The following is a 72,089-nucleotide window of genomic DNA, read 5'->3' on the forward strand; positions in this document are numbered from 1 at the left end:
TTTGCATTATTGACACTGTTTTCCTAATGAATGTTGTTCAGTTGCTTTGACGCAATGTATTTTGTTTAAAGCGCTATATAAATAAAGGTGACATTGACATTGACATAATAATAACAATATACTATAACTAATATAACCTGATATAATCTAATAATATACAGCCCTAACACATATATGACACAATAACGATGACGACACATCTATCTAACTCTAACTCTGACTCTCTGACTCTACTACAACTGATTCATCTACTCCTGACAACACCCACAAGGTGGCGTGAGTTTCGAACCCCCTTTATCCGGAACTGACACTCAGACCGAACCGATGACGTGTCCACACAAACCGAGGCCTCGTTTGTCATCAGTCACGTGATTTCCATGTTAACAACACAAGCCTCGAATCGCGGCTTCATCTGGCACGCCCCTTTTTTCTCGACACAAGCTCTGACGCCTCGGTTCAAATGTCACATCACTAGCTCTAGGCATATTCCGTGATCTGAACTCCCCTACGTGCCTTGATATCTCCTGAGTGCCCATGTGATTCTTCGACTATTGAACTCCCACTGCAAAGAGAAGAGAAAAGTGTTGATATCTCGTATTGTGTGGCTTTAACGTCTCGATATATAAGCAAACTCACCTGGCTTCCACGGACACAAACTCCACAGACCCCGCACCAAGTTTGCACTTCCTTCCCTCTCACGATCCCTGTGTGTAAATAAAGACTGTGTTGAATTCACTTACCTCTGCCTCCGTGTACTAACCTGACAATATAGTGATATTCTCAATGTTACCCAGAAAACAGGATATTCTTAAAATAATTTGCAGATTTCCTCTCAGACATTCTGGTTACAGTTGATAAAGCACTAATCATGGTAGATTTTAATATTTACTTTGATAATACAAATGATGCATTAGGACTTGTGTTTACTGACCTACAGTAATAAACTCTTTTGGAGTCAAGCAAAATGTCACCGGGCCCACTCATCTTTTTAATCATACACTAGATTTAATTATATTGCATGGAATTGATCTTACTGATATATCATACCTCAAAGGATGTTACCGACCATTTCCTTGTATCGTGCATGCTGCGTATCACTGATATTAACTATATGGCTCAGCATTACTGTCTGGGCAGAACTATTGTTCCAGCCACCAAAGACAGATTCGCATATAACCTACCTGATTTATCTCAACTGTTATTTGTACCAAAAAATACACATGAACTAGATGAAATGACTGGCAACATGGGCACTTATTTTCGCTAATACATTAGAAGCTGTTGGCCCCATCATATTGAAAAAGGTAGCCTTGAACGCAAATGAAGAAAAACTAACTTGGAAGTTTTTAAAATTGCATGGAAAAACAGTATGTCCAGCTATAGACAGGCTCTAAATACTGCCAGGGCAGAGCATATCCACAAACTCATAGAAAATAACCAAAACAATCCAAGGTTTTTATTTAGCACAGTGGCTAGATTAACAAATAACCAGACGCCACCTGATTCAAATATTTCATCAACGTTTTGTTTTATGGTGTCTCCTTTATTTATACACCTTTTACCTATTTATTTATTATTCTCAGGTAGGAAAGTCGACTCTGGATAAAACAATAAGCATTCCAAAAATACAACTTGCTCAGCAGACTTCCCTCTGGTCAGTTCTTGCTTACGGCTCTTAAATGACTACTCTTGTAGACAATAACTTGTCAATAATAAAATACAAGTTTTATTAAAGTTACCAAAAGTTATATCAAAGTACAATAGTAAAGTTACAAAATCAAGGTATAATCAGCTGGTATCAGGTGTCGAGAGATACTGCGCTATTCAGTATCCATCTGTCGAGTCTCTCTCTCAGTCTTTTATACACAGACATCGAACGCTGGTGTCAGAGTATTGTGTATGCGACTTTAAGAGTACTGTATATATGTGACTTTAAAGGAAGCCCTTTTAAGGTAAAAGCCAGATATAACGTGAGCTCGCTGAGAAGCAGCACTTGTGTACTTGAACCTCTGTTCGTTATACCTGTTCTTAATAAATAAGAGAAAGAGTCATCGTCTGCCTCCTTCCTTGACATGGTGTCAGAAGTGGCGAGGTAAAGAGTGAACTACATGCCTGAAAATGCCACTGTTCAAGCCGCCAGACAACTTTACATTCGACAAGCCGGGAGAATGGCCGTCATGGCGACAGCGTTTTGTGAGATACAGAATGGCTGCCAAGCTCACAGAAGAGGACGGGACCGTCCAAGTGAGTACATTAATTTACGCGATGGGAAATGAGGCGGAAAATATTTACAAATCCTTCGTTTTCAATGAAAGAGAAAAAGAAGACGATTTCGAGACAGTTCTGAAGAAATACGATGACTACTTTGTACCACAGACCAACATAATTCACGAGAGGGCGCAGTTTCACCAGCGATCTCAGAGATCAGGGGAAAAAGCTGAGACATTTATTTGTGCACTGTACGAATTGTCAGAAAACTGTGACTTTGGTGCTAACAGAAATGAGAACATCAGAGATAGATTAGTTGTAGGAATTAGAGACAAGGATTTGTCAAAAAGATTACAACTAATTAAAGACCTCACACTGGATGTTGCAGTACAAATGTTAAGACAAGCAGAGGAAGTTACTCACCAGGTCAGCCAGCAGGGGGATCCAACGTGCAGCGTTCAAGAGATCAGACGACCCAAACAGCGTACTGGCTACAGGTCTGAGCACAGCAGAGAAAGCCAACCTGGTAAAACACGGAATGGCGAGGACAAATGCAGCCGATGTGGCAAAACAAAACATAGAGATAGAGAGAAATCTCCTGCTTTTGGAGCAGAATGCAGGAGATGTCACAAGAAAGGCCACTGGGAACGCATGTGCAAAACTAAATTAGTCCATGAAGTCATGAGGGAAGATAGAGATTCTGACTCATTTTACCTTGGATCAGTACAGCAGCCTGGAAAAGACAGCACAGAAACATGGACTGTCAATGTGACAATAGGAAATACACCAGTAGTATTTAAAATTGATACAGGGGCGGATGTGTCAATAATAAACGAACATACATTCCAGAACCTACAAAAGAAACATGAACTGTGCAAAGCAAATGCCATACTCAACAGTCCAGGAGGCCAGCTAAAATGTGTTGGTCAATTCAGAAGTCACATAAAGCATAAAGCGAAACAGTACGAACTGACCATATATGTTGTAAAGGGCCCAACAGTGAATAATCTTCTCAGTGGAAGGGCAGCTAAAGAAATGGGCTTGGTTAAACAAATAGAAGAGGTAAATACTAACAACGGGGACCACGGAAAGCTAAACACTGAACCAGTTAAAATTCTACTCAGAGAAGGAGCAGAGCCGTATGCTGTTAACACTGCCCGTAGAGTCCCATTGCCACTGCTTCAGAAAGTGAAAGAAGAATTAGGAAGGATGGAAGCTAGTGGTGTGATTGAGAGAGTCACTCAACCAACAGACTGGTGCGCACCTATGGTGCCCGTCATCAAACCCAACGGACAGGTGCGAATATGTGTTGACCTGAAAAGACTGAATGAAAACATCAAAAGAGAACGATTCATGCTGCCAACAACAGATGAAATTCTTGCTAAACTAACCGGAGCCAAAGTGTTCACATCGCTAGATGCCGCAAGTGGCTTTTGGCAGATACCGCTGCATCCTGAGAGCAGCCGGTTAACAACATTCATCACACCATTTGCCAGGTATTGTTTTAAAAGACTTCCTTTTGGCATTAGCATTGCACCTCAGATTTTTCAGCGAAAAATGCAAGAGCTGTTGTTAGGTCTGGAAGGAGTCCAAGTGTACATGGACGACGTCATCGTATATGGAGCGTCGATGCAAGAACACGACACACGATTGAAGCAGGTAATGGGAAAAATGGAACTCGCAGGTCTGAGATTAAATAAAGACAAATGTAAGATCCGACAAAGGGAGCTGCATTTCCTGGGTCAGGTAGTCGACGAGAACGGAGTCCGAGCAGACCCCGAGAAAGTCAGAGCTATTGCTGAACTCAAAGTCCCAAATAATGTACATGAACTAAAGAGAGTGCTGGGGATGATTAACTATATGGGAAAATATATATCCCATCTGGCAACACTGGGAGGTCCACTGTACGAACTCCTACGAACAGAAACTGCATGGACTTGGGATGCGGCACAGGACCAAGCTTTCCGACAACTAAAGGAAGCGCTAATGACATTTCTTCCTTCCAGCTGTCCTAAGTTTAATATAGCTGTTTTAATTTCTATCAATGCTTCTTTAGCTTTTTCGGTCCATTACAAACGTCCACCTCTGATAGTCTCATATATATGTTTAGAAATCTGGCTAAAGCGAGGGATTAAGTCTCTAACATAACCCAGTTACCCCATTGTTTGCTGGACCTGTCTAACTGTTTTTGGGGTCTCAAGTTGATTTACAACTTTCATGGACTAAGTAACCCCTCTGTTACCTGCCGAAATCCAAAATCCCAAAAATTTGACTATATCAGTCATTAATTGTGTCTTTTTTATATTTACTTTCAAACCTGCCTCCGCAAGTCGTTTCAACAATTCTGTTACAAGTTTTACGTGTTCTCCATTTGACACTATTAATATGTCGTCTATATAAAGTTCAACGTCTAAATCTTTCAGAATTTCACACCTTACCCATTGAAAACTTACAGGCGAGTTTTAATAACCCATCAGCAAACGTCGGTTAACTTAATGTTTATTGTTTACAGTAAAAGCAGTCTTTTCCTGACTTTCTTCGGCTAGAGGAATCGAGTAGAATTCATTGGCCAAATAAAATTTCTAATAAAACCTGTTCAACTGTATCTCACGCATAATTACATAAAGTTTATTCGGTCTTGTTAAACGATTCAAAGCCTCAAAGTTTGTAAGAAATCTATATTTCCCGTCCGGTTTCACAGCTAACTAGACCGGCGAGTTAGTAATAGGTCCTTTAACTTGTTTTATAACTCCCTGTTCTTCGAGTTCTGCCATTCCGTTTTTATTAATTGGGTATTGCCTTTGTGGTTTATGAATTCCACCCTGGATAATGTGTGCAAACCTATCATCTACATGGCCGCAGTCATTTTTGCTCCGTCCATATGAAGTTTTACATAGCTCTGACATTAGCTGGTCCTTAGCCCATTGCGAACCTTTAATTTCATTTTCGATTCTTCTTAATTCTTGCTCATAATGAACCGGCTTAAAACCTTTTTCAGATCTTTTGCTGCGAATAAATTTTCAGAACTTTCAATCATAGTAATTCCATATCGTTCGCCTGCTTTTTCCGTTTTTAGTTGTCCATCATATGTTTGTAACTGTATCGTACTATTTATCTCTAAAGGAAACAGGAATTCGTTCATGTGTAAACCAAATACTTCGTTCCCTGAATATTAATATATGAATGCTCGTATTCTTCATTAACTCTTGGGTCACACAGTCTCTGTTTCAACTGGCCAGCTAACCTTCATTCTGTATCAGAGTTGACTCGCTCCTACTTCTTAGTTTTGCATGTTTCCTCGTCGTTCAATTTAGAGCGTTTTTCCATCTTTTGATTTACCTTAGTCCTCCTAATCTTTTTTCCATTTTGATTTTTGTTCTTACGGTCTTCAATTATTTTAGTTCGTTCTGCGGGGGTCATATTTTCCCATTTTTCAGCTGGAAGGAAGCCTAACTTTTGTGGAAGTTTTCTCCCTCCCTGTGCATACAGGTTTCCTTTTTTTCTGTCTGAGACGTCTGTCTATTTCCAGTGACCTGGCTAACCTTCCTTGTTTCACCATAATATCCTGCTTCATATTTATATATATATATATATATATATATATATATATATATATATATATATATATATATATATATGTATATGTATGTATGTATATATATATATATATATATATATATTATTTTTTTTTTTTCTCCGGCTTTTGGAATTCATTGTTATTAAAATAATTTTTAAACCGTAGCCCTTGAGCTTGTTTATTTTGCGGTGTAAATTTCCTCATGGTTTTAACATGTTTGTACCAATATCATACTCAGCTACTTTTTCTTCTATTTTTTCTCTAGTCGCATTATTCAGCAGCGTCACTAAATTACGCCTGCCTGGGATTCTTCTTCCTACATACCTCAGCAACGGAACTTTGTTAGCATTAGGGATCTCCTGTTCTATAGAAAGCCAAATTCCTAATAAAGTTATTTTCTGGGCATTAATGAGGGTTTTTGTCCATTCTTTAATTTTATCTTCTATACCTGTCAAATTCCTCATCTTATTCAAAGCCTCTGAGGATATGGGGTGACCTGTACAGGTATGCACTAGCCTCGTAGCGGCATCTCGGCTCAGCTGTGCATTCTCAGCCGCTTTCATTCTCTGTTCTGCATATGCACTCTGGTCTTCGTGCGATTTCTTATTTCCTACCTGTTTTCTAACTGCTTCTGTTAATTGTAATTCCAGCAATTTTGCATGTACACTATTCTGGTTTTCTTCAGTTTCTTGTGGACTTGCAACTTCTAATTGTCTGTGAGAAGTTGTAAATCCAGGAGTTCATGGCTGAATCCTGACTGTTTTTCTTTGCTTTATGACCTGACCATCACAAACCTAATAAATTTTGTCCTCCAGTCTTATTACTTCTGTACATTTTAACATCTCTATTTCTTTTTTCAGACTTTTAATTTCTGATTTTAGTGAATGAACCACTTTTTCCAGTTCTTTAACTATTTGTCTAATATATTCGTATCCTTCCTGAAACAATGTCTGTTTTCCCGTTCTAGACCATCCTTCTGTCCGAGCGACATCTGTCCGTAAAGCCTGGTTCACACGGCAGGATAATTAGGATAATTTAGCCCCGATTGACACCTTCCGACAATCTTAAGGATGCGCCGATTATCGTAAAATAATCTGATCAGATATTCCTGCCGTGTGTGGTGTGTTAAGACTGCTCTCCTCTGCTCGGAAGGATGTCGGGACTGCTCCGATCTCAAATCGGGGATATCCAACATGTTGGATTTATTTGGCCCGATTTCTTCTCGTGTGTGGTGTCCCCCGAGGACAAACGATCACGCAGCCTGTGGACTGTGGCGTGTAGCCAATCAGAAAGCGAGATGACGAGACAGCGAGGAAGTACCGGGAAACAAAATCAAAACAGCCGGCGGCATGGCGCACCAGAAAGTCCGGTGGACGTGGGAGATGGAGGACTTTGTCTCCACTTCTTTGACCATTCTTATTTTTCTTATGTTTTTTTTCGGTTACAAACAAAGCACAAACTATGGCCACTGCATCCTCTTTGTCCGCCATGATTGTTTACTCTGAAGTCACTTTTGATCTCGAGGGATTTTGCGAGATTTCCCGTCTGACCTGGGAATGCTCGGGAGTCAAATCGGTTCGTGTGTGATGTGTTGATTTTGCCGTGTGGCTGCACACCACACACTGTACGACCAAAACTGTTAGACCCATGATTTTTTATCGCAGTGTGTGGGGTCTCTCAGGTTTGGAAAATCGGCCGACAATTTTAAAATCGTCCCGTGTGAACCAGGCTTACGTTGAACTTCTATCATTAACGATCTTCTTGTCCCAATGTCGTGTTAATGTTCTACCTCGTTTCTCACTGGTAGGATTTTTGAATAAAATCCCTTTTACCTGAACTTCTGGCCAATAATTTTCTATTTGGTTTGTCACTCTTTTTAATTTCATTTGGCCTCCTCTTTTATTCTGCAGTCTAGATTATTTGTAAATATTTTCTGCTTCGCTGCTTTCACTATCTTCAAAATATAGTGAAGAATCTGACCTCGTCAAACTCCGACACCTCAGATTCGTCTTCAGACTCTGCCTCACCCTGTTGTATTTTTCTGTCCCCTGCAGAAACATTCCCGACGGCTGAGAGGATCCTGGCTGGTTGTTGTCCTCCCTTTTCTCAATAATTTTTTCAAGTTCATACTGATTTATGTTAGTCATTAATAAATTTGTGGTCATTGACCTTCCTGTGACATATCTGTAATTCCTGATAGTATGCCTTCTAATACCGAATTAACTGGGTGTTTAAATTGTCTTTTTCCCATTAAAGTCATATGTTTTCTTGCCTGCTTAGTGTTTCTTTTATTACTGCTGTTGTTATTGTTCTGGCCTCTAACCAGGAGCGTTCTGCACTACATAATTCATCTCTGCAATCAGTCATTACTGTATGCGCTACATAATTCCACTGTGGACGGCCAGAGGTTATTCTCACTGTCGCTGCTTGTTGCGGTCCGAGCTGGGCTCTCATACTTTCTATTTCCTGTAATGCCTGTTTACCTAATTTATTGAAAATTGCACCAGCTGTTCCAGAGCCAGTTATCATTTGTTTATTTCCATTTAGTATTACAACGCCTCCTTCAGTTCTTTCGATTAAACTGTCTCTAATAAGCAGTCTTATTCTGCCTATTTGTAGCTCGTATTATTCTGGTATAAGGGTCTTTCGATTAGCAATGGTAATCTCGGCCCTCATCTTCAATTATTGGTTTCGTCAATCAGATTTCTTCCGCTTGTTTGAAATCGTAAATATCAATTTGGTATCTTTTAACTCTTTCCATGTCTGGCAAGTGTCCTTTTTCTCTTTTTAAGGCTTTACCGCACATGTCATAAATCTCTATTTTGCCTTCATCTTTTTTGCTAATAGTTTTGATTATATTTTCTGCCTCAAAAGAGTTGTGCACTGCAATTGTATTGTACAGCTTTAATTTTTTGCTAGTTCTTGCATCCATCGCAATACTGCTAGACCTACTTCACTCTCTGTGAAGTTTCCTAACTGCAGCCCCTCCTTGGAGGGAAGCCAAAGTAGTAATTCTCCTGGGTCCTTCTCCTAGACTGATGTCTCTGCCTTTAAGGCTAGTTTTTGCCAACCTAATACCTGGAGTATTACCATCACCTGGAGTGCTGCCAACTCCTCTGCCGAGGCTTTCAGTTACGAGGCATTGCTTTAGCCCTTTTCTTCTTCTTTTTCCTCTTAACCGTCTGTGAAATACACCTTAACTACTATATTGTCCATTTATCATAAAAACTATTTCTCATACATAAGTGTTTCTACTCTAAATCAGTCACTACATACATTTCATGCAAGTAAGCAGTTTTCTTAATGTTAGTGACGTTACACAACACATTTTCCATATAGCATTAATCACAGGGTTACTTATTTGTACTTAAGCAAAATAATTATTACTACTTAGGTTCCAGTACATCTGTTTATAGCAAATTAAGCATTAATCAAGACAGTACAATTGCAAAATCATCATCTCCATTAACAGTTTAATAGTAATGACTTTATGAATTTCTTTCATGAATTCAGTTTCATCCATCGCACCCAAAGATAAACTGCAGTGCTTTACAACTATAGGGCAGGAAGAGCTAAATAAACTTATCACTGTATCTAAACCAACAACATGTTTATTAGATCCTGTACCCACTAAATTACTGAAAGAGTTGTTACCTGTAGCTGAAGAACCACTTCTCAATATTATTAACTCGTTGTTATCTTTAGGTCACATCCCAAAACCATTTAAGCTGGCGGTTATTAAGCCTCTTATTAAGAAACCAAAACTAGATCCTAGTGAACTGGCAAATTATAGGCCTATTTCAAACCTTCCATTTATGTCAAAAATGTTAGAAAAAGTTGTATCTGCTCAATTGAGCTCATTCCTGCAAAAAAATGATCTGTATGAAGAATTTCACCACCATAGCACAGAAACTTAATTACAATTACAAAATTACAATGAAAATTACAAATGACCTGCTTCTTGCGTCAGATCAAGGCTGCATCTCATTGCTAATTTTACTTGATTTTAGTGCTGCATTTGACCCCATAGATCATGACATACTCATAGATAGATTACAAAACTATACAGGTATTCAAGGGCAGGCTCTAAGATGGTTTAGATCCTACCTGTCCGATCGCTACCATTTTATCAATTTATTTTGGGAGTCATCTCATTTATCACCACTAAAATATGGAGTGCCACAAGGATCTGTCCTAGGTCCCCTTCTATTTTCCATATACATGTTGACTCTTGGTAATATTATTAGAAAATACGGGATTACTTTCCACTGTAATGCTGATGATACTCAGCTACGAAACATGTTATCTGTTTCTGATGCAGAAAAGCTAGTTCATGCATTCATGACCTCTAGACTGGACTATTGTAATGCACTTCTAGGTGGTTGTCCTGCATCTTCAATAAACAAGCTACAGGTAGTCCAAAATGCAGCAGCTAGAGTCCTTACCAGGTCAAGAAAATAGGACCATATTACCCCAATTTTACAGTCTCTGCACTGGCTACCGATTAAGTTCTGTACCAGTTACAAATTATCATTACTTATCTATAAGGCCCTAAATGGTTTAGCTCCTGTGTACCTACTACCACATTACAATCCATCAAGCTCCCTAAAGTCACAAAACGCTGGACTTTTGGTAGTTCCTAGGATAGCAAAGTCCACTAAAGGAGGTAGAGCTTTTTCACATTTGGCTCCCAAACTCTGGAATAGCCTTCCTGATGTTTGGGGTTCAGACACACTCTCTCTGTTTAAATGTAGATTAAAAACGCAAATCTTTTGCCAAGCATTAGAATAATGCATCTCTTAAATTGTGACTGCAGTTGCATCTGATTTAAATGCACATTCTTATTATTTAGCTTGGGTTAAACTAATTAATTTCACTTTTTTGGAAAGTTAAAAATTTGTTTCTATGTTTTGCCATGGGATTTACATCCCATGGTAACTAGGATTTACACAAGCTCCAGTCTGGATCCAGAACACCTGAGAAGAGATGATGCTGACACCTCAGAGGACCTCAGTTGATGCTAAACCTGAAACAACATACAGAACTAACAAATATTGCTACAAGTGTGACTGCATCATATAATAATTGCTGTTAATAATGTTCATCGTCTGGCTGACTATGTCTTGTATTAATTTTTCAGAAAAATCCTGTCATATGCGCACAAACTGACAGTCACCACTTATAAGCTACTACTAAATATTGTAGAAACGTAATTTTTATGTAAAGTTTTGTAATGATTTGTAAAAAATGCTAAATAAACTTGAATTGAATTGAAATAGCACACCTAGGTTCCTAACTTATGACAAAGAATTGACAGAGCAGCCATCAAGTCTTCTAGGACAGTGTTCTAGGTTATTACATGCAAAGTTTTTAGGTCCTATATTTAACACCTGTTTTTTCAGAATTTAGCATTAAGAAATTACTCGTCATCCAGTTTTTTATATCAACTTTGCATTCCATTAGTTTTTCAAATTGGTGTTTAACCGGGCCGCAAAGAAATAGAGAGCTGAGTATCATCAGCATAACAGTGAAAGCTAACACCATGTTTCCTGATGATATCTCCCAAGGGAAACATGTAAAGTGTGAAGAGTAGTGGCACTAGTACTGAGCCATTGATGGTTGTCATATAAGTACCATGCTAATCCACTTCCATTAGTGCCAACAAAATGTTCTAGTCTATGCAAAAGAATGTTGTGGTTAATAGTGTCGAACAAAGCACTAAGATCCAATTGCACTAATAGAGAGATACAACCACGATCAGATGATAAGAGCAGGTCATTTGTAACTCTAAGGAGAGCAGTCTCAGTACTATGATGCGGTCTAAATCCTGACTGGAAATCGTCATAGATACCATTTTTCTCTAAGAAGGAATATAATTGTGAGGATACTATCTTTTCTAGTATCTTGGACAGAAAAGGGAGATTCGAGATCGGTCTATAATTAACTAGGTCTTTGGGGTCAAGTTGTGGATTTTTGATGAGAGGCTTAATTACAGCCAGTTTGAAGGTTTTGGGGACATATCCTAATGACAATGAGGAATTAATAAAAATCAGAAGAGGATCTATGACTTCTGGTAGCACCTCTACCAATTTTAAGATTCACATAATGGACCAAATTTTGATGACCATGATGATGCTGAAGTTGAATTTACTTCAAGTAGATCTTGCAGAATGCTTTGATGTGTCTCAGAGTGTAGTAAGCCAAATGATCTCCTACTGGATTGATACATGAGAGTCTACATTCTATGGGACTTTTTTATGGAATTTAGAATGGTGTAGTAATTTTGGATACATTGTGTAGCTGTTTGGAATTATTCAGTGTTACCATTAAATATATTGTTTTTGCACAAATATTTTCAAGATCATATATTACTCCTTTCTCCTTATATATGCACACACATAATAAAAAAAAGTTTATTTACATTTTTACCCACTGAAAATAATACAGTTTAGCAATGCTAAGCAAATAATCGTCAATTTGTCACTTTTTTAAAACTCATGGAACAAATAGAAAATATTCTGAACAGGGGTGTTAAATGATTAATTGCATCCAAAATAAAAAGTACACACTTATATTTTAGTTAAAACTTTTATTTTGGATACAATTAATCAGCCCCAATTATGCAAATATCAGTTTATGGACAAAAATCTATAATCAAAAACTATTTCTTTACTACTTTAAAACTATCAACAAATGCTTTTGCAGATGAAAGAGATAAAGGAGACATTAGTCATTTACCATTTACCTAAATCCTAAATGCAATTACACAACAGTACTGGGATTCACCTCTGATTTTAAAAACAAAAAACAATTTGTTTTCTGTTTCATGTACCAGCATTCGACTTTCCTGCTGTGCAGGTAATGTTACTGATATGCCTACCCGTCTACTCCAAGCGACAAAACAAAATAAATAAAATTGTCTGCATAAGTTATGGCAGGCCACTTTTTAATTTCAACCTCCCACTGTGTGTTATACACTGCTGGTGTGGTAAATATTTACCATCACAGCATTTAATAGAGTTCTGTGTGTGCTCCCATCACATCACTCCTAACCTACCGGTGTTGTCTAATATTCAATTCCCGTGAAAAAACTGTTCCCGTGGCTGGAGTTTACATTAATAATCATTAGTTCTCTTGTTGTGGCCGTGTCCTTGGAAAAAAGGCACAAACGAACGGAACTGAAAATATCAGTAAATGCTCCTCAAATCGCTACTTGTTTAATGGATTATTTTGAACAGGTAACGAAGTGTCAGTATTAATCATTGAATCATTGCAACAGTGTCAAAACAATGCAGTTTGTGTGATAAATCGTCTGTAAGCTGTTTTGCTTGATTGCTTGCAGGCACACAGCATAACAAGTCAAGTCAAGTCACCTTTATTTATATAGCGCTTTAAACAAAATACATTGCGTCAAAGCAACTGAACAACATTCATTAGGAAAACAGTGTGTCAATAATGCAAAATGAGAGTTAAAGGCAGTTCATCATTGAATTCAGTGATGTCATCTCTGTTCAGTTAAATAGTGTCTGTGCATTTATTTGCAATCAAGTCAACGATATCGCTGTAGATGAAGTGACCCCAACTAAGCAAGCCAGAGGTGACAGCGGCAAGGAACCGAAACTCCATCGGTGACAGAATGGAGAAAAAAACCTTGGTAGAAACCTTATAACAATAAGCGAATAACCTATGCTGACCTTGGTTAATCTAATCAGAAACCGTGGGTGGACAAAATAATCCATGCAGCAGTAAACAAGCGCACTGCTGCTTACAATGCCGGCTTACAAAGCATCGTGCTATGCTCTCCGATGAGCAGTAAAAGCCGCCAAACACAGATACAGGGAATGCATGGAGTCACATTTCCAGCTAAATGACTCCCGACGCATGTGGCAAGGACTAAGGACCATCTGTGCCTTTGGAAACATATCCTCTGCAGGGGTGAGAGCAGATCCGTCGCTGGCTGAGGAGCTAAACACTTTCTATCTAAGCAGCGCGAGTCTGCCGATCAGCACATCAGGAGGCAGCAGCCAGAGCAGCGATCATCATGTGTTCACTGTGTCAGAGGACGAGGTTCGGAGGGCAATAACGCGAGTGAACTTCAGCAAAGTAGCCGGACCTGATGGGATTTCTGGCCGTGTTCTGCAGTCCTGCGCTGATCAGCTCGCTGGTTTGTTTACATCCATTTTTAATGAGTCTCTTGCTACATCGGTGGTTCCCACCTCCTTCAAAAAATGTGTCATCATCCCTGTGCCTAAGAACAATAAACCCTCTTGTCTGAATGACTATCGTCCAGTTGCCCTCACATCAATAGTCATGAAGGTCTTCGAGGGACTGGTTAAAAACGTCATCTGCTATTTATAGACTATAGCTCAGCTTTTAATACTATAGTCTCCATAAAACTAGCTTCTAAACTTATGGACCTCGGCCTGAATTCTTCACTCTGCAACTGGATTCTTGATTTCCTCACTGAAAGACCTCAAGTGGTGAAACTAGGCCAGTACACCTCCAATTCCATCACCCTGAACGTAGGAGCCCCATAGGGCTGTGTCTTGAGTCCCCTGCTCTACTCTCTCTACAAACATGACTGCGTGTCTTCGCACAGCTCCACATCATTAATCAAATTTGCTGATGATACTGTGGTTCTGGGCCTCATTCACAACAATAATAAGACTGCATACTTGGATGAGGTAGAGAAATTAACATCATGGTGACAGGACAACTGTCTCTCTCTGAATGTGAGCAAAACTAAAGAACTGATTGTGGACTTCAGGAAGAGACAGCAGCAGCCTTATACACCTCTTATGATTAGCGGGACCCCTGTGGAGAGGGTGAGCAGCTTCAAGTACCTTGGTGTAAACATCTCCGAGGACCTGACTTGGACTACTCACATTCAAACACAGGTTAATAAAGCCAGGCAAAGACTGTACCATCTGCAACAGCTGAGGAAATTCAGGTTCTCACCAGCAATCATGAAAACTTTTTATTCAGGGGCTATAGAAAGTGTATTGACTCAGTGTATCTCAGTGTGGTATGGGAACAGCTCCAGTCAAGACTGCAAAGCCCTGCAGAGAGTTATGCGCTTAGCTGAGCACATCTCCGGGTCTGCTTTCCCCTCTATGCAGGACATCTACCTCAAACGCTGCAAAAGCAGAGCTGTTAAAATCATCAAGGACTCTATCCACCCCAGTAACCATCTTTTCACTTTGCTGCTATCTGGTAAGCACTTCCGTAGCCTGATGGCAAAAACCGAGAGACTCAGGAGGAGTTTCTTCCCCCAGGCCATCAGGCTCCTAAACTCAAAACCAGCCTCTTAACATGTTCATGTCTCCACTTAATGTTCACTTTATCAGTATGATATTCTTTATTCACTACCTCACATTGACCCACTGACAGTGTCAACCTGTTTGCACATTTGCCTCTTGTACATTCCTGTGTATCTTAATATTTAAGACTACAGTATAATGCACATATGCACATTGTACATCTCTGTGTATCTTAATATTTAAGAATATAGTTTACTTTCATGCACATTATTCTCTGTTTTATATTTAATTCTACAATATACATCTTTTTTTATATTTTATTCTTATATTTTTATTGTTTACTTTTATTTCATTCTTTCATAGCTTTATTTATGTATATTTTCAACTGTGTTGTATTCTTTAATAATTGCACTGTCCATGGAGTGGACCTGACTCACATTTCACTGTTAATGTATTTTGCCCCGCCCCCACACATATGATTCGACTATCAGTCGAATATCGGCAAGATTTGAAAATTCTGATTCGACTATAAAAATCCTTAGTCGGGGACACCCCTACTAAATACATACTGAGAACTATTTTTCTTGCAGTGAAAATTTTAATATTGTAATCAATCTAATTTGTAATTGATTATATAAAACTGTACATAAACCTTAAAATATTGTTCTGATACAGTCTTCTTGGACATACAGGTCAGCAGCTACTCCAAGAATTTTATTTTTACATTTGGATAAGAAATCACGTGTCTCATCATCACCAATGTTATAATATGACTTTGATTTGCTTTTGTGATGTTTCCACATATTGATCATTATGTAAAGTCACTGTTTCAGACTGGATGGGAGAGCTGAAGTCACTGGTTTGGAAGTTGATCATTGTATGAACTGGATATATTCTACATGGATGCTGTTCTCATGAGAGCCAATAAATAGGCTATCTCAGACACTTTTGCATTGCTTCATTCCATATGCATACTTTCATACAACTTTCCTTGTCTTTTCAATTTCATAAAGCAATTACTTCTGTACTTGTCATAGTAATATTTAATGAAGGTAATATATATGTGATCTACAATATCCTTTTTTGAGTATAATTTTAAACAATAAAAATAAAACACTTATAAAAGATAACATGTTATTTGTTAACCTGCATGTCATGTTACTATTAATACACATCAGAGAACTATCAACATTAAAGAGTGTTGTTGAATGAAATATTAACTTTCATTAATCTCAGAGGATATTAATCTCTTTAAGCAACAGGGGAACAGAGTTTGGCTGACAAAAACATTTGTGTTTCATTGTATGTAATAGTTGTGGAATGTGAAAAACTATTTTGAATAAGATGTTCAAATGTTAAACATTATTTACACAATAGATCACTATTCACTGTTCTTAAACATAACATGGTTGTTTTTCAGTGCCTATGGTCAAAGAACAGACATATGCTTAGATATGATATTCATTATTATAGTGTTTATTATTAGTAGTTCTTTCTCAGATTCTCTAAGCCGTGACGCTCTGTATTTGACTGTCAACTAAATAAAACTAAATAAAAATGAGTCAATTTTAAAAAGACAGTTCATTTAAAAATAAAAATGAACTCACACTTTGTTTCAATGTTGCATGACTCATTCTGTAGAAGATACTTTAAAATCTTAGTAATAGGAGAAAATATGTGACAGAAGTACATGTGCATTTAAAATAATGAAATAAATACACTGATGGGGCTGTGAAAGCTGGGAAAAACTGGTTATAAAAAAAAAAAAAAAGATTAAAGATAGAATGACACAGGATTCTCACACCAGTTTTATTAAGACACAGATTATTATATTGTATTTGTTTGTTTCAGGCATTGTACACAAATTGTACTAGTCTCCAATGACAACTAGGCTAATCAAATCAATCTATTAAAAATAAAGCCCTACAAAATAAATATATAAAAAGCAAAATACACCAAATAGTAAAAACTATATTAGGTAAGATAGGTTATTAGCTTATTGATTGTTTATCTGTGTGCTTGTAATCAATCAAGCAAAACATTACAGACAATTTATCATATTACGCGCGTTGCCTGATCCACAAATGCACATTATAATCCGTACATGCACAAATTATGATAATTTTAATACAAACTCTAACATTTGTATTCACAAATATGTCTCTATTTGAACAAAATGCTGCACATTTATGTAAATCTTAACTCTGCAGACACCGATTGAAAAGCATTTGTTTTAGTGTAGTGACGCACATTCGCAAATTTTTATAATCGTGTACACGTTAATGAATTGCACTGGGCATTGTTCGTCAGTAGTTGTGTGTGTGTGGGACGTGAAATGCTGAAAACTGCGAAAATGAAGTCTCAAAATCCAAATGAACAATGTCAATTAATGCACGCGTGTCATCCGATCCACATATGCATGGATTCCTTTTTGCATGAGCAATTTATGATATATTAATGCAGAACAGAACATTTTTATTCGCAAACATGGTAAATGGTAAATGGACTGCATTTATATAGCGCTTTCAACAGACCACATGGCCATCCAAAGCGCTTTACAATTTGCCTCACATTCACCCATTCACACACACATTCACACACCGACTGCAGTGTCTGCCATTCAAGGCGCCATCCAGCTCGTCGGGAGCAGCTGGGGTTAGGTGTCTTGCTCAAGGACACCTCGACACTTGGTCAGGTGGAGCCGGGGATCGAACCACCAACCTTCCAGTTTGTAGACAACTTACATGAACCACTGAGCCACTGCCGCCCCATGTCTGTATATGTACAAATCGCTGCACAATCAATTAATCCGTAATCAAATTGAAAGGCATTTGTTGTGGTTCGTAAAATACATGTATAAATTGATGTAGTACATTGATATTTTTGCGTGCATCTATTAATCATTTTGAGTCCAATTTCATCCCATATTAAACAAGTATTGATTTGAGGAGCTGATATTTTCAGTTCCATTCGTTTACACGTTGTTTCAAGGACACGCCCACGACAAGAGAATGAATATTCATGTTAACTCCACCCACGCGAACAGTTTTTCACGGGAACCGAATATTACACATAGACAGTAAAAGAAATGGACACAGCAACCTCATTGGATTCAACGGAGACAAGTGAAGTCAATTAGAAGCACGCACTTCCTGGGGGTCGAGCGTACTGTGCAGACTCAAACTGAGCTTGATGACGTAGATGTCACGTGAGCAACCTGTCTGACAATTGTAAGTCTTCTAATTGCTGTGCCAAGAGAAATCCGAATCACCCACCGAATCTTGCAGACGTTGGAGTCTTTAAACGATGTTTCAGATGTAAAGTTATTCGCTGTCAAAGTGACACCAAAATTAATGGGAGTTGATGGAATGCAAACAGCAGGTGCGGGTCTGCTAATCAATGGCAGTGCCCAGGGATGCTTCAATAAAATATGAAACCCTGCCCCCCTGATATTACACAACACCGGCTAGCTAAACGGAAGTTTAACACATTATAAGGGGAAGGGACATTATTTTGCACATCATATTTACTTTCGTTGCAAAATAAAGTGGATATATCCATAGATATACATAATAAAGGCTAGATGTCTCATCAACGCTGCTGACCAATGGAGCTCAACCTCAGCACCTGGCGCCCATCTTGTGACAGTCAGCTCGCTCACTCGTAAAATTGTGTTTTAATGGTGCATATACTTTTTAGATTACCATGACTTGCTCAAATTTCTACCGATTTTCAAACTGTTTGGTTTGTTATAAACATCAGAGATGTACTTATGACACTGCATACTTATGAATAATTTTAACCATGGACTTCCATATGTAAATAACATTGAACAGAATAGATAGGTGCAAGGAATATACACACGGACAAGGTATTTATGTTAAATCGATATATAAGCTACTAAAACTCAGTGTACAGAATGGCAACATATATATATATATATATATATATATATATATACACACACACTTTTATAATATGAATATTACTATTATAATAAGATAATTTGAATTATGAATTATTATTTACAATTATTAATTATTGTTTATATTAACTTCTTCAGGGTTGGGACATTTACTAGGCTTTTCCCCTCGATATTGCACTGTGCCTACTACAGAGATCACTGCTCCCAACTATTTTTGCCTACCATCAAATGCCTGACTTCTTTAGAACGCTGAGACCCTGTAGTTTCTTAGGAAACAATCAGAATAATTTAAGTTAAAAAGGCAAAAATATTGTTTTTTTCTTTCTGCCGGATAACAAGCATCTTAACTGACCTTTTCAGCCCTATAGGTCACTTGATATGACTTTAGAAACACAACTGAGCCCAAGCACCAGGTCTTGTGAAGCTGTGTGCAAAAGCAGATCAATTTAGAATGAAATATGAGTACTTTAGATAATTTATTTGCCAAGGTATGCTCGTGTGTTTTGTAAAATGCCCTATGGAAACTCCCCATAGGACTTTTGGTTACCCAAAATGCATACTGACAATAAAAGGCTTACTGTGTGGCAACCTCTTGGTGTAGAAGCATAATCCTGGTCTCAAATGAAAGGTAACACTCTGAAGTTTCTTATAGCCTATTTGGATTGTATGTCAGGGGTTCTGATACAGAATAACTACAAAAAATATGGAATAATTACACAAAAGTCTCTATTTTAAAACTATTATAAAAGGACATTTATTGCAATAAAAAATAGGTACAAGATTCCCCTTTACAAATATACAGTACATAAGAAATGCTACATGTTGAATTCCACACCCTTTAGAGAAAATTACACTACTGTGGAGGACAGAGATAAAAAAATGATCAAAAAAAAACATAGCTTGGGCTAATGCCCTTTGAAAAGGACTGTTTTATTGGGCTTCTGTTGCAGCTCTGTAAGGTAAGGTTCGTCATTTTAACGATGTGGGGCAGCCTTAGCTTAAAAAACTGGGACACGACTAATGTTAACAGCGTATGGTGGTGGCTGTCTATGCCATACTGCATTTCGCCAATGTGCTCCCCGAGCACAAACACATCCTCTGACCCTATCCTCTTCCGTACAATGTACACAACCTCTAGCACTTTGATGGGCTGTGATCGTCTGACCATTGAAGCAATCGGGAAGGTAGCTGTGGTCATGTACTAGGGCAGGAATGACTTCTCCTCCTGCTGCTGAGGACATATCTACAGCTGACAGGCATGTAGAGATGTCGATGCCAGCTGGTAGGGACTCTATGTCATCCTGTGCCGTCACATTGCCTCTGCATGGTTTTAAAACTCCCTACAACCCCACACCGTGCCATCAGCTTCCTAAAGATGAACTTGGCTGGCATTAGGGTTATTTCAGCTACCTTAAAAAAAAAAAAAAAGATATACGAGTATAATACACAGATAATATTCAATACATGCTTTACAATGTTTTATGCTTAAAAAAAAAGACAAATTAGACCTAGCCACCCCTGAATGATCTTTCCACATAAATTAAGTTGAATGACATTATCATACATTTCAGACTGTATCAGTGGTGATAAATTCTGCAAACAGATGCAAACACAGGCATTTTTTTTCTAAATACTCAAAATGGTTTGTGACACTTCCAGGTACCGTGTATGTCTTAGGGTTAGGGTTACTGTGTATGTTTTCAGAAAACACATTTTAGAAAAAATAAAAACATATGGACAGACAAACTGAAAACAATACAAGCATTTGCTGACACTTTGTGTCACTTAGTGTAGCGGCTGGTAAATGTAAATGTAGGTTCTCCAATTCTACAAAAGAAAACACAACAGCATACATTTAAGAAATTGTATAGGCTTGTCCACTTAAGGCAAAAATATGTTTTGTGGCTCTGGAAAAAAATGGCTCTTTTGATTGTAAAGGTCGCCTACCCCTGGGTTTAGTTTCAATGTTCACACATGTTTATTCATTCAAGTGTATGAGCGACGGAGCAAGTGTGATAGCCAGTAGTTCTCAAACTTTTTACAAAGTACCACCTCAAATAAAATTGGGTTCTTAGACTACTAACACCATCATATACCTTTCTGGGTACCACCAAGATTTAATATAACAAGCCACATGATGCTCTTATTTGATTGTAACAAGCCATATGATGCTCTCATTTGCTTGACATTCCACATGCAAACACTCACAACATCAGGTTGAGGTACATCCTGAGACAAGTCCATTGGCAGGTTGTCTTCTGCTCTTTTAGAGGTGGTTGTGCATCTTGTTGCTGCAAATTAAATACGTTTTGAGTTTCTAAAATTTGCTGTAATACACAACACATTATATAACTTGCAGAAACAAACAATAGAGAGACATTTAATCACATATTGATATATCAATCTTATACACCTTAAATTATTGTTGGTCAGTGATACACATACCATTTGAAGATGAGCTGGAAAGTTGAACATGTTTTTTTTTTTATGTGTTTTTATTACATGAAATAGCCTCAATTATACAAATCCGAAAAATATTTGTGAAAATGTTTTTTGGGGGGTATTTAGGAAAATGTTGTCATATGGCAACAGTGTACCACAATGGAAAATGGCCAAAAAAGTAGTTTTTTCTCGGGTTTGACAAACCTTCCATTCTGAAACAGAAAACCTAGAGTTTCCCTCATTTCAGGGTTAACATATTTAGAGTTTTCACTTAACCTCCTTTGTGAAACGGGCCCCTGGGGTTCATTTTCTACTCAAAATGACCCATTCATACTCAGTACACCATACACAATGATGGTAACAATAGTGTTTAAGTATTGAGGTCTCTGTGTTCATTTGGCTCATTTTATTGAGTGGGCATATTATCTTAAAGGGATAACAGCCTGTCTATATGCTTAATTGCATGTTTGCAAGTAGACCACATGCTTAATAGCATGGTGGTTATCCAGTGTTACCTTGATAAGTACATTTTATAAACTTACAGATTGTATTTAATTCAATGCTTAAGTTTTACTTAAAATATATGAGCGCAAAATTTGCAAAAGAAAGAACTAAGTAAATCTTACTTATAGAATTTTCCCAGTAAATTATTGATATTTAACAGCACAGTTTTTCATAGTGATAAGCATTACATAATATAAAATTTACAAACAAAGAGTCAACAAAATTAACTGGGAATTCCCAAGTAAACTTAACTTAAAAATGTCTAATTAAACCTACTAATAAGTATGTTTAGGCTTTTACTTGGCAAATGTTTGTAAATTTACTAGCCTTTTCTTAGTGAAAAAAAAACTTTCCAAGCTTTTTTCCCCCAAGTAAATCCTACGCAAAATTATCTAAAAGTATCTAACGATTATCCCAAATATAATCATAATATTGTCATACATTACAGCTGAAAGGTGATCTCACAGGCTCTCGTTTTGAGACTACGGCAATTGGTGCATCTGTAGGCTGCACAAAAGTCTGGCATCTTCTCCTATAAAACCAAAAATGTCCTGTATCATAATGTAAGATGTTTTTTAAAAAACCAAACCGATTGGAAATCATGTGCAACTTAAAGGGATAGTTCACCCAAAAATCTAAATTATGTCATTAATAACTCACCCTCATGTCGTTCCAAACCTGTGAGACCTCCGTTTATCTACGAAACACAGTTTAAGATATTTTAGATTTAGTCAGAGAGCTCTCGGTTCATTTTGGTCAAAAAGTAGCAAAAACTACGACTTTATTCAGCATTGTCTTCTCTTCCGTGTCTGTTGTGAGAGAGTTCAAAACAAAGCAGTTTGTAATATCCGTTTCACGAACGAATAATTCGATGTAACCAGATCTTTTTGAACCAGATCACCAAATCGAACTCAATCATTTTAAACGGTTCGTGTCTCCAATACGCATTAATCCACAATTGACTTAGGTTGTTAACTTTTTTAATGTGGCTGACACTCCCTCTGAGTTCAAACAAACCAATATCCCGGAGTAATTAATTTACTCAAACAGTACACTGACTGAACTGCTGTCAAGAGAGAACTGAAGATGAACACCGAGCCGAGCCAGATAACGAACAAAAGACTGACTCGTTCTCGAGTCAAGAACTGTTTCTGTCAGACGTGTCCGATTCGAGAGCCGAGGAGCTGATGATACTGTGCATGTGTTGTGTGATTCAGCATGAAGCAGAATGATACACAGAGTGTCTGAACCGAACTGGTTCTTTTGGTGATTGATTCTGAACTGATTCTGTGCTAATGTTATGAGCGCGGGTAAACCGAAGTCTTGAATCAAGGGCAATCATCGCCAATGATGCCATTACGCTGAGCGCAAAAGAACCGGTGAACCGTTTTCTTCATTCGTTTTTTTGAATCGAACTGTCCGAAAGAACTACTGGTGATCTGAAAACCGATGCAACCGGTTCTTGACTCGTGAAAGAGTTAATATTTAGTTCATTATCTGGCTCGGTGTTCATCTTCAGTTCTCTATTCACAGCAGTTCAGTCAATGTACTGTTTGAGTAAATGAATTACTCTGGGATATTGGTTTGTTTTAAATCAGAGGGAGTGTCAGTCACATTAAAAAAAATTAACAGCTTAAGTCATTTGTGGATTAATGCGTATTGGAGACGCGAACAGTTTAAAACTTTTCAGTTCGATTTGGTGAACTGGTTCAAAAAGATCCGGTTACATCGAATGATTCGTTCGCGAACCGGATATCACAAACTGCTTTGTTTTGAACTCTCTCACAACAGACACGGAAGAGAAGACAATGCTGAATAAAGTCGTAGTTTTTGCTATTTTTGGACCAAAATGTATTTTCGATGCTTCAAAAAATTCTAACTGACACTCTGATGTCACATGGACTACTTTGATGATGTTTTTCTTACCTTTCTGGACATGGACATTATACCGTGCACACAGTTTCAACGGAGGGACTGAGAGCTCTCGGACTCAATCTAAAATATCTTAAATTGTTTCCGAAGATAAACAGAGGTCTCACGGGTTTAGAACGACATGAGGGTGAGTTATTAATGACACAATTTAGATTTTTGGGTGAACTATCCCTTTAAGTTACTGTATATTGCAAAGAAAGCAATAAGCAATCCTGCCTCTCCCACTGATGTAAAATTGCTGGGTAACATCTAAACTGTAACTACTAGGTCTCAGTCAAAGCTTCTTGTTATTAGCCAGCTAAATACTACAACCACATCCACAAAGATTGTAATTTAGACAAAAGATTAGATGTCATGAAATCATTATTCGTGTCAGTAAAACCTACATAATTAAACAGCTCGATTGTGTTCTCAGCTTTGATAACTTGTGCAAATAGCTATGATATTAACAACTAAGCTGCATGATTAAGTTGTTTTTTAAAAAAAAAAAGAAAACGAGTTACATTTACTGGAGTAATTTTTTTTACTTTTAATTTTTTACATTTGGAGTATATTCAAATATGGGTACTTTTACTCGTACTTGAGTAATTTTTTTGGGAAAAATCGGTACTTTTACTTCATTACTGTGGTCGATGCTCCTCTCATTACTTTATCTTAATGCAATATAAGTTAGAAATGCTTCAGCTTATTCCAAACGCACCATCTATTTTTCTCTGGGCAATGAGCGATGCCCATTCACGAATGTTTCATTCTTTTAAGTCGATTCTGTTCAAAGGCTTGATCAAACCAGTTGGCTAAGCAGTGAATTGGTTCAAGAATCAGTTTGAATGATTCGTTCAGTTGCCTGCCACACGCACTGAGTCGTCTGAAGCGGTTCACTCAGAATTGTAACAGAAAATTTAAGAACAATAAGAGCGTTGAAGACGTGGCTTTGGATCTGCACTGAATTGAAAGCAAATCTGCAAAGGCTATTATTTGCTAGCGATGAAGATCTGTATTAGATGAACACAGCGTGTGCGGTCTACGGTTCAACAGGTATAACTTGGGCTACATTCGATTACAGAAGTGCACGATAGCACTATGACATTAGTTTGTTGTACGTGTAACTTCTACAGAGGGGACCCAAGTTGAATGCAACTTCCAAAAAAACAAAAAAAATAGGCAATTAATATTTTACATATTTGATACAATCAAACCGACGTAAGAACGTTCAGCGAGTCATATCATCAGCTGCTAAATTCAGATCTGCGTTCGCTGGGTGACGGTGAGCCAGGGACAAGGCACTGCACATTATAACCAATCACAAAATATTCTGTTGAGCTTATGAATGCCATGGCCAATCAGAGGTGTTCCGATGAGTCATCGCTAAAATGTCAGTGCTTCCTTCACTAGCTCGCTGACTGAATACCTCTTTCTTGCGAATTCTCTCTTCAGAAACAACGAAGTTCAGATGTGTGTACAAATCTGTAATTAAAATATTGATTTCACAGTGTTAACAGTTTCAGTGATTTTAATGGGAGTTTTTGAGTGATTGAGCTCTACTCTGTCAGTGAAAATGTTCTTTGATAATGTAAATGTTCTTTGATTATGTTAATGTTCTTTGCTCTCTTTCTGTACAATGAAAGATTAGTAGCCTAACTTACAACGTTTTTATATCACATTAACTTTCAATGTTATATTCAGATTTAATATAAAGATATGAAATATAAAAATATGTTATGGCATGACACCCATATCTATTACTTGAGTAAACAGACAGGTTTTTATGCATAGTTAATAGATTACATTATTAGGCTACTTTGACCATCGTATATTATCTAACATAATCTATGAAGGTGAGAATCAAGATATTTCATGATATAGTTCATGCGTCTGGGAATGTTTCTAATAAAAATGACAAAAAAGAAATAATGCTTAATAATAATTTTAATAATATGCTCTTGTGGCTCTTGGGTCACATGACCGACCCCCCACTCATGCCCCCTCAAAAACAATGAGTGCATGACTCCCCTGCTTATACATTAAATAAAATATTCTTTTTACATTTAATAAGCCGTCACAGAGTATGAAATAAATACCCTTTGATGAATAGAAAGCTAAAGAGAACATCACTGATAGTAAATCAACATATTGGAATGATTTCTGAATAATTATGTGACACTGAAGACGGGAGTAAAGGATGATGAAATAAATAAATAAATATATATATATATATATATATATATATATATATATATATATATATATATATATATATATATATATATACACACACATAGATTTTATCTATATATCCCAACCCAGCATATCCACATAAGAATAGACTATAGATATTCAGTATATGATCCAAAGTAACTAGTAACTAACTACTTGAGTAGTTTTTTTATCCGATACTTTTTTACTCTTACTCAAGTAATTATTCAGACTAGTACTCTTACTTGAGTAAATATTTCTATAAGTACTTTTACTTTTACTTGAGTACAATTTTTGAGTATTCTACCCATGAGCTGGAGGAGAGTAATGCTTCTGTTTTCCTCTGGAAACCGCCTTGTTCCACGTACTGAGCACGTGCATGTTTGTTCTCGGGATTCGGCGGTTAAATTGCCCACAGGAACAGGACAGACTGGACCTACAAAAACGTCTGATGGAGCGGATTTAACTTGATTTGGAAAGCGGGATAGAAATGGTTCTCTTGGAAGACTTTTCAATGACATTCATCAAAAATAGCAGCTTTAAAATGCAAAGGGGATTACCAACTGTTTGTCCATCCTGACCATGGTTGCTCACTCCAGTTAACATTAGGATAAACACCTTTATCTCTAAGTTTGTTTGTTTAATTATTTAATGCATTGATTATGTAATATAAATCTATATAAAGAATACCACTGTTATGTAATAATACAATAACAATTTTGAAAATGTAAGAGATGCATGAATGGTTTTCACTCATTTAAGGTTCAGTAAAATCAATAATGATTGCTTTGTTAATTAAATGTTAGTTAAATGTTGGACTGGTGCACACTACAATAAGGTTCACAAATCTCCTTAGTAAATGCTTAATAAATGGTAAGTCACATTAATAAACAGTCTACAAACATGAGAAACATTATCAGTTGATGTTTAGATGGTTTCCAACTTTACCAATAGCCCAAATCAATTCCAAAATGGGGAGTTAGTATTGTTTATCTATTGTGTGTTAGCTGCTAAATAAACTTGTGTATATACTCGATATCTACAGTCGTAGTTCATTTTTAGTTCGTGGTTACTAATGCATTAACCAAAGTTAACGATGTCACTAAAAAAAAAGTAAGTTTTACCTCTCTATTGCAATCATTTTATGGATAATAGGGTTTTAATAGGTTTACATGTTTTCTTAAGTTCCTTTATTCCTCTTAACATTTTAGTGTATATGTCTCTAAGAAATGTAAGGTTGGCCTGTCAGGTGACCAGTCACATGACAGAAAGAAGGAACTGTATTAAGAGCAGCATGGCCAACAAACACTCAGCCACTAATAGCTAACAATACATACCTGGATTGTGGAGTTTCCTTTCTGTAGACTTACCTTTCCAGATTCACTTGGATTATGACTCATTTTCGATTGTATATACATTGGTGGACACTCACACTGGACTTATCAACACAATGGGATTCATAGGCTGTTTTAGGGTATGGACAAACTGAATTCTTTTAACAGTCTTAGTTTACCTGGTTTTATCATGTGGTTTTAAAGTCTTTTTTGTGAACATAGCAAATACACCATTCTTGCTTTTATGTCATTTTTTTAACACCTGAAATCCTCTCATACAGCAAAATTGGACCCCATTTTAAACTTTATAACCCAGCCTGTTAGGCTGATCGTTACAAGTAATTAAGTTGTTAATGTGAAGACAAGCATTAGTATATGAATAAGTTAACATAAGCAAAGATTAAGTAATGCTGAACAGATGTGTTAAGTTTTAGTTCATTTTAACTAATACATTAACCAAATCGTTAATTAGTTAATCAGTTAATGTGAAGAGATGCATTAGTAAATGTCTAAATTAACATAAACAAATAATGAACATTTATTATTACTTAATGTTTTGTTAATGTTAGTTAACTCATTAAAATTACACCTTATTATAAAATGTTTTAGCGCTGTTTTATTTTTGTTATGTAGATTATTTTTTCATCCAGTTTTGAGGAGAGGAGACACTGCCTCCCGGAGGAAACGTCCCTGGTATTTATATACCAGGAGCACAAAAGAAAATAAATACGAATAAAATAAAATTCCTTGTGTTTGTGCACACCTGACAAATAAAAGCCAATTCTTATTGTTCTCTGATGTTGATTATTAGTAACTCAACAACCTTTATCTAAACCTCTCTACTTAACCTCCGGTTGCACACATCCAGGTATGTGCACAGGTCCACACTTTAAAAATCAACCTGAAAAAGTTGACCATCTTGTGACTTTTGACATACTCTTTTCAACATACTATGCTTGCCACATTTTATCTTATCTCTATTTAGGATGGATAGTATGAAAATTAGGGGGAATTGCAAAGGGAAGTGACCATCTCTATGCCCTATTCCCTTCGAAGGGAAGAGCCCTTGAAGTGTGTTCTTTGAAGGGTGTAGGGTATTACAGTCTCGTATAATAGTTTGGAACTTCCATGACAAAGGAAATAACTGACCAAGTGTGACCTTGACAACGCTGCGTGAGCATGCATCATTTAGCACTCCTTCAGTTGTTGCAAATAAATATGTATTATTATTTTTATCTTATTCAAATGTTATCCAATAGTGACTTATTTACTATTAAATATTTTTAAACTAAACTTGCTTACAACTCAGGCTTAAATCATATTTCTATCACTGACAAAAGATATTTAGTATAACATTAAAATAAAGACAATTGTAATTAGCTTATTCTAGTTTGTATATTAAGTCGAAATCAACCCCAACTTTGCTTTAAAATGCATCACAAAGATAACTATCTTAACTGAAGATTACATGATCAAAACACCATCGCATGTTCCCTTCACTAACGGACTTCTGGGTATACATGATTTACAGCACTGAAGTTACATAAAATATAACGTGATTAGATTTTGCCCTCAACAAAAACTATTTGCCCTGGAACAAATAATAGATTAATGAGACCAAAGCCTACCTATTAGAATTACCCAATGAAAATCGTATCTCATGTTTAACCACTATAGAGACAGCGACAAAATCCAGAAGATCTGGTCGAGGTGAGGCTGCTCTCTACGGGTTCTATGGAAATTTCCAAACAGACATTATATTTATTAACAAGCCATATATCTGAAATCTAAACAAGTACACTCTCTCCAAAAAGCTCTTAAAACTATAATCTGAGAGACAAAAACAGTATTATGTTTTCATTAAAGTGGATTTGGGTGTCTTATTACACTGCTGTGAGAAATACGGCAAGCGGAGGGATACAAACGGTAAAGCGGTTGGAGGAGTTCTGTTATCACTCTAATATTGACCTCTTATCAGCCAATTAGATTTGTGGACCAACTAGAATAGTTAATCATGGATTAAAAAAATACCTTTCTGAAACAGATAAAGTACAGATTACCAACTCCTGCACTATTAAATCCTGAACTAAAATAAACTACATCAATGCTAATCTGAATTAGCATGACGAAGGTTGCCTATAAAACATGTAAATTAAACTAGAAAAGCTTAAAATTTTATGGAACTGAGAAGCAAATCCAAGGTAAACAATTCCAGTGGAAAAAAGTCCAAAAAAAATAATAATAATTTGGTGTCCTGCTGACTGATTTGTCCCTTTTCCATTACTTTGATTTATTTAACATTTAATTCATTATTACATTATATTATTGCCTGCCTGAAGTTATTTCTGAGTTCGGCTTTCAATTTTAACAAGTGGATTGGAAAAATAAACATGATAGCTCAATAAAAATTAAATCCGATAGCCTAATAAATCAAGGATTGCGGATAGTGTTGTCTGCTTTGCATTGCTATTTACCTCATCTCTGGCAAAGGGATTCCGCACACAAAAAAAGAAAAGCCCTGCCCTGTATGATCACACTGTAATGAAGAAAGTGGCTTTTCCTGATGGATCTCATATCTATAAGATTGATTTCTGTGTGAGAGGTTACAAACAGATGTTCCTTTTCTACATTTTGACTTTCACTTTTCACATAACACCAATATGGAAGTACATTAAAAGGATCGGGTCTTATTGGGTCCATTTGGAAAAAGCACATTTATTTTAAATTACTTGAGGCAACTGATACCGGACCCAACCCGTGTCCAAGGCACTCGACAAAGTTTTGGACCTGAACCTGCTTTGGTCCGACCTCAGGTTTTCGTATCCAAGTGGACCCATGAAGACCTCTAGCCTGCAGTATATTGTCTGTGTCAATATTGCCTTAATGTAACGAGAGGAAGATAATGGCTATCCCAGTTCCCTGACCTGAACCACATAAAAAACTGAAGAGGAAAGAGTATCAACATGGAGCTGGGAATCTGAAGCGTCTGGAGTGATTCTGTATGAAGGATTGGTCCCTGATCTCTTGTCAGGTGTCCTCCAAACATTTTAGGCATTATAGGAGATTGGGAAAAGGAGGTTGCAAAAAGTACTGAATAAAATTGTGCCATTAATTGTGGCCAATGGGCATTTTAGAAAAACTTTCTAAAACTTTCAAAATTTGATTTCCCTTTCTTCCTATTTTACTTCAATTTAAGGTTAGGGTTTTGCGATTTATTTTTTTAAAGAAAAAAAAAAAGAAAAATTCAGTGCAGATTTATTTTTTCAGGCTTCATATGTGTCAATAATGTAGATATATCAAGACTGAACACACAACATTAATCTTAAATTAAACCTGCCTCCTGGTGGGTTTAATTTAAGCCTCAATTTAGTCCTGAAGTAGCTGTAGTCTTCCTCCAGAAAATCAGCCTATTAAATTCTGGACTATACTAAGTCTAAGATTAATTAAAATCATGACAGAGAAAGCAGAATTCTGTTAATCTGGGTTTAAGGGCCATTTTAGTCTAGAACAAGGCTTACTCTCCATCAAGGAAACCACTTTTAAAATGCCTTAAAGCGTTTGAACACTGGTAATCACTCCTTGCAGCTATATTTACAATTGGTTGTCTGTTAATTTAACTGCATTCATGATCTAAAGTTAAAATCTTTTAAAGAGTTTGTTTCAAAATTAAGCCTAAAATGTTAAGGCAAAATCAAAAATAATACACACACAAACTGTTATCTCCCCTCAATCCCAAAGTACATTTGAAAGATATCAGAACATCCTTTGTCACTAAGAAACTGAAAGAGCTGTCCAAGGTCCATGTGGTTTCCTCTGGTCCCATGAGTGTCAAAACTTACTTCATGAAAGCCAGTAAATTTGCGGAGAGAGTCAGTTCTCTCCTCTGTCCAGGTGTTGTCAAAAGGGACATCCTCTCTGTGACGAATCGTAATTCGCTTCCACGTTAAAACTTTCACCCTGGAGAATAAATTAAAAATGAATAGGTAGTTCGACTGGATTACTGAAAATATTTACCAGAATCCATAACAACATGCAATCTTTTCTGTTCAATATATTAAGTCAGCTGTAGCTTTGTGTAAATAGCTTTGTGTTCCCCTTCCGAGGAAGTCGTGGCCTAATGGTTAGAGAGTCGGACTCGCAATCGAAAGGATGTGAGTTCGAGTCTCGGGCCGGCAGGAATTGTAGGTGGGGGGAGTGCATGTACAGTGCTCTCTCCACCCTCAATACCATGACTTAGGTGCCCTTGAGCAAGGCATCGAACCCCCAACTGCTCCCCGGGCACCGCAGCATAAATGGCTGCCCACTGCTCCGGGTGTGTGTTCACAGTGTGTGTGTGTTCACTGCTCTGTGTGTGTGCACTTCGGATGGGTTAAATGCAGAGCACAAATTCTGAGTATGGGTCACCATACTTGGCTGAATGTCACTTTCACTTTAAATTCAAATATGCATCAATATCGATTGATTTGATTTCCATTACTATTGGCCACAAGACATAAAAGAAACTTTCACTTTCACTTTCAATTCAAATATGCATCAATATCAATTGATTTGATTTCCATTACTATAGGCCACAAGACATAAAAGAAACTTTCACTTGTCACTTTCACTTTCAATTCAAATATGCATCAATATCAATTGATTTGATTTCCATTACTATTGGCCACAAGACATAAAAGAAACAATGCAGCACAGTAAGACTGATGTGGTTGCATGTGGGGAGGGGGCGGGGGGGTCACTTCAGTAATAATGCTACTCTTGTACTTTCACTTAGTGTAAGATGTTTTATAATGGGAGATGGAAAATAGCTGTAAAACTGACACGAGTGCAAAATATTTTGCCAATGTGATCAAAATTGGGGGTCTTTGCCTCATGGACTGCGAAGGTTGTCCCTCATTCTGTTTTGACTTACATGAGGTCAGGAAAGCGACCTATTCATTAAAAATCTCAAAAGTTTATGTTCTATTAGTAGTTTTTCAATGTTCTAACTTTGTTTTCAGTATTAAACTGCTGTTCAACACAGTAAGGGCAATATCTGCCCATTTGTTGAATCATAGGATGGGGATATTATTTGAGTTTTTGTGTTCATAGGAAAATATGTTAAATAACTTTTAATTTGAATGGGGTGCTCAATCAAATTATAAGCAAAAAATGTCATTTCGAGTGAAAAAATTAAGAGAAAATCCAAAAAAGTAAAAGGTACAAGACTGCAAGCCACAACCGCGAACAAGCCTTTTGAGCGACTTCCAAATCTGACGACGGCCGCGCGAACTTTTTCCTCCAGTGATTTTTTTTATATAGTGAATGTGCAGTAATAGCAGTTCTTTCAGTATTAATCGTGTAAATAAATAGTGTGTTATATAGGTATTGTGTATTGATTTTTATATTTATCATCATGTATTTTATATATTGTGTGCGTTTGTGAAAGCGGTTAACGATAACATCAGCAATGGTGCACTGCTTTGTACCTGACTGCAATCACCGCTCAACACATGTTGTTGCCATTACACAAATGTTCAGTAAATGCACAAAAAGGTATGCCTAGGCTAAATATTGTTTTGACAGTGGCATCATAAAATGCTTGATATGACTCATACCATAGGCTACAGTAGCCTAGCTAAAGTGGACGATAATGCTAACTACCATTACCAACCTCCCTGCAAAACTCACCAAAACTTTGTAGGTCTTGTCCCTCATGCTGGCCCTTACAAAACCCACAAGCTGACCCTCGGACACGCTACACTCAACTAACATTACATGACCCTATCTGAAGTGGTTTTCACCACTTTGAACACTTTTGTTTTCCTCCTTGAAAAAAGCCATCTTGGCAGCCAAGTAGATCATGATTGCACTGATAAGTCTACCGTGCGAAAGTGCAACACAGGTTTTTTATTTTATTAATGATCTTCAGTCTTCACGGACCTTCGCGGGGTTTAACCAGATCGTCCTACGTTTTTATGGCTTATACCCCAACTGTCAATGCAGAAATTGTATTGAATTTTTACATCCGGCACCGGCTGTGGGCGGGACTGTGATGCTCTATACCTCAAATGTGTCACGGAAATGTTACACCCCTTACCATAATGTGATAGTGTGGCCCGGTCAGAACACTGGTGCGACAAGACAAAAACAATCAAACCCATTACAAACGAGCCATTTGTTGCATCCAGTGCGGACATACAGGTGCTTCTCAATAAATTATAATGTCGAGGAAAAGTTAATTTCAGTAATTCAACTCGAATTGTAAAACTCAAGTATTAAATAAATTAATTGCACACAGACTGAAGTAGTTTAAGTCTTTGGTACTTATAATTGTGATGATTTTGGCTCACATTCAACAAAAACCCACCAATTCACAATCTCAACAAATTTGAATACTTCATTTAAAAAAATGATCATTTACTGTACATGTACTCCTTACTTGGTAGGGGCTCCTTTTGCTTTAATTGCTGCCTCAATTCAGCGTGCCAAGGAGGTGATCAGTTTATGGCACTGCTGAGGTGTTATGGAAGCCCAGGTTTATTTGACAGTGGCCTTCAGCTCATTTGCATTTTTTGGTCTCTTGTTTCTCATCTTCCTCTTGACAATAGCCCATAGATTCTCTATGGCAGTGGTTTTCAACCTGTGGGCCGCGGCCCCCTAGTGGGTCGCAATGATATTGCAGGTGAGCCTCCAATTACTTTTAAAATAAATACTATTGTTCATATATGTAAAAATGTCTAAGTCATAACATAATACCACCATTTCATATAATTAAAAAAGAAAAAAATTAATATTAAACTAACTATGCTTCCACTGTTTGAGTTTGCTGATTGGTTTAAGAATAAACCGCCAATTTATCTCAGATTTTTGCTACATATGCTACAGAACAACAGCAGTTGTGCCAAGTTGTGCCAGCCTGAGTTTATTTTCTGTTCATTGCCAGTTCATTCAATAAAGACAGTTAACAATCTAGCTTCTGAGAACCAAGTTAGTAACCCAACAATAGCGGGTTGGGAACCACTGCTCTATGGGGTTCAGGTCTGGTGAGTTTGCTGGGCAGTCAAGCACACCAATGGTTATTTAACCAACTTTTGGTGCTTTTGGCAGTGCGGGTAGGTGCCAAATCCTGCTGGAAAATGAAATCAGCATCTTCAAAAAGCTGATCAGCAGAAGGAAGCATGAAGTGCTCCAATATTTCTTGGTAAACGGGTGCAGTGACTTTGGTTTTCAAAAAACACAATGGACCAACACCGGCAGATGACATTGCAACCCAATTCATCACAGACTGTGGAAACTTAACACTGGACTTCAAGCAACTTGGGCTATGAGCTTCTCCACCCTTCCTCCAGACTCTAGGACCTTGGTTTCCAAATGAAATACAAAACTTTGGATCAATGGCAACAGTCAATTTCTTCTCCTTAGCCCAGGTAAGACGCCTCAGATGTTGTCTGTGACGTTTTTTGTTAAATGTGAGACAAAATCATCACAATCAAAAGAACCAAAGACTTAGACTAGATCAGTCGGTGTGCATTGAATTAAATACACAAGTTTCACAATTTGAAGTTGAATTACTGAAATAAATGAACTCTTCCTTGACATTCTAATTTATTGAGATGCACCTGTAATTACGGATTATAATGACTGTCTTATAATACTGTCTTTTACGCGTTGCATTATGCCGCGTAAATGTTAATCCATGACTGCATTGTTGATTGGAGAAATAAACAGGCAGCGCTACTCTACATTGCTCAAATCTCACATTTGATTCATCAGTGGTAAGTTTATCCTCATTGTACAACCTATACAGTATTATTTAACTTAACAGCACTGTATAGGCATTGAAACTGCATAACTCACATTGCAGAAACAGATGCAGACCAGTGCCAAAAAGTGACACCCAATGGTAACAAATGCTAATGGGATAACATACTGATCTGTAAAATGTGACTGTTATTGTTCATCTATGTCTGCAGGTGTACTGTAAATTGGCCTTATATGTGATGGCAATGTTACCTTATCTAATTGCGTTTTGCTTTTGGGAAAAATAAAAAAACAATTGGTAAAATATTGCCTGTCAGTGCTCCTGGCTTATATTCAGATATTTATGTTCAGATATTATCAATATTAATACTTCACAAACAAAAAAAAATATAAAGGCATTTCACGAGAGAATAAGAATGGACACAACTTTTTTTTTTAAAGATACCTGGCCCAGAACTCATTGCAAGTAGACTGCAGACCCTCCACACACACAATACCAGGCTTTCCTGGCATACTGAACCCAGAAAGGTTCATCTCCTCTGCCCATTCCAAAATGTTCTTCCTCTTGATCTTATTGTAGATGTGATGGCTATAGATCCAGAGTCTAGTGAAAATCTTTTTTGACATCATCAAAACATCTTCCTTCTTCAGATCGCTGACAGGTACACTTTTTGTTATATATGCTTGTGCATTGTCATTTATCCACTGCACAGCAGAAAGAATACACACATCACCAATGCAGTTTTCAGAAAGGTAGGTGTTGAGGTTGGAGTGAAGCATCATTTGCTGTGATCTGGTGAGCACTGAACATCTGAAAAGGGAAAAAACATTATCCTAATAAAAATATTGAATGAGTACAACTAAAATGGCTGTAATCTGAAAATCAGATAATTTATAGCACTTTATTTGATCCCATTTGAAATTATTAGGACTGGTATTAAATTGTCATAGGAAGTGTCAGGGGTGGATAGGCTTAAGGCTTGGCCCTTTTCACCAATGCACATGGCAATGGTGACACTAGAACAGAAATATCCAAGATTCTGCTTAGCTAAAAATACAGAATTATATAATACACACATACTCACAGTCACGGATGACAGACATTTATTAAAGTTCACACTTGTCATGTTTGGTTTTATTAAAACAAACCCTGGTGCAATTGCTCTGTTAATGCGGTTCATTTGAGCATGTGTGAACGTTGCCATCCGAACCCTGGTGTGCACCAAAGAAGCGGGCCGAGACCACTAAAAAGATGAGTTTTGAGACTTCCGGTAAGATGGCGGCGTGAGAAGTCGTAAAGTTCTCTGCTCCGTGCGTTTCTTATTTATCGACTTATTCAACACTTCTTCGGTGACATCGTTTGAAATACTATTCACGACCCTCAGTAGGAAACATGCCGAGAAACAATGCTAAAAAGATGGCCGATATTACTGAGGTTGCTGGCCAAATGCAGAGTGTGGACTCGATGACTTGGAAAATCGATCCAGGAGGAACAATATTCGTGTGATCGGTATCCCCGAGGGCTCTCATCCTTCTGCATTTATTGAAGCATTGGTTCGAGGTATTCGGTGAACAGAGTTTCGCCAAAAAGTCGGAAGTGGACAGGGCTCACTGTTCTCTAGCTCCCCCGCCGAAAGCTAATCAAGCCCCCAGGCCGTTCATCGTGCGAATGCATCACAGCCAGATGAGGGAATTGGTAGTATTCCATTTGGTATGGAATGTGGAGTATGACTTGATTTTTTTGCCAGACATGACAGATGGCACCTTTAAACCCTGGAGACTAAATACTTTACTTTTGGCAGATGAAGAATTCATTATTTTTCTAACAAAAGAGATAAATATGAATTTAGAAGTAAATGACAGGCACGATATATCCAGATCTGTACTATGGGAGGCATTGAAAGCGTATTTGTGGGGCAAAATAATCTCTTTCTCCTCTTGTGCTAAAAAGAAAGAACTCTCTAAACTCAGAAATATTTCAGAAGCTATTAGCAGGTTAGATGAACAGTACGCCATCTCTCCCTGCCCTCGCTTATACAAAGAAAGAACAAGTCTTCAGTCTGAGTATAGCTTGCTGTCAACTGCACATGAAGAGAAGAGGTTGTTAAAAACGCGACATGCATTTTATGAATTTGGAGATAAAGCCAGTAAATTATTAGCTTTTCAATCTCGTCAATTAAATAATTCTAAAATGATAACTCATATTAAGGCCCCATCTGGATCCATGGTACATAATCTGAAAGAAATTAATGACAGTTTTGTTAATTTTTATTCTACCCTATACACTTCAGAGTATCCGAATGATTCTGCAATTTTAGATTCCTTCTTTAAGAAAATAGATTTACCAACTATTAATTCTGACATTTACTCCGACCTAGGCAGGCCTGTGACTGCAGCAGAAGTTGCACAGGCTATTGCGGCAATGCTTGCGCTGCGCCTTGAACCCATTATTCCGACTATAATTTCGACTGACCAAACAGGATTCATTCGAGGCCGTAACCCATTTAATAATTTACGACGACTATATAATATAATATACACAAATTACCCCCCAGGCGAACTTGAAGCAGTAATCTCTCTCGACGCTGAAAAGGCCTTTGACAGGGTAGAGTGGGAATACCTATTCAACACCCTTAAACAGTTTGGGTTTCCTACAGACTTAATCTCATGGATTAGATTATTATATACCTCCCCGATTGCTTCAGTGTGCACAAACAATGTATACTCTGAATACTTCCCTCTGTACCGGGGCACCAGACAAGGGTGCTCTCTCTCTCTCTCCCTTCTTATTCGCCCTATCATTTGAGCCCCTGGCTGCTGCGCTCCGTCAGTCAGCAAATTTTAAAGGTATTACACGACATGGTACAGAGCATAAAATTTAATTATATGCAGATGACGTCTTATTGTATGCATCAAGCCCAACCTCCTCAATACCTCAAATTATTTCACTAATAAAAGGAGTTTGGCAAGTTATCTGGCTATAAGCTTAACATGAGTAAGAGCGAGTTTTTACCGATCACTCCGGGCTCTTGTAGAGACTCTTCCTCTATCCCGTTCAGAGTAGTACGGGAGGGGTTCAAATACTTGGGAGTTCAAATCACAAGATCGTTTAATAATATGTTTAAGGCCAATTTTTGCCCACTTTTGGATCGATGTAAAAAGGATTTTGTGAAATGGTCCTCTCTGCCCCTATCTTTAGCAGGTCGTACAAACCTGATCAAAATGTCTGTTTTACCAAGGTTTATGTATTTATTTTCGAATATCCATGTTTTTATCAGGAATATTTTTTTTTACTAAGATGGACAGCCTAATCACCTCCTTCCTGTGGGGGAATAAGACCCCTCGTATTTGGAAGACTTTTTTGCAGAGATTAAAATGTCAGGGAGGGATGGCGCTACCTAATCTGTTATTATTATTATTTGGCAAGCAACGTTCAAAAAATTATCTATTGGCTACCTAGTGTAGATCCTCAAAATACCCCTTTATGGGTGCAAATGGAACAATCATGTGCTAACTTCAAACTTAGTTCTCTAATTTGCTCTTCACTCCCCCTGGTGGGGAAGAATTATAATTCCGCCCCCAATCCTGTACTTACTCGTACTTTAAAAATTTGGGCCCAATTTAGAAGACATTTTGGTTTGCAATCAGCTTCCATTCTAGGTCTTATGGTCTCTAATTGTCTATTCCCAACATCTTATTTGGACTCTGCTTTTTGTGTCTGGGAAGAGAAGGGGATTAGGCTTCTAAGAGACTTATATATTGATAATACTTTTTGCTCTTTTGAAGAGCTTGTACGTAATTTTGCCTTACCAAGATCCCACTTTTTTAGATTCTTGCAGATTAGGAGTTTCATCAAGAAGGTTTTTGTCTCCTTTCCAGGATTACCCCCTGCCTCGCCTATGGATACATTGCTTGATCTGAAACCGCATAGTAGAGGTCTCATTTCTAGCATATACTCTATTATAACATCTATAGATCCACAGAACTTGGAAGATACCCGCAAAGATTGGCAAAGTGATTTAAGGATAGAAATTACAGATGGAGAATGTGCACTCCTCCTCACCCTGTGCGAGACATGGCTTAGTTTAATTTAAGGTTCTTCTTAGGCTTCATTTCACCAACGCCAAACTAGCTAAGATTTACCCGAATGTCAGCTCTGCATGCAATAGATGTTCACAATCGCCTGCCACAACTGCCCACATGTTCTGGCTTTGTCCTGGGTTGGAGGAGTTTTGGAGAAAGATTTTTGAATCCTATAAAAATATGTATGGCATCCAAATTGACCCTGATCCCTTAATGTGCATTTTTGGTGTTGCTCCCGAGGGTATAGAACTTAGGAAAGATATTTGTTCTGTTATCGCCTTCACTACATTACTGGCAAGGCGTTTAATATTATTTCAGTGGAAAAGGACAGACCCTCCAACACATAGAAGCTGGTTGAAAGAAGTGATGTCTTACATTCAACTCGAAAAGATTAAATACATGATACGGGGTTCGAAACGTAAGTTTCAAGATAAATGGTCCCCCTTTATACGATATTTTAAACCGCTCCCCTGCCTCTAAAATGGAGTAACCTGCCTCAAGTCCCCTTTGTTATATCATCCTTCTGTGTTTATTTATTTATTTTTAATGTGTGCATGCCGGTCCTTTATAAATATCTGTTTCTGTTAAACCACTATATTATTATTATTTTATTTTTGTGTGTGTGTCAGTTCTCTTGTTTTCTGGACTAGTAGCTTATAATGTGTGATCTATGTATTTTATGAAGATAATTGCCAATTCTTCTAGGGAATATATCCCCCTTTTTTTTCTCATATTGACTGTTTCATAGCTGCTGTCAAACCTTTCATGTTTAAATAACTTGTGGACTAAGCAAATGTGGAATACTTGGTTCCTTTACTGTCAATGCTGGGAAATCTAGAATTTGTCTTTGTCTTGTCTCAAGATTTTCATTATTATTATTATTATTATTATTAATATACTTTTATTATTTATAAAAAAATAATCATTTTTTTCTTTTTTTTTTCTTTCTCTTAAGCTGGGGGGGGGGGATTGATTGTATTGTAATTGTAACTGTTAAAAACCCAATAAATAAAATATTAAAAAAAAGAAAAAAAAAGATGAGTTTTGGTCCACTTTCAAACAGACTCTGGTGCGGTTCGAATTATATATAAATGCAACATAGACCAAATACTTCTAAAACCAAAAACAGAAAGTAATGACAAAATGCGACGCTATGAGACATGATTTGACTATGCAGTGTACCAAAACAAAATGAACAGAGGGCAAATGTGGAGCAAAAAAGTGCCTTTTATGAGCTTCTTGTGAGATTGCAGGTGGTGAAAATTTTATTTTATGTACATACAAGAATGAGCGCGCTTACTCCAGTAAATGGCATTAGGTGTGTTCGTCTTAAAGCACATTTTAAGTCTTACGCACCTTTTTGTTTGAGGTGTTCAGTGATTTCCGTCACGATACACAGGTGCATCTCAATAAATTAGAATGTCATGGAAAAGTTAATTACAGTAATTCAACTCAAATTGTGAAACTTGTTTAAAATAAATTCAATTGAACAAAATGCAACTGAATAAACTGACAGCCGCCAGATTAAGGCATTAAGGCAGTACTCGCGGGGGCTGATTTATTTTCTTGTGAAGTCAGCTGGTTAGCGGGCTGGGAGAGCCTACGTACTCCAGTGGGAGCGAATTAAGCGTTGGAAGGGTAGGCTCTACTGGCTGCAGGTACTAGACAACGTGGTTAGGGTCGCCAGGTCGGTAGGGCTCGAGCCGATGCTCAATGGGAGCTCACAGCGTTGAAACGGTGAGCCCTACCGGCTGATGAGGAGGAACAGCGTGGTTGGATAGCCCGACCGAGAGGGCCCGAGTTGCCTCGACTGAAATAGGTCACGGTTTTGGCGTACGGGCCCTTCTGGCTGATAAGCCCCTGCTATTCAGTGGGGGAAGGGCAAATGGCTGACCGAGAGGGCCCATGAAGCCTCAGGACAACGGACGTCTGGGTCCTCTCAGTTTTGCAGATAAAAAGCTTTGGGCTGACCGACAAGGAGGAATCTTGCAACATCTGATGGGAGATCGCTACTCGCGGATTCGGATGGATGAGACTCGCTTGAGGCCGGCAAGTATAGAAACCTGACCGGGAGAACAAAAAGCGTTTGGCGGAAGGTTTAGACTCATGGCGGCGAACGGTTAAGCCTCGCTAACGTCAAATGGGAAAGTTGCGTGGCCTGGAGACTCTCGCCAGACGTCCGAAGGGAGCACACACATCAAACGGGTAAGCCTCTCTGGATGTAAGACGGAAAATGTAAAGTTGTGTGGCCAGGAGGCTCTCACCAGCCTCCTACAGGAACTTCCTGCTCACTGTATCAGCTGGGTAAGCCTCGCAGGCCGTAGAATGGAAAAGGTGGGTTTGTATGTCTGTGAAGCTCTTGCCAATGTCTTATGTGAGCTCGCTACTCACTGCATAAGACAGGTAAGCCTCAATGACCGTAGGATGGAAGAGGTGGGTTTGTATGGCCATGAGGCTCTCGCTGACGTCCGTTGGGGGCTTGATACTTGCGACATGGGACGGGTGAGCCTCGACGACCTTAGACTGGGAAAGGAGGCTTTCGCCAGCCTCCCTTGGGAGTTTGTTAGGTGCATATTGGGTAGATTGGTTTGGCGACCGAAAAAGCATGGAAAGGTAACGGTTGTCTGGCCAGGAGGCTCTCACCGACGTCCAATAGGAGCTTAGCTCCCAGCATCGAATGGGTAAGCCTCGCTGACCATAAGACAGAAAAGGTAAGGTTGTCTAGCTGAGAGGCTCTCACCTACATCCGATGGGGGCTCCAACTCTGTGCACTGAATGGGTAAACCTCTCCGGGTGCAAGACGGAAAAGAATGTTGGGTAACCAAGCAGCTATCACTGACATCCGAAGGGAGCTAGAGCTCCTGGCAACAGACGGTTAAGCCTTGCTGGCTGTAGAATAGAAAATGTAAGGATATCACTTCATTTACAGCGATATCATTGAATGCACAGACACTATTTAAACTGAACAGAGTATTTTGTTTAAAGCACTATATAATTAAGATGACTTGACTTGACAAGCAAGGAGGCTCTTATTTGCATCCGATGGGAGCTCAGGCTCTTGGCATCAAATAGGTACGCCTCACTGACCATAGAGTAGAAAAGGTAAGGTTGTTTAGTTGCGAAGCTATCGCCAGTGTCCAGTGGGAGCTTAATGCTTGCGATATTGGTTGAGTACGTGTCGCCGATCTATTTTTTTTTTTTTCGTGTATATTTTGGTGGTCGATGAGGGTTTGGTGGGCTTGGGCCATCTTCCAAGAGTTAGGAATTGCTGCTTGGAGAGGCCTTTTTGGGCTGCTGAAGTTGCTGCCCCGATACGAAAAGAATGGGTGGAGAAATTGTTTGCAGAGATACCTGATAATTGCAGGAAACATCTGAGGTGTTTATGGAAACCGAATCGAGTGACTGTTTTTTTTTTTTTTGAGTCGTCTATGAATAGCGCCTGTTTCACATATAATACGTCTGCAGTGCGTATGCAGTCCTTGTGCGTTACGTATGTGGTGCTGAAGCAGCACGGACTCATTTGCTTTCACACAGGACACGTTTGCAGTCTGCTACTGATCCGCGGCTGTTTAAGCCACAAAACACAACATTTGTCCATTATTTTGATATCAAATCATGTTAAAAAATAAATAAAATCAAAAAGCTTTTTAAGCATTGTGATACTCTTTCATCACAGTACAGTAACAATCTTTCATAGACATTTAAAATTAAAACTCACCACTGACAGAAACAGTCGACTCTCGTGCCTTTTGCATTTAAATCTTTATTACACGCAATCCAATGGGTCTTAAATAACTTTGTTTTTCTGCCTCTATAAAAGTGCATATATAATGTTGCCTTGTTTCTCTAAAATTGCTCTTTTTCTTGTTTTAAATCTAGCCAAAACCCATGTGTTGCGTGTCAAACACAGTAGGTTTTAATTAGTATACATTTATTGTGAAATAACTGCATTTCCGTGTCAAACCTTGTTAATTTTTACCGCGAACAATGCGCTGTAACTTTAATTCAGCGCATGCAGCACAGCAAAAATAGACTCGGTACGTAAACGATCCCTGCACTGCTGCAGACGCACTGATCCTGGAACGCATTGACGGACCGCTACCGCGTGCAGTGTGAACGCTGGAATCCGTTAACATGACGCATACGCACTGCAGACAGAGTATGTGTGAAATGGGCGTAGGGGTTCGTGCAGGGATTTTGCTTGAGAATTCCTGGAGTGTAGGTATTCTAGGATGGATTGGTAGGGCTGGATTGGAGAGGGGAGACTGAAAATGTAAATAAAATGACCTTTCTTGGCTTGGTCTGTCTTGCTTTGTTTGATTAAAAAGCGATTGTTTCTTCGTTGAGTACGGTTAGGTCTGATATGGTAGGGTTGATTTTGGATTGAAATTTGAAGAGATCGTGAGCTCCGAGCACCTATGAAAACTGAAAAAAGCTAGAATGAACATGGTGTCAAGCGTGTGAGCTATGCTGAGGGGTTGGTAATTTGTGAGGAGGGTGTAGATAAATTTTATGAGGATATCAAGCGTTATGGTTTGTCTAGCGTCGGGATGGGTGCGCTGGATCCCTTTGAACAAGAGGGAGGTTTGCAAATTGTTTATTTCGGGTGAGGGAAGCAACAAACATCGGTTTATGAAAAAACTGGACTGCACTCAGCTAGCCTTTGATAGAACAGACTTGGAGAACCTTGGTGCCGTTGAGAAACAAAATGAAAGAGGTGATGGAGAGTAGGGAAAAATCTGGGAACGGAATGATATAAGTGAGGTGAAATGCCTTGACGCATCTCCACGCAGTCACGTATGACTGGAGGTTCTGGGAAAAACTGCCTGGAGAATAGTTTCAAGGTTTTTTTTTATTTATTTTTTTATTTTATTTTTATATATATAGGCTCCTGCAGGAGCAGACAATGCTGTGGCAGTGAGTAAATACAGAAAAGGCTCCTGCAGGAATAGACGCTGCTGCGGCAGTGAGGAAATAAGGAAAAAGGCTCCTGCAGGAGCAGACACTGCTGCGGCAGTGAGGAAATACAGAAAAGGCTCCTGCGGGAGTAGATGCTGCTGCGACAGTGGGGAAATACAGAAAAAAAGCTCCTGCAGGAGCACACACTGCTGCGACAGTGAGGAAATACGGGAAAAGGCTACTGCAGGGGCAGGCACTGCTGTGGCAGTGGGGAAATGCAGATAGAGGCTCCTGTGGGAGCAGGCACTCCTGGGATGGCTGGAGTGAGGATGGGCTGCTATAGATGGATAAGGGGATGTTAAAGAGGGTTAGCTATGGTAGATCACGAGTTTGAGTGAACAGGGATGGACTGGCGTAAAAGGGGTTGGCTGATGAGGGTTCGGTGAGCTTCTTTGATATGGAATCGGTCTGACCACTAATAGGTCTTGGAGCCCTCTGCCTTCTGACAAAATCTGTGTCCTGATGTTGCTGGCTACAGGGGGTAGTGTTCGGAAGGATGGTTACGGTATGACGGAACATGGAGTAGTAAAGGGGAGCATAATAGGAAAAGGAAAAATAGCTGCTTGAGCCACCTGCGGAGACATGCTCAACGCTTACAGAGGTATGCTAACACTTGGGACAGCTCCAGAAGTGAATGAAAGAGGTGGAAAGACAGGGTGAATAGCGGGCATCGGGGGCCTGTGCAATTAGCTGAGGCAGCCTCGCACTGGGGTTAGACTGTGGGGCTGCAGGCCTTGAGTAGGGGAGGGGGTTGTAGGAAAAGGGGTGTGTGATGTCTTGGAGAACCTGTGTAACCTGCACTGCTAGCAGAGGCAGCCTTATGCTAATGTCTGCTACGTGAGCTGGAGGACGCTGAAAAGTAAAAAGGGGGTTAAGAGTAACAGGATGGAAATGCTGGGATGTGCGGGACAGTGTTGCAAGTAGAAGCAGCTTTGCGTTTGCTTCGGCTGCTGTAGAAGTTGGCTGTGGGAAAGTAGAAGGGTTAGTAAAATTTTACGGGGCAAGCTAAAAATGCCTGGGTAGCCTACTGTGTTGCCGGCTTAGCAATTGGTTGCCTGATTTGACGATTCCTCAAGCCTTGTCCACATTAATACTTTCCTGTTGGAGCTCGGGGCTTTGCAAGGTCTATTGATCTGAAAAAAAAAATCCCCGATATAGATCTCTTCATTGGACGGAAAATTGGATCTGTGATAGGATGGCAGACAGAGCGAACTGAATGCTGATAAACCGTCAATGGCTAGAGGTAAGTCAGCAGTATTTATACCATGGAATTGATTACTTGATGGTGGTCCACCAGTGTTGATTAAGTATCTGACGTGCTTAAACATGTGTTGAGAGAGTGAATTGGTGGGTTTTTGTTAAATGTGAGCCAAAATCATCACAATCAAAAGAACCAAATACTTCAACTACTTCAGACTGTGTGCACTGAATTAATTTAATACACCAGTTTAACAATTTGAGTTGAATTACTGAAATAAATTAACTTTTCCACAACATTCTAATTTATTGAGAAACAGCTGTATATGTCATTCAAGCCGACCAATCAGGTTGTGAACATATTACTATTCCTTAGGTCCGGTGTCTTTAGGTTCGCTGTCAAAAATGCCAATGTGAACGCTAAGCGGACCAGAACCAAATGTATCATTTTCGTTTTTGGTCCAGACTAAATGAACCAAACAAACCGAACTACAATTGTGAATGCACCCTTAGAAAGGTTTAAATGTTTAAAGTAAACCTAATGTCACTTATTTTCTAATATTTTTTTTAATTCATGTTTAATGGCAGTGCATGATTATCCAGTTGAGTTGACATTTATGTGCATTTCACTGCTTAGCCGAACATCCGAAGCCCAATGTATAATTTGCTATTCTGCATTCCTTCAATCTCTGAGCATGCAGAGTAAGCAAGAAAGCCACCTTGGGGACACAGTGTCTCTTTTGCAGCTGAATGTACTTTTAATAAGCAACAGCAAGCTGAATTTTACAATCACTTATTTAAATTTGTCAAGTTTCTGTAAAATAGGTTTGTTCATTCAAAAGTACAAACCCGATTCCAAAAAAGTTGGGACACTGTACAAATTGCGAATAAAAACAGAATGCAATGATGTGAAAGTTTAAATTGTTTAAAATTCAGAATACAGCATAGATGACATATCAAATGTTTAAACCAAGAAAAATGTATCATTTTAAGGAAAAAAATAAGTTGATTTTAAATTTCGTGGCATTAACACATCTAAAAAAGTTGGGACAAGGCCATGTTTACCACTGTGTGGCATCCTTTTTCTTTTTATAACAGTCTGCAAATGTCTGGGGACTGAGGAGACAAGTTGCTCAAGTTTAGCAATAGGAATGTTGTCCCATTCTTGTCTAATACAGGATTCGAGTTGCTTAACTGTCTTAGGTCTTCTTTGTCGCACCTTCCTCTTTATGATGCACCAAATGTTTTCTAAGGGTGAAAGATCTGGACTGCAGGCTGGCCATTTCAGTACCAGGACCCTCCTTCTACGCAGCCATGATTTTGTAATTGATGCAGTATGTGGTCTGGCATTGTCATGTTGGAAAATGCAAGGTCTTCCCTGAAAGAGACGACATCTGGATGGGAGCATATGTTGTTCTAAAACTTGGATATACCTTTCATCATTGATAGTGCCTTTCCAGACGTGTAAAGCTGCCCATGCCACATGCACTCGTGCAACCCCATACCATCAGAGATGCAGGCTTCTGAACTGAGCGCTGATAACAACTTGGGTTGTCCTTGTCCTCTTTAGTCCGGATGACATGGCGTCCCAGTTTTCCAAAAAGAACTTCAAATTTTGATTCGTCTGACCACAGAACAGTTTTCCACTTTGTCACAGGCCATTTTAAATGAGCCTTGGCCCAGAGAAAATGTCTGCGCTTCTGGATATTTTTTACATATAGAATTTTAGCCGGCAACTGCTTTTTAAACCCAATCATGTTGCCAATTGACCTAATAAGTGGCGTATTGGTCCTCCAGCTGTTTCTTATGTGTAAATTATTGCTCTTATTGCTACCTGTCCCAACCTTTTTAGAATATGTAGCTCTCATGAATGAGCCAATAGTTGGCATGACATTTCAAAATGTCTCACTTTCAACATATGATATGTTACCTATATTCTATTGTGAATAAAATATAAGTTATGAGATTTGTAAATTATTCCATTCCTTTTTTTAATCACAATTTGTACAGTGTCCCGACTTTTTTGGAATCTGGTTTGTATTATTGTGCCATCCTCTGTGCTTCGGCGTAAGTGATGTGACAAAAAAGAGAGTATCTCCACGAAATCTAAATACAATTGGTAAAAGGAGACACATTTGAAATGACTGTTAATGCAAGGTAATACCTCTCGACTGATTACTTGTGACCAGATCACTGATAATCTTAATACATAGTGATCAATTTTTTTTATATTATGACATTTTGTACCACAAAATGATTTATTTATTAATTTTTTTGCATGTTTGTCACATTTAATGTTTCAGACCAAACTAATTTAAATATTAGTCAAAGATAACAAGTGAACACAACATGCAGTTTTTAAATTACGGTTTTTATTACTATTGCTACATTTATTACTTGCAGTTTAAGTCTAGATTAAAGACCCATCTCTTTAACCTGGTTTACACATAACACACTGATATGCTTCTAAGAGCCAAATCCGTTAAATGACTTTTAGGCTGCATTAATTAGGTAAACCAGAACTGGGAACACTTCCCATAACACCTGATGTACTTGCTACATCATTAGAAGGATGGCACCTACGTTAATATTAGTCTGTTTCGTAGCCGTAGCCACCAGATCCAGTCTGTATCCAAGTCAAAGGGTCACTACAGTCACCCGGATCCAGTACTAGGGCTGAAACAATTGGTCGACATTAATCGACAACGTCGACAATAAATTCTCAAATCTTTCGGTTGTCGAGTAGTCGTTTTATGTCATATGACCTAATGTAAGAGCCTGCAATAACGAGGTTTGAACAGTGTAGCGCAGTAGCACGAGACTGTAAATCAGCTCTCCTGATGCAATTCAAGAGAAGACGCCAAACAGCGTTCAGAGCAAAGACAGCCAAACCTGAGGCTGCTGAGCAGCATTTGGATGAATATGTAAATATATACCATGCGCTTTCCCCTCAGTAAAAAAAAAAACACATCAAAAACTGACACTGGTGAGAAGGCAGCTGTTTAAAACGCATCTGATTACAGAGATGTGGATGTTTGCACATGCTCTATAGTTCAGTCCTCCAGTAAAGTCCAGTCACGTCACGTTTAAGTAGTACTTTAGTACTATAGATGGCCTTAAATCAAGCAGCTTTACAGTTTTATTAAACATGAAAAACCAGAGTCAGTATCGCTTTCAGTTAGAATTACAACTTAATTTTCTGTTATAAAGCAGCTCTCCAGTGTGGAGCTAGCTAATGATAAAAATAGTTTTTATTAGTGGGAAAAACATTTAAATAGAACATTTAATTAAAGGTATAGTTTGGTTTGCAGAGATCAAAGCTTGATCTGACTGTTTTGATTATCATAACCCTATAAGGTATTTTAAGAGAGATTATGTTGTGAATATTAGTTTATCAAAAAAATGAAACATGTTATCACTTAACCTTTATTTTGTTTCTTACAAAAATACATTTTAGGTAACTCAATAATTAAATGGTGAATAAGAGACTTTCTCTGCAATCTTATTTTGTGTGCTAAATATATTTATTTGTATAAATTAATTGTATAACTGTAATTACATATGACTTTTAAAAGCTGAAGTGATTCCCTTAATTTATTTGTTAGAATATGTATAACTCAATATTTTAAAAAAAATTGCAAAAGCTGAATAAATGTCTACTGATTAATCAGCAAAATAATCGAGGACTAGTCGATTAATCATTCTAATAATCGTTAGATTAATCGATTATTCAAATAATCGTTTGTTGCAGCCCTATCCAGTACGTATCCAGCCCAGATGGTGGATGAGCACCTAGAAAGGACCTCTACAACCCTAAAAGACAGCGGAGACCAGGACAACTAGAGCCCAAGATACAAATCCCCTGTAAGGACCATGTCTCAGATGACCACCAGGACAAGACCACAGGAAATAGATGATTTTTCTGCACAATCTGACTTTGCTGCAACCTGGAATTGAACTGCTGCTTTCATCTGGTCAGAGGAGAACTGGCTCCCCCAACTGAGCCTGGTTTCTCCCAAGGTTTTTTCTCCATTCTGTCACCGATGGAGTTTTGGTTCCTTGCCGCTGTTGCCTATGGCTTGTTTAGTTGGGGACACTTCATTTACAGTGATATTGTTGACTTGATTGCAAATGATTGCACAGATACCATTTAAACTGAACTGAGATGATGGCATCAATGAAATTAAATGAACTGCCTTTAACTGTCATTTTGCATTATTGACACTGTTTTCCTGTTCAGTTGCTTTGACGCAATCTTTTTTGTTTAAAGCGCTATATAATTATAGATAACCGGAGTGGTTCGGTCAACCAAAATTACCCCAAGAGCACAGTGGTGACTCGTCCAAGAGGTCACAAAAGACCCCACAACAACATCTAAAGAACTGAAGGCCTCACTTTTGCCTCAGTTAAGGTCAGTGTTCATGACTCCACCATAAGAAAGAGACTGGGCAAAAATGGTCTGCATGGTAGAGTTCCAAGACAAAAATGGCTGCTGAACAAAAAGAACAAAGGCTAGTCTCAGATTTGCCAGAAAACATCTTGAAGATCCCCAAGACTTTTGGGAATTACTCTGTGGACTGACGAGACAAAAGTTGAACTTTTTGGTAGGCGTGTGTCCCATTAAGTCTTGCATAAAAGTAACACTGCTTTTCAGAAAAAGAACATCATACCAACAGTAAAATATGATAAATGGAATCATGAATTTTGCGGTTTACCAAAAAATCCTGAAGGAGAATGTCTGGCCATCTGTTCGTGACCTCAAGCTGAAGCAAACTTGGGTTTTGCAGCAGGTCAATGATCAAAAACACCAGCAAGTACACCTCTGAATGGCTGAAGAAAGATAAAATGAAGACTTTGGAGTGGCATAGTCAAAGTCAGACCTGAATCCTATTAAGATGCTGTTGCATGACCTTAAAAAGGCGTTCCATACTCAGAACCCTCCAATGTGGCTGAATTACAACAATTCTGCATAGATGAGTGGACCAAAATTCCTCCACAGCGCTGTAACAGACTACATGCAAGTTGTCGCAAACACTTGATTGCAGTTGTTGCTGCTAAGGGTGGCCCAACCAGTTATTAGGTTTAGGGGGCAAACACTTTCACACAGGGCCATGTACTTTTGGATTTTGTTTTCCCTAAATAATAAAAACCTTCATTTAAAAACTGCATGTTGTGTTTACTTGTGTTATCTTTTACTAATATTTAATTTTGTTTGATGATCTTAATCATTAAAGTGTGACAAACATGCAAAAAAATAAGAAATCAGGAAAGGGGCCAACACTTTTTCACACCACTGTATAGTGGCAGATATGTTATTACACCCTAGCAAAAATGTATGTCAATGAGTAAACAAAATCACAAGAGTTTATAAAAAAATCCATTAGCATTAATTGCAAACTCAAGTTATTTAAATACCTGACAGCAATATCTGGCAACACTTTTGGGTAGTCAGTTGGGTATGTGCACAGCAATGTAATGCTCACCTATTAGGAATTAAAAAAAAAAAAAAGATGGACAAAAAAATTAAATGAGGAACACAATGTTTTAATATTTTTTTATGTATTTCACATACTTACTGCAGGGTTCTCCACCTTCAGCTTGATGCTGAATTGGGGTCTGATGCTGGGAGGAGTATGAGCTGTGCCCTCCACATAAGCCCTGAGCTCAGCATGGGAAATCTCATCAACTTGTAACTCTTCTTCACTTGGAAACATACTTAATAGCAGATCTATCTCTGCAAATTGTGCCTCTGCTTCCTCTGTGCAAGTCATATTCTTAATATTTGTGTATCAAACTCAAATCCAGTGTGCTTGTGTAATGCTTATTCATACACTGCCAAGACAATAAAAATAGAATTAGTGAGTAGAATGGATGCAAGAACAATTAATAGTTTTTCCAATGTGACGTCCACTGTTGGGCAAGTTTCTCTGAAAATGTAATCTAATTACTGATTACTCCTTTTAAAAAGTAATCACGTTACTTTTATGATTACTTTATTTCAAAAGTAATTAGTAATTAGTTACATTTGTTGTTACGTTACTTTTTTCTCCATGAAATTTATGAAAACCCAGCATAAGCTACATGCTCCTAATAAATATTTGTTATTACAGCATCAACATTCACAGAACAGTTATTTTTAAAGCAAGAGGCTGCTGCATGCATGGTTTGGATGGCAGAATGCCAGCAAATAGCGCTGGTTATATAATCTCTAAAAGACATCTCAGTTCATCGCCTATCTCACAAATCTGTTCTAAAACAATAAACATATGCATAATGAATCTTTTATAATGTCTACAATTCGTGTATTATAATGAGAGGATTTGTGAGCATGCAAATTTCAGCACTGCATTGTATACTGTTAGTATGGTATTAGAATTAGTAGTAGTACTATCTTTTAATAATAATTAATATGATCTATTACAATATATATATATATATACATATTTTATACAGAAACCCTCAATGACCAAAAATATCTTAAGCATCACCACCAGTCTTAAGTTCAGTTAAAATGACATATGCATTCATTAAAAGTTCATTTTTACATAAAGGCACTGAGCTAGAAATATTACTATTATTTAGTAAAATGTATGTGATACTGCTACTACTGTTAATTAAAAATGAATCACACAATATTTCTTCCATGTTTTAATTTTAATAGCAAATCCCCTTCATTTACCAAAAAATAAAATGTTTAAATTGCATAAATTAAAAGACAAATTAAATTTGGGTGAAACTGGTTTACTGTTTTTTCATAATTATATTATATTACTATATTTAATTATATTACTATATTTACACAATTGTAAATAAGTATAAAGAATGGCATTGGTTTTATTTTTAGTGATAAAAAGTTATTTTTTTTTAAATTAGCATATTTTTGTGTTTTGCTTTGGTACCAAAATTGGTACCGAGAACCGTGGATTTTCACTGGTATTGGTACCGAATACTGAAATTTTGGTACTGTGACAACACTAACGGCATGCATTTAATAAAACAGCATGCATTTTTGCCACACCCATACTTTGTTATCCGTTACCTGTCCTTTATTTTGACAGATAACTACCTGGGAAAAAGATATCAATGTGTGTTCAATTATTAAGAAATTGTTGCATGTTTTATTCATTTATTTATTTTAGTAAAACATGATGCACTGTATAATTTTGGACTAGCTAAAACAAGAAACAAATAAATTAAACCTTGACACGATTAAGCTAAATCTTTGAAACTGAAAAGAATGGACAAATTAATAAAATGTCCTCACGTTTAAACTAAAGGTTTCTCATTATAATCAAAGTGCACACACAATGTACAAAAAGAACAACATTTATTGACAAGGTCAGTGATTTTGAAGGGTGCCATCTTTTGCTTTTTTTAAACAAATTTTTAAACAATTTAACTAAAACTTAAACATTTATATAAAATATATAATGTGTATCCTATTCCTTAAAATATCAGAGTGCAAAATTTGCTCGGCACACATGATGCTGAGTGCAATTTTTATTTGCAGCGCAACATTTATTCTTATTTGCCTACATATTTTTTCTTCATTACAAATCTTGTTTGGCTTTATTTTGTATAATTACACGTACAAAAAAACAAAAAAACCTTTGTAATGCATAAGCACAATGTGAAACTGTCTATAGCATTTTAGAATTATTTGTAAAATAACATTGAACTTAACCTGCTTTTTATATTTATCATTTAATGCAAAAGAGATTTATTAAAACAAGTTTATGAGAGTCATGCATTCATTTAATCTTGATCAAGAACAACTAATGTTTAACGACTTGGAGCATAATCGGCTGTTAGATAATTCTAAAACGTTTCTAAAATTTAGAAATTATAACTGCATCTGTCTCGGTTGTAGACTTGTGAAGATTTATTTTTAATGTGGATCCCATACTTTAACCAAAAATAAATGTGCTCTATTACTATCATATTCAAGTGTTTGTGCAAAAAATTAATGCACATGCTTGACAGGGAGGCACCCTCACGCTATTTTTTTTTTTCCTGATAATGAAATAACTTTTCTAATAACTAAAATTGAGGTGCCTCACATACATGAGAAATATATCTACAGAAACTTGAAATGTTTACTTTTAAATGAACCAATTCACGATGAAAGGAAATACTCCCTTATGTAATCTGTGAAGGTAGCATTTATCTCTAAAAAGGCTGCTGTGGAGATGAGTCAACACTGTGAATTTCATCTTGCAGCCGACAAGAAAACATTTGTTTATAAATAAAAAAAAAAAAATGGCTCCTTTTTCACAATTATTATGCTACTCTGCCTGTGCTTTGTGGCAAAATTAATAATGCGTGTGCTTCAGTGCAGAATATATTATGAATCATTATAGATTAGACTGTGTTGATTTAATACAAACTTGCAATTAGTTGAATTATGACTAATTGAATGACTTAACTAGAAAAATCTTACGTGCAGAGCAGCCCTATTAAATACCCTCTAGACATCTCTTTAAGTTTTTAAAGTATTTTTTGCACGTTTGCATAAATTCTGCTTTTTAGAACGGTCCGTAACAGAGTCCGTAGCTAGGCCTACACAATTAATCGAAATCGCGATTTGACAGAGACTGCGTTCTCATGCATATCTTTCAGTGAAGCACGGTTCTGTGATCAGCAGTAATTCTCCATCCAAAGGCCAGAGGGCACTGTTGCGCTGATAACCCAAATACCCCCAAAGAAGAAACCCAGGAATTGCCTATAGCGGTAGCTAGATAAACTGCTTTCATTGATTCAATGTGACTAATAAACACAGGAGTATAACTATGTATAGTTTTATCAGAGTTCTTCTTATTATTTTATATTAAAATAAAGTAGCCTATATTTATAATGCAATGTCGTTATCACTGCTTAGAATACTATGGAATATGTTGCATGCCTTATTCTGCGTAAGAAACCACATCATCTCACAGAAGGATTTATTTAAAACACTCAACTGATGTTATGAAGTGAGTTTGGAGTAAAAATGTTATTAAATGTGGTATTTTCACATCTTTCAGATTTTACTTTACAACAGCATTTACTACACAGAGCCGTAGTTCACTGAAAAGCTACGCAAACAGCTGTCTTTATCACAAAAATGTATTTGATTTCATAATTCGATTTTTTTGCATAACTTGTCACAGCTCTGTGTAGTAATACTGCTCCATCTAAATGCACGTGATGTTGATCTACTGCTGATTACAGAACTGGCTTTACTAACAAAATGTGCATGACAATCGCATTCTATTAATCATGCAGCCCTACTCGTATCTTAATAAATTATCACTAGTATGTTAACCCGTGACCAGGGAATGGTCTGCACGTTTGACCCGGAAAATTGCCGATTGATCCCGGGTTGGGGACCTAGTAAAATTGCCGGGTTCAGTCCCGGAATGAGCGCTGTGTGAACAAAAGCCAGAACTAATGCAGTAAAGGATGTGTCTTAGTGATGACACACATTATCGCAAAACTTTTTACCAGGTGTTTTGAAGGCAGATCAATGTTCACGACGAAAAAAAATTAGCAAACTGTAATGAAGCAAAGATCAGTTAGTTTCTCACTTTCCGCGCTGAAGCTGAGATTTTTCCCTAGCTTGAGTGAACGTTAACGTGCCTAGCATTTTCGACTCGCACATTACACGTCACATCCTAATGTCACGTGTCTTTACGGGACCTTTACTGGTTGTTTGTGAATGCAGCACATATTCTGGGTAATTACTGGCAGTGTGAAAGTGCAAAATCTACCAACCCGGTCCCCGTGTATTTACCAGAATCGCAGTGTGAAAGGGGCATAAGATATACTGATGTTGACGTTTGCTGGATGAAGAGTTGATAAAGTGTTAACTAATCAAATTTGGAATCAGTTCAATCAGGTTGATTTGAATCTTCAGATTCAATTCCCTCTTAAAAAAGTTAATTTCTTACATAACATTGCATTGCAGTCTGCGTGTGATGTTAGAACAACTGATATACAAACCGGAATGTTTTGGAAACATGATAGTGGAGAGAAAAGGAAAATAAATGGAAGATAAAAATATTACTTGGTACTGAGACACAGACAGATAAATAGACAGTCTAAGACACTAAAGTAAAAACAGCTGAGGCCACCTTCTAATTAGCATAAGCAATAGCCTATAGCAGGGGAAATCCTCAAATCAATAAAGTTTGAGGGTTTTTAGTTTTAACTAATTTTTAGTTTTAACGTTTTGAAGGCATTACCATCTGTCAAAAAATAGATGAATTAGATGGATAGATAAGAAATAGTACATTACCATGTTGCTAGCATTAGCAAGTGTCAATGTCAAAGTGACTAGTAGTATGTCGTTAAAATTTTTACAAGTTACTAGCATGTCACTAGCATGTTTCCAGCGTGATCAGCATGTTGTTGGCTTTATTAGCAAGTAACCAGCATGTTACTAGCATGATTGCCAAGTGACTGGCATTGCAAGTTACTATCATGTCGAAAGCATGTTGTTAGTTTTATTAGCAAAGTGACTAGCATGTTGTAAGCAAGATAAGAAAGTGACTAGCATGTATCTAGCATGTCGTTAGCATGATTAACAAGTGACTAGCAAGTAATTAGCATGTCACTAGCATGATTAACAATTGACTAGCATGCCACTAGCATGTTGTTAGCTTGATTAGCAAAGTGACTACCATGTTGTTAACATGACTAGATAGTAACTGACGTGTTGATAACATGATTAGCAAATGACTAGCATGTCACTAGCATGATTAACAAGTTTCTAGCATGTTGTAAGCATGTCTCTATGCTAATCCAGCTACAACCAGCTAAAACCAGTTGATTCAGTAAATAAACAGCTAAAACCAGTTAAAAACCAGCTAAGTCCAACGTGACAGTGGTCAAAACCACTTTAAAACCATGTTAAAAGCATGTTTCTAGCCTGATTAGGAAGTTACTAGCCTGTTGTTAGCATGTTTTTATGCTAATCCAGCTAAAACCAGTTGATTCAATAAAAGAACAGCTAAAAACCAGCTAAGACCAGCAAAACAGTGGCCAAAACCACTTTATGTTAATAGCATGTTTCTATGCTTCTACACCTGTCAATTTGAAGCTTGAACGGTTTTGTCGTAGTGATTTTTTTTTTAAATGACAGTAAAAAGCGAATCATTAATTAATTGTCTTGTATTTTTAAATCGCAGCTTCCAAACACTTCAAAACCTTTTTTCATACAGAAAAAAAGTCATTCTGAAGAAATATGCATAGTTTCACGTTCTTTACAACACTGTATGGATAACAGAAAATTAAAAAAAACTGTCAGTCATCTGATCTCTGTCTCTCTGTCAATGCTGTCTGTTTGAGTATGTGTACTGAGACTTCCATTGTCTGAGAGACAATTGCGCCCCTATAAGAGCAATTCCAGGACTGAAAGGGAGGAGTCTCTCTTAGTTCCACTTTTAAATCAGTCAAAAATACAAACAAATACTTAGATGTAATTAACACTGACAAGCTAAACCAACACATCTGATTATTACCGGGTCAGGGCTCATTAATAATTGATGTCTGGCCAGAGATACGTGAGAAAGACGAGAGATAAATCACCGCCCTGATCAGGAGCCTGTCGAGTCACAAACTCACAACAAATTAATTTATTCTTGTTTTATAGCTTTTAAAAATAAAATATTACGGCGATATCACACAATCCACCAATTAGAACACACCAAGAGCTAAATTCAGATGTTTGTAAGCTGTAAAGGGTGAAAATTAAATATTTGCGGCAGTCTTTCTGACCTATCTGAAATCATCGCTCCGATTATCGCGCGTTCAGTGTCACGAGTTCAGAAAAAAAAAATGTATTCTTGTTTAAGAGCTTCTTTTTTTTTTTTTATATTACTGCGAATGCACATAATCCACCCATTATAACACAACAAGAGCTACATTCAGATGTTTGTTAGCTGTTTAAGTGTAAAAAATGAAAGAATATTTGACCGCGCGAGACTGTCCAAGGGCAGAATAACATCGATCTCTCAAGCAGCAGGACGCTGATTGTGCCTTTCGTCGTAAGAACGGACACATCACAGACAAGATTATTTCAAAATACATAATAGCTTGGCGAATATAAACGAAAACAGCCACGCGAACATAAACTGTTGAGAAATAAATCTGAAGTGGATCATGATACTGGATTTGAATATTAAAGTGACCGTATTTACCAGCTGCTTTTGTCTTCAATTTTAATCTATAAAAAAAAAATAGCTTGGCTGCTTTTTTTATGTATGTATTTATTATTATTATTATTTTGCTCTAACAAGAATTAATCTATATTTAATTAAATCAATGACATTTTATTTTACATTTGATTTGTCCATTTCTGCATCTAGACACCTAAAAACCTAAAACATTCTCTATTATACTATTGTTAGCAATTTCTTTATCATCCAATTTATCTGGTGTACACATTTTTATTTTCATAATAAACTTGTTTGTTAGATTATAGACAGTTACAGTGGTCTATATTAAATATTAACAGGTTTTATTCAAGCTGCTTAGAATGCTTGACGTAGGTTAATTTTTTGAATTTTTTTTTTTAAAGGGACAGATTGCGAAATGAATGTAATTGTAAAATGAGATAAAGGAGGAAGTAAAACAACAATAACATTATGATATAACATTGTAACATCTTTAAAAAATATTAAAACATTTACAGTGAGTTAATTTCAAAACGTAGGATAGTCTTAGGCTACAGTCTACTAGAGCTGCAACTAGTGTTGTCACCGTACCAAAATTTCAGTATTCGGTACCGATACCAGTGATAATCCACAGTTCTCGGTACCAATTTTGGTACCAAAGCAAAACACAAAAATATGCTAATTAAAAAAAAATAACTTTTTAGCACTAAAAATAAAACCAATGCCATTCTTTATACTTATTTACAATTGTGTTTAAAGTTTTTCTACAAGTTATATAATTATGAAAAACAGTAAACAAGTTTTATTTGTCTTTTAATTTATGAAATTTAAACATTTTATTTTTGATAAATAAAGGGGATTTGCTATTAAAATTAAAACATGGGAGAAATATTGTGATTTATTTCTTTAAAAAATAAAGTTTTATAATTTTTTTCAACAGCAGTATCAGTATCGCATACATTTGACTAAATAATAGTAATATTTCTAGCACAATGCCTTTATGTAAAAATTAACTTTTAGGCCTAATGAATGCATATTTGTCATTTTAACTGAACTTAAGACTGGTGGTGATGCTTAAGATATTTGTGGTCATTGGGGGTTTCTGTAAAAAAAATAGCAATAGATCATATTAATTATTATTAAAAGATAATACTACTACTAATTCTACTCTCATACTAATGTATATACAATGCACTATGAATTGATGAGCTGCTGGGTTCATGAATATTAATCACGTTGTCTACGCTCTGTCAAACTGATTTGCTGAAATCAAAACAGGGACGGTACTAGATCAGCGCCAGCCAATGAAATTGCCATTTGCGCATTAGCTCCGCCCACTACCGAAGAAACCGGTATGTCTTCTGCTTGTTCGAAAATGAATATGAATTATTCTAAATGAACTCCATTATTTTGACAGGAGAAGACAACAAAGAATAGTTTACATATAGCGTGTCGATTCAGCGTGGTAAGACTCTGTTTCTCACACATGCAAAGAGAGAGAGAGCAGGTTCAAAGATTTTCATATTGTCTTCCTAATGATTAATATTAGATAGTTTTCTTCTAGAAAGACAAAACCGTTTAGGTGGAGAAAAAAAACAAAAAAAAAAAAACTTTTCTTTACCTTGACATGTTTCGACTGCAACCTGCAGTCTTCCTCAGAAGCGTATTCTGACAGCTGTGACGTGTCGTTTATCAGCTGTTATTTTCTGGGTGTGGCCAACCCGGTGGACCTGACAATTCCGCCGGGCTGGCCACGCCCTGCCCCCCTGTCGCTCGATGGTCTCTGGAGGATGGTGTTCCATGTGTGTGAGAGCATGTAGGCTCCCTCATCCCGGTTGATGGTATCCTCGGCCCGCTTCCTGATTTCAATTGCCTCCTTTATCCATCTTTTGTATCGGTTTGGTTCTGATCTGATGATGTGTCCGTTGTCCCAGTCCATAATGTGGTTATTTCGTTTGCAATTGCAGACCAACCCTCTGGAAACGTTATGTAGACGACATACTGGAAAAAATAAAAAACGGACATACACAGGAACTCACTGACCACCTAAACAGTATTGACCCCACCGGAAACATAAAATTCACACATGAGGAAGAATGCAACAGAACCATAGCTTTTTTAGATTTAAAGATCCACCACAGAGATGATGACAGTATCAAAATAACAGTCTACAGGAAACCAACACACACGGACCAATATCTACTCTGGACATCTGAACATCCCACGGCGCATAAATTATCAGTAGTGAGAACACTTTATGAACGGACTAGTTTCATCACGGAGGAAAAAGACAGACGAAAAGAGGAAAAACATATCAGACATGCACTTGCACGCTGCAAATATCCGATATGGGCCATAAACAAAGGAAAAGAACAAGTCGCAAACAAGCAAACCAAATCAAAAACAAAACCCAAACCGAAACCTGAAACCGGAAACAAGGACAGTAACCCTACCATATATCAGAGGCATAACAGAACCATTACAGCGGGCAATGAGAAAATACAACATAAACACAGTAGTAAAACCATACACAAAGTTAAGGCAGTTACTGGTACAGCCCAAGGACAAAATAGAGCAACACAAAAAATGTAATGTCATATACGAGATACCATGCAAATCATGCAATAAAACATACGTAGGAGAAACAGGCAGGTCATTCAACACAAGAAAGAAAGAACATCAGAAAGAATGTGAAAAAGAAACAACAGGACGACTCACTAGAACTCAAAAGGAAAAAGCGCAACAGGAACAACTAAAATCAGCTATATCAGATCATTGCAAACGAAATAACCACATTATGGACTGGGACAACGGACACATCATCAGATCAGAACCAAACCGATACAAAAGATGGATAAAGGAGGCAATTGAAATCAGGAAGCGGGCCGAGGATACCATCAACCGGGATGAGGGAGCCTACATGCTCTCACACACATGGAACACCATCCTCCAGAGACCATCGAGCGACAGGGGGGCAGGGCGTGGCCAGCCCGGCGGAATTGTCAGGTCCACCGGGTTGGCCACACCCAGAAAATAACAGCTGATAAACGACACGTCACAGCTGTCAGAAGACGCTTCTGAGGAAGACTGCAGGTTGCAGTCGAAACATGTCAAGGTAAAGAAAAAAAGTTTTTTTTTTTTTTTCTCCACCTAAACGGTTTTGTCTTTCTAGAAGAAAACTATCTAATATGTGTGAGAAACAGCGCTATCAGTAAAGCGACGGTGAGTCGTGTGCGTTCACAAAGAGTTTACAGAGCATCAAATACAGGTGCGCTGTGCGTCCATTGAGATGAACTGAAAAGTTCAGATCGCTTGATGGAGAGAGAACTCTGAAGCTCAGATGCTGAAATTAATGCAAGCGTCATGCGCTTCAGTCTATGAAGTAAACAAACCCGCACGTCTCTGCCATTCATTAATTCACACAGAGACGCGCAGAACACGGATTCATATTTCAAACAACTTTTGCGGCTTAACATTTACAGATACTGGTCCATATGGAGATTTGATTTGATTAATTTATGCTAACTTTGACAAATTCCATGACTGTCCATATTAAAATGTAAGTTTCATTTTCAAGACTGGATTTTGAGATTCCGTCGTCGTTTTCTGCTTCGCGGAAATCATAGCGCTGAACCGGGTTTGAATGGGACCTCGGTACTACCGGTACTTAAAGAAACCTGGTACAGTCACATTTAAAAAAAATTTAGTAGCGACTTGGTACCGAAGTACCGGGTCTTTTGACAATACCATGCCATTTGTAATTTCATAGTATTTTCACCTCCTAAATCACTAACCTTTAAAGTCAATGGTCAAATTTACTCAGGCCAATGGTATGTTTTTAATGACATTATTTTATTATTTATATATATTTACCGTATTTTCCAGTCAGACTTTTTTTCATAGTTTGGCTGGTCCTGCGACTTATAGTCAGGTGCGACTTATTTATCAAAATTAATTTGACATGAACCAAGAGAAATGAACCAAGGGAAAACAAGACCGTCTACAGCCGTGAGAGGGCGTCATATGCTGCTCAGTGCTCCTGTAGTCTAACACTGAAAACATAGAGCGCCCTCTTGCGGCTGTAGACGGTAATGTTTTCTCTTGGTTCCTGCTTCTCAATAAATGCGACTTATAGTCCAGTGCGACTTATGTTTTTTTTCCTCGCCATGACGTATTTTTGGACTGATGCGACTTATACTCAGGTGCGAATTATAGTCCGAAAAATACGGTATGTTGTTTTGTTTTGTTTAATAATTGTAGCCTACATAAATAGGTGAAACAAAAGAAATATTTGGATTGTCCCTTATTTTTTCCCTTATTTTCTTTAAGAATAAACACTTATTTACAACAAGAATAAACATAACATATTATTAATTCATAGAAATAATTTAAGCAATTAAAACTTTTTTTAAACTTTAAATACTATTAAACTAACTTTAAAATCTCAAGGAGTTTATAGTGTTAAAAAGGGGAAAATGTACCAGTGCATGTTAAATAGCCTAAATTAGCCTAAATAGAACTTGTGTTAACAATATAATTAGAACTAACAACATAATTAGATTTTTTTTTTTATGAACAATTCCTGTATAAAATGGGACAGCAACCTTTATATCAAACATTTTTAAATCGTCCACAGCTGAGCCACGGGAGAGGCGGATCTGCATCAGAACACGCGAAGTGAATGTGAAGAACGGAGTCAATTTCAGATGCAATGAAAAAAAAAAAAAAACCTGGATAGGCCCATGCAGGCTCTGCTCTGAAGTATATAATAATTATAATTACTCTTAACACAGAGTAACAAATTTTAACGGATCAATCACCTATTTTCATTTGCTGCATGTTTTCTTTATTTTGTATTTTTTAAGCACACTAAAAAAATTAATTGTTTGTGAGAGGAAAAAATATGACGTGTAGGCCTATAGGTTGCGTTTTAACGGATTAATGACCTATTTTCGTTTGCTGCATGTTTTTTTTTTATTATAGAAATCATGTATAAGTTGCATTTTATTACATTAAGAAATAATAACGGCTGGCCTTATAATGTACCAACAGGACATTTTTAGTTCCCTTCACTTTACAACAAATCCTTTTAAATTTAACAAATCTGTACTTTTCGATTCATGTCAATGTACGCACAGCGCACCTGTATTTGACGCTCTGTAAACTCTGTGTGAAGGCGCACGACTCACCGTCGCTTTACTGATAGCGCTGTTTCTCACACATGCAAAGAGAGAGAGAGCGAGAGTCTTACCATGCTGAATCGACACGCTACATGTAAACTATATTCTTTGTTGTCTTCTGTCAAAATAATGGAGTTCATTTAGAATTATTCATATTTTTCGAACAAGAAGAAGATATGCCGGTTTTTCCAGTAGTGGGCGGAGCTAATGCGCAAATGGCAATTTCATTGGCTGGCGTTCATCTATTACCGTCCCTGTTTTGATTTCAGCAAATCAGTTTGACCGAACGCATACAACGTGATTAATATTCATGAACCCAGCAGCTCATCAATCCATAGTGCATTGTATATTGTTAGTATGGTAGTAGAATTAGTAGCAGTATTATCTTTTAAAGGAACACTCCACCGTTTTTTGAAATAGGGCTTATTCACATTATTTCCTACATTTAGATAGGTGGGCAAATGCATTTTTGTGTCAGTGCATGCATTGTTTTAGTTTGACTGGGTCGGCGTTAGCTTAGCTTAGCACAATGAATGGAATCCTTTGTTGCCAGCTAGCATGGCCTGAGTAAAAGTGATCAAAAAAATTTAAAAAACCCAGCTAATTACTTCTTGTGGCCTGCGTATTCACAACGAGTACAAATAGCGATCCAGATTAACACTAGGCGATTTCCTAGGCAGATATTGACTTGGGACTATATTATGGGGAAGCACAGGCGAAGCACTGCTGCTTCGGCGCAGAGATATCACGCAACACATGAAATCCCACGACTTCCGTCAACATACCGGCGTGAATAGTAGCTGCCTGGCTATTTTCCTTACAGTACACGAATTGCGATGAACATGGCTGATTTTGAGAGAGAGACGAAGAGGGTGACGAAGAGGGTGACTCAGACAGTCAAGAACCAGAACCATACCTATTTGAACCAGAGTTTACAGAAGACGAGCTGCGTGCTTTGGAAATAGAACGACAGGAGGAGGAGGTTGCGATCGCTCGTGATGAGAGCCAACATGAACTGGTGGTGTGAAAGTGGGGGAATATGCCAATCTATGCCGACGGAAATAGAGTGTCTATGCTGTAGAGAGTGGGACATGTTTTTGCCATTGATGACCAGGCTCAACACGTCAGATCAAGATGAGCGTGCCCGAAGTTGTGTCACATCTACAGAGGATTTCACGGCGCTGATCCATTCTGCAGTACTCGATTTTTTTTCCGGTGTGACAAAGTGAACTGGAAAAAACGCCCCACGCCGAATGGACCAAATGGACAGCTGTCCACAGAGTAAGTGATTATTTTAATTATGACGCATGTATAGATCGACCCATATTATAGCTGTATTCACATAGAGTTGATGTTTTCACAGGCAATATAGGTTATATAGGAAGAGAAATAAAAGACAACTTACATGTGCACTTTGTTCTTCCTGTGTTTTCAAAGTAGTCCTCTGGTGCAAAATGTTCTTCGCAAACACGATAATGCTTTATTTTGTTGAGAGGCGTTGAACTACAGATCTCCAGAGCTGCTAGCCATTTATTTCTCAGTTCCACATTAGGTGGAATTCTGTGAAACATTACATTCGTGTATGTCCTTTGCTTGTTCTCACAACCTTTTGCTATGCAGGTAATAACCATGTTTGCTGTAACTTCTCAAAATAAATCATCCAAAAACGAAGACACTCGGTGCAGGTCATGCCGGTATGTTGTTCTTCTGTTTTTTTTGACGCGTTGCACGCCGCTATGTTGACAGAATTCGTGGGATTTCATGTGTTGCGTGATATCTCTGCACCGAAGTAGCAGTGCTTCGCCTAAGCAGCAGTGCTTCGCCTGTGCTTCCCCATAATATAGTCCCAAGTCAATATCTGCCTAGGAAATCGCCTAGTGTTAATCTGGATCGCTATTTGTACTCGTTGTGAATACGCAGGCCACAAGAAGTAATTAGGTGGGTTTTTTAAATTTTTTTGATCACTTTTACTCAGGCCATGCTAGCTGGCAACAAAGGATTCCATTCATTGTGCTAAGCTAAGCTAACGCCGACCCAGTCAAACTAAAACAATGCATGCACTGACACAAAAATGCATTTGCCCACCTATCTAAATGTAGGAAATAATGTGAATAAGCCCTATTTCAAAAAACGGTGGAGTGTTCCTTTAATAATAATTCATATGATCTATTACTTTTTATTTTTATTTTTACAGAAACCCTCAATGACCAAAAATATCTTGAGCATCACCACCAGTCTTAAGTTCAGTTAAAATGACAAATATGCATTCATTAAAAGTTCATTTTTACATAAAGGCATTGTGCTACTAAGTATTACTATTATTTAGTAAAATGTATGTGATACTGCTACTACTGTTGAAAAAATTTATAAAACCTTATTTTTTTAAGAAATAAATCAAAAAATATTTCTTCCATGTTTTAATTTTAATAGCAAATCCCCTTTATTTACCAAAAATAAAATGTGTTTAAATTTCATAAATTAAAAGACAAATAAAATTTGGGTGAAACTTGTTTACTGTTTTTCATAATTATATAACTTGTAGAAAAACTTTAAACACAATTGAAAATAAGTATAAAGAATGGCATTGGTTTTATTTTTAGTAATAAAAAGTTTTTTAATTTTAATAAAAAAAATTTAATTAGCATATTTTTGTGTTTTGCTTTGGTACCGAAATTGGTACCGAGAACCGTGGATTTTCACTGGTATCGGTACCGAATACTGAAATTTTGGTACCGTGACAACACTACTCTGTAGTTTAGGATATCGCACAAGATTTGACAACAAAACATTTCATCGCTGGATAGGTTTTTTTTTTTTTTTTACACCATCGTGTCAATTGATTTTCATTAATATGCGCGAGGGAGAGAGAGCAAGACAGCACTATTAGTAAGAAGGTAAACAGATTAATCAAATAGAATATTAGTTCAAATGTGTTGTTGCTCTATATGGAAACTGTAATATAATAGCCTGAGTCTGAACATCAGCATTGACAGATTACACTAATTTGCAATGGAAAAATTAAACTGCAAAAACTCGGAAATAAGACAAAAACAAAAGGAACAATTCCAAGACGAATAAAAAAAAATAGAACATTAACTGGAGTGTGAGAATTAGGGCTGGACGATTATGGCCTAAAGTCAAAACCTCGATTAATTGAACATTTTACCTCGATTACGATTAATGAACGATTATTTTGTTTCTGTTTAGTTTTTTTGCCCTCATAGTTCACTTACACTTAGGGCCATAGTTGGGGTTTGCGGGGCCCCGGTTCAGGTTGTACCAGTGGGCCCTGTTTGAAAGTGTTTAATTTGTATGTTAGTTCTGTTTATTTGTTCATCAACATGCCCGCCACGTCCCAGAATGCAACGCGGAGCTCACTTAAGGCTCGGTCACTTTAAGAGACAATGAATGCATCCAATATAATACACATACGATTTTTTTCTCAACTGTTTACTTTAACTTAAAGGGTCACTCCACCCATTTGCATTAAGAGGTCTATAGTTAGAAAACCAGTCATACTATTGAATGGTTGTGCAACATTCTCTCATTTTCCCCTGAGACGAGAGAAATCCACTATTTACCTTTTTCACTTCCTCCTACAATGACGCAAAAATCGTCATTTGACTTCATTGTAGGAGGAAGTGTAAAAAGGGTGGATTTCTGTAAAGACTACAAGCACAAGTAGTCTGCCCATAGGGGGTTGTACCTAATGCGCTAACAGACCTATCACACATCTGTGCCCATGCGTTTGATTTCACCGGGAGAAACTTGGAGGAAAATACTGATTTTTCAGACGGATGCATTGGGGAGGATTTTGATTTAGACGAAGTTATGTTAGAAACGGATGTTCGTGGCTACCTTTATGAGCCACAGTACAGCGACGAGCAGCTAAAAAAACATGAAAAGCATCAAACTAACACAGTAAAACATGGTTGATTTACATCGATAATAGCAAACTTATATATAACTTTTAGCTAAGTGTCTAACGTTACATTATTACGTTACATACTAACTTTACTTACTCATTTATTGACAAGTATAACGTTAGTTACTGAGGCAGACACATTAAAACAACAAGCGAGCAAAACATACAAGATATTTAGTTCGTAAACAGAAAAATCATAGGAGATGTGTTTCTTTACAGCAGACGACTATGTCAGTGTGTGTTCTCAGTAGCCACATAACATTACCTCCAGGCAAATGCGTTTAGTGCTGCTAGAGCTGGTGGTTCCCGACGTTCCTGGCTTTTCGTCGTCGTCGTCTGGCAAGGAAAATACTGAAGGAATTGCGTTTTTCAAAAGCGCGGGTCTCTTCAATTCTAGGGGGTTAGGCGCATAATCTTCGGGCTTGAAATGTAAACTGCACACCGTCTGATTTTTTAGTGCTTCAAGTGTTGTGTCCTCACCGAACTTAGGGTTATTGATAACGTTAGCCCGTAGCCACTTTTTGCACAAGTCCGTATCTTTCGGGAATCTGTGAATACTTTTCCTTGTTCTTGAACAACATCCCGGTACTATGCAAGTGCACACCATTTTGTCACAAAAACATTAATTGGGTCGCAAAATAACTCTTCACAACAAATTGTGCCAAATAATTTACAATCGGTAGCGTAGAGGAGAGCTCAACTATAATCCACATTGATGGGCGGAGTAGTGGGAGTGGCCTGCGGAGCTGAGTATTGCAATGCACTATGGGGATTGTTGTCTACAGTCCACAAGCTCTAAAAAGTTATTTTCTGCCTTTTATAGGCCCAGAAGGACCAAAAAAAAAAAAAAAAAATGATACTATTCTACTACATATATGACCCACTTTCAATACACATTCATGTCTCCACGGGTGGAATGACCCTTTAAGACATAACTGACAGTTTTTTCGAACATACTATCCAAGACGGGTATTTCCACATATTTTTTATGTATTTGTCGGTACAAGAGCAAGAGCCTCTCTATGCGTGAGCCCTAACAGCAGAACACCGCAGTGCTGAAAAGTGGGCTCTTACACATCCTTTTCTGTTTGTTTAAACTGTGATTTGTTTTTGTTCGTTGAGATGCAGGAGGAACTTAAAGGAAAACTTCGCAAAGGAGAGCTCGGGTTAAGTGTTGCTGTCTGTGAGATGTGGCTCTCTCTCTCCGCGTGCGCACCGAGCACAGCGTGCGAGTAACAGCTTCTCAGTTCAGCTTTTCTGCGTCTTGTGTTTGAATGCTTTAAAGTCTTTTGAATGGTTACATTTGCAAGTGGCAAGGCTTAATAACATGTGAAAATGATACGCTTTCGTGTCGACACGCAGCAGCATTCTGTCAACTGTCCTGAGCGTCTTTTTAGACTGGCCTCAGCCAGACGGTTGAGATCGACTATTAAAGGTGGGATATTTTTTCCTATTGAAAGAACGATCATAGCTCACTATCAGCAGTTATTGTTGGGTTGTAAATAGCCTAGCTCCTTCAAACGTAGAAAAATATGCTATAATAGGTTTTGAGATTCTAAAATACTTTAGTGATAAATCACAGGACAGCGTTGACAACTGTGTTCTTCTGTGCGCGCGATCTTCACAGCTATGAGTTTTCATGCCACAATGCAGCTGCGCGAACATGGTAGCTCAATATAATAATACGCATGCGATCGTCTAATCGCTTGAACGTCCAAACCATAAAACAAATACGACTGACAAAGTTTAGTGAAGACTAAAGGCTCACCGCTCGCGCATCATCACTATGTGTTGAACCTGAATGTTGAATTTAGGTTATTTTGGGGAAATGTTTGATTAACTATTTAGTCGCTTAGTTTTATTACATAGACCTGGCAACCTGAGGGGAAACAGGAATACAGAGAGGAACAAAATCGACTGCTACCCAACCCTAATAAAGGAGCAATGATAATGTACAGTATGTGGAAAATATTATGTTTTTGACCCTTAAAATCACATAAACACATTGCATTACACCAAATACACACAAAAATATTTTTAGCAATGCCATATGACCCCTTTAAGGTGGGCCTTTAGTCCCATGTACCCTAAACTAGTGTGCAAACTCTACTTCATGGGAATGTTTAGATAAATGTAAAATAATTAATAATTGTATTTTTTTATATTTACTGAAGGTATTATCTAACGTAGTGTGTACTTGTAACCCATAAAAATGCAGCCTACATGAATATACAAATTATAAAAACTGAAATTATAAAATATAATAAATATGATATTTCATAATGTCCGAATAAGTAAATAAATTGTATTACATGTGACTAAGAATTCACAAACATCTATAATGGTATTGTCTTGACGCTTCCCCTGAATGTAATCTTAATGTAGTGCTAGTTCAACTATAGTGTGCATACTTTAAACAGTAATGGTCATAGAGGAGAGGAAGCGGAGAAATTGAGTTGTAAAAGTGGTTTAACTTGTTAAAAGTGTATTTAAATATGCTAAAAAGGAAGAAATAACGATACTTATCTGAGCTGCATCCTAAACAAAAAAATTTGGGTGAATTAACTATCTGTTGGTGAGTTGTTGATCTCGTTACTGTATCTGCCATTACATAGCAAAAGCTAAATTGATTAACAACTGATATTAATTAAATATTAATTTATTATGGAATGATATTGCGGACTTTATTCAAAAGGCATTGCAAATTGTATTTGCAATTGCGTTTTCAATTTGTGGACGCATAAAATGTGACAATCCAAACGCAAATGCAAATCGCGCATTACCGTTTTCATTTTCGATTAAGTGAACACACAGTGTCTGCCAAATTTAAAATGGAAATGCAAAGTCCGTTTGCAATTGTGTTTCCCATATCTTACGAGCTATGAGCCTGTCATATTTAAATAGCAATAGTAATTACCACATTTGCCTTTTCACTCTCTCTGCACTGTGCATGTAAACTGCCAAAACTCAAATGGAATCGCAATACCTTTTGCATTTGAATTTCCAACGTCTACACGGAAACCTGTCAATCAAGTGACAGTGATGGGGGCATTTTATTGGGCGTTTTTGCATTGGGAAGTGACGATCGTACTAAAATGTACCATGTTTTTACTAGGGTAAATATGAGTTAACGATAGTGTTTATAATTAAGCCACAGTAGCCACAAATGTACAGTTGTCTGAGACGTTATGAAATGTTCTTTAACATCATGAACCATAAAATGTAGTCCGTGTTCTGCTGTTGTTTATTTTCATAATAGGTAAACACAGGCCACAAGTTAACACGGTCACATTTCCTTGATTCAGCAGCTGCACGATGTACAGCCGAGAGTCCTGTCTTGAATCTAGAGATCTGGTGCTGATTCAGTGTAGCTTGGTAGCTCAGTGGTTAGTGACTGTCATCTCTCACGGCATACCGTCTTTTACCGCGTGTTCGAAACCCGGGCCAACACAGACGTTCTTTATTTTTTTTGTTTATCCTACTAACTTCAGCCGCCAAACGGGCGATCATACAGTGAGGAAAATTGCAGTGGTCAAGGCGAGCTGACATGTTATCAAGTACGCTGCTATTTGCAGAATTACCGGACCTGCGTCCTCGCAGACATCACACTCCCGAGTTGAATGCACAAAGTCTGAACTACTGAGGATGCAAGTCCGAAATCAGCGGCTGAAGTTAGTAGGATAAACAAAAAAATAAAGAACGTCTGTGTTGGCCCGGGTTTCGAACACGCGCTAAAAGACGGTATGCCGTGAGAGATGACAGTCACTAACCACTGAGCTACCAAGCTACACTAAATCAGCACCAGATCTCTACATTCAAGACAGGACTCTCGGCTGTACATCGTGCAGCTGCTGAATCAAGGAAATGTGACCGTGTTAACTTGTGACCTGTGTTTACCTATTATGAAAATAAACAATAGCAGAACACTGACTACATTTTATGGTTCATGATGTTAAAGAACATTTCATAACGTCTCAGACAACTGTACATTTGTGACAACTGTGGCTTAATTATAAACACTATCGTTAACTCATATTTACCCTAGTAAAAAAATGGTACATTTTAGTACGATCGTCACTTCCCAATGCAAACACGCCCAATAATATGGCCCCACCCCTGTCACTTGATTGACAGGTTTCCGTGTAGACGTTGGAAATTCAAATGCAAAAGGTATTGCGATTCCATTTGAGTTTTGGCAGTTTACATGCACAGTGCAGAGAGAGTGAAAAGGCAAATGTGGTAATTAATATTGCTATTTAAATATGACAGGCTCATAGCTCGTAAGATATGGGAAACACAATTGCAAACGGACTTTGCATTTCCATTTTAAATTTGGCAGACACTGTGCGTTCACTTAATCGAAAATGAAAACGGTAATGCGCGATTTGCATTTGCGTTTGGATTGTCACATTTTATGCGTCCACAAATTGAAAACGCAATTGCAAATACAATTAGCAATTCCTTTTGAATAAAGTCCGCAATATCATTCCATAATTTATGCCATTTATAATAAAATTGAATTGTATAAAACACTGGAGTAGTGAGTACAAAATGCCTGTTCTGCCACCATTTTGAGCAGTTTTGAATTGTGCTTTATGGTTTTGGTAATCGCTATACTTTATTTGTATAGATGGAGTAAGTTAATATGTTCTTATGGCCTGTTGTCACAGGTCAGGTTTTATGTTCCAGTTAAAAAGTTTGACATAGGACAACAGTTCTCCCGTGATGTGTGTGTGTGTGTGTGTGTACATGGAGAAGATGCACGTGACAAGAGAATAAGATGAGGAGCCTTTGTCAGCGAGAGGACCGGTTACGTTGCCTGGTAACCAACTGACCATATGCATGGAACGCTCTTTAGAACTTCCGCATTAAGATAAGCCAGCTCGTAAACTTCCGGTAAAGCTGATTGAATGTGGTGGTTTATATAGGTACAGAAACATCTCCTGCCTATTTCTTGTCAGGTTTTTTTTTTTTTTATTCCATCTTAATAAATAGCATAAAAGTAGTGATAGATGATGGCATTAACATACAGTTTTATGATCTCAACCGATTACCTAGACATGCTGACAACTAAACACTATTGTAACCGTTTAGGCTAGTGGTTCTCAAACTTTTTATACCAATAACCTGGATTAAAATTCAGTAGCATAGAAGGCATAACTATTCAACTACAGCTCTGCACAGAAAAAAAGCACCAGTTTTATACCTAATAAGAATATTTACTATTGTCAGCCAGTTTAACATTGTAAATATACAGTTTCAACATTAACAATAACACTGCGCTGTGCTTATAAACAGGTTAATTAGAAAAAAAAGATTAAATTAAAATGTGTTGTACCTAAAAGTTAAATAAAAACTGTATTGTACTTAATCTTTATTTGAATAAAGTTGTTTTTACATTTAAGTTAAAATATATTTTGTTTTAACATTAATTTATAATTAACTTAGTGATTCCTCCGTGTAAAACTAGACACA

General features: G+C 37.5%; 1 protein-coding gene across 1 annotated transcript; it reads right to left on the reverse strand.

Moving 5' to 3' along the window:
* Positions 1–30,993: 30,993 nt before the first annotated feature.
* Positions 30,994–51,215, reverse strand: rwdd2b (RWD domain containing 2B). Its single transcript, XM_059541086.1, has 4 exons — positions 50,931–51,215; positions 50,770–50,837; positions 35,561–35,926; positions 30,994–31,332 (listed from the first exon to the last, which is right to left on the reverse strand). Exons 1-4 carry the CDS (start codon positions 51,123–51,125, stop codon positions 31,092–31,094), a joined length of 870 nt encoding a protein of 289 aa, XP_059397069.1. The 5' UTR covers positions 51,126–51,215; the 3' UTR covers positions 30,994–31,091.
* Between the last annotated feature and the right edge of the window lie 20,874 nt (positions 51,216–72,089).

Source organism: Carassius carassius, chromosome 46 (genome assembly GCF_963082965.1).
Source record: "Carassius carassius chromosome 46, fCarCar2.1, whole genome shotgun sequence".
Lineage (NCBI taxonomy): Eukaryota > Metazoa > Chordata > Actinopteri > Cypriniformes > Cyprinidae > Carassius > Carassius carassius.

What these genes read in the sequence shown, in the direction of transcription:
- rwdd2b (XM_059541086.1), bottom strand. Translation starts at nt 51,125, where the DNA reads ATGACTTGCACAGAGGAAGCAGAGGCACAATTTGCAGAGATAGATCTG. An exon ending in TTGCCAGATATTGCTGTCAG is followed by an intron (nt 35,927 to 50,769) that starts GTATTTAAATAA and finishes TTCCCTTTTCAG; the next exon opens with ATGTTCAGTGCTCACCAGAT. An exon ending in TGCAATGAGTTCTGGGCCAG is followed by an intron (nt 31,333 to 35,560) that starts GTATCTTTAAAA and finishes TTTATTCTCCAG; the next exon opens with GGTGAAAGTTTTAACGTGGA.